Consider the following 60948-nt stretch of genomic DNA (forward strand, 5'->3'; position numbering starts at 1 on the left):
GCAGCATGACTAAGGGACTTAACATTTGTTTGTCTGCTCAAAGCAATCCATCGTGCTTCGGTGGATACATGGTGCATTTTATTGTGAATAAATCGGATGCTACAATTCATAGAAGTGGCCACTGAATGTTTTATAAGATGTATAGTTATGTTAACTGCATTAAGTTTAGTTTTTTGCATCAGTTGTACAAAACAGTTACATACATGGCCTCTAGGATTTCATCTGCATAGCCTTTATTTCCACCATTAATATTAAAATATACTATTTTGTTAATTTGCTAGTTCATATTCTGGAACATGTCTTGAAAGACCCTTTTGAATCACAGCCGCGTTCACTTTTAACTTGCGATACTGACATCTATGCATCTAATTGTGCTTTACAGTGTCATCTTCTGTGAGGCTGTTGCAATTTATGGTGTTATCGTGGCAATCATCCTCCAAACTAAGCTTGAAAGTGTACCAACTGCTCTAGTGCATCATCCAGAGTCTCTCCGGGCTGGCTATGCAATCTTTGCGTCTGGTCTTATTGTTGGCTTTGCTAATCTTGTTTGCGGGTAAGCACCAATCCTTGTGCCTTATTTCTTGTGTATCATGGTTCACATTCTCAGATGGTTAAATTTGTGATCGGCAGGGTTTGTGTGGGAATAATTGGAAGCAGCTGTGCATTGTCTGATGCTCAGAATTCATCACTTTTTGTAAAGATCTTGGTGATTGAGATCTTCGGCAGCGCCTTGGGTCTGTTTGGAGTGATTGTGGGCATAATCATGTCATCTCAAGCAACATGGCCTGCAAAAGCCTAGTTCTATTCATATGGCAATCTGTAAATTATTTCGGGGAGACCTATCAGAAGAATATCTGGTCCAGTTGTTTTTATTTCTTTTTTTTTGTTTGTGCATTTTTGGCAAATCACGTATATTGATGCTTGATGCATCTGACGGTAGAGATACTGTTCCTACTGTAAAGACTACATAACTGCTGCGTATCTTGTAGGTGCTATTGCTTTTGCAGAGTGTGGTCTGCGTATTGAATAAAACCATTGAACTCAGGAATAAAATACTTCAAACAACATTTTGCTCAGTGCCAAGTGCTGTTGCATTATTGAACGAGAAAGATGAACAGGCTAGCCTCTTATAGGTGATGGTATTGTTGAACTCAGAATGCGAGATGCGTGCGTTGTGCTCAATTATGTTGCAAATATTCACGAAAAGTTATTAAGAGATGTCTGCAGATTGTCGTTACATTCCAGACCCCGCAGTTCTAAATCTGAATTGACCAATGGATATGACTTACGGAACCAAATGATCGCCAACATGTGAAGGGATACAAAATCTTTATATTAAAATGTTGCGTAATGATATACTCTCTTCGATCATAAAAACTCAATATATAGGACAAGATAATTTACGATCATTAATTGAATACTATAATAAGTTAATGTCATATTATAGTATTACTTTTGGGGGCAAATATATGTATACAACTTATTTTTAAGTAAGCATTAAGAACTTATTGTTGGTTAAAATTTTATTTTACTAGAAAAAAAACCCGTGCGTTGCAACGGTTGAATGTTATTTTGATAGTTATACGGTTTAGTTAGAATGAAATTCACTGTGGAAATTCGCTTAAATATTTTTTTAAGAAAAATCATAAGCTGCAATTAGGAGTCCGACTTTCATCTCAATTTAGCATGTGAGTTATTTTAAAGAGATTTTTTATACGACTCCTTTTGTATTTTGAAAAGCAAACAAACTTAATATCCGACTCAAACACTGATATGTGTTTCCAAAAGCGAACGAACTTAAAAACCGACTCAAATACGGATGACATACCCAAATACCGGCAAAAACATCTTTAATTTTTATAGAGAAAATCGTATCCCGTCACAACAGGATAAGGTCTCATCTACCCTATCTCCTTCGATCCCTTCCCCTCCACAATCTCTCTCTCTCTCTCTCTCTCTCGGGAGTCAGGAGAAGTCCAAAGGCATGGAGATGAAGCCAGCTAGAAGAAAGGGGTCATCGTCTTCAGTGGCCGAGGTGGACAACGACGGCACGGCGTCAGCGAGGTCGGGGCGGCGTCGAGGGTGATCTCGTCGTGCCTCCTCGACGCCATCCTCCGCCCGCTGCGGCGCCGCTTCTTCTACTAGCGCTCCCCGTCGCTGCCGGCACCGAGGCCTCTCCCCTCCTCCCTCGCACTCCTCGCCAAGGTCTCCGTCGCCCTCGTGATCCACCAGTGCCATCGTCCTTGCATGCTGCTCCCGCCACCTCCTTGCCGGTGAGTGCAGGTGGCTCCTCCTCCACCACCGCAGAAGAAGAAGAAGCCGACGGTCTCCGTGCCTCTGTCACCGCAACGCCGGCGACAACCTGCTCTAGAACCTCTACCTCCTCTCTTTCGCCATCAACTTCAAGATGAAGTTGCTGAAGCGCAGTTCCTGGAGATGGTCGCCGCCGACTTCTGGCCGGACCTCACCATCTTCTACGTCCGTGCCACGGCCTTCTCTATCAGGTATTAATCGCGATACCTCAGTATCAAGCCTGGTACCCACAAGTATTAGGCTTGGTACCCAGGTACCAAAGTCCGTGATACCTAGGTACCAGCCGATACCAATGTACCAAGTACCCAGGTACCAAAGTCTGTGATACCTAGGTACCTGTACCAGGTACCAGCTGGTACCCAAGGTACCAGGTGCCCGGGAAACGCACGTGGAAGCTAACGGAAAGAAAGGGGAGGAGTCACTTAAAATATCCCGTTTTAACGGGATCCCGTTCTGTAGTCTCTCTCATTTTTATAATAGTAGAGATTTACTTGATCCTATCCTAAGTGTAAACATCAAATATTTATGACCAGAGAACAATGTTATAGCCATATGCTAAAGCGTCTTTAAGAAAAAGGTCTTCCTATCCCATCCTAACAAATAGCAAGACAAAAAGAGGTTTCCAATAGAGTTTCTGAATAAATGGCAATCCCATATGGCATGCCAAATCATGGAATCGATGGGGCCTAGCTCTCCGTACCAATTTTCCTAATTTCTATTGTGATTTATACGGAGTGTCTATTGGAGTGTATGGGAATATGTTGGAGTATGTTTATAGAGATGGAACTAAACGACGGGATATGGAAAGTCTGTTAGAGCACGCCTAATGTCGTGCCTCAGCCCACGGTCTCAACCTCCAGCTAGGCTCAGATGCCACGGTGGAGGTGCGAGAGGGCTTCATGGGTGTCAGAGTAGCCCAATGAATTTACGAGTGGCTTAGGGGGAAAAGGTGAAAATGGTCTGATCTGGTTGGTGACCATCCAAAGCGATAGAGGAGGGACGAAGAGTGCACCTTTCTCTCACCGCCGAGAGGACCCCGGCCACCACAATCACTACCATCGAGCAAACCAACAACTAGGGAAGAAGAGGTCGGCAACCTTGTGCCCAAATCTAGCGGCTAACAGCGATCGGAGATGGGGAAGGGAAGGAGGCGGTGTCTGAGCCTACCCTCTCTACACTGCACGGAGCTCGCAACCAAGCTGCCTCACCAGCACCTGCCACCGTCCCCACCCACCACATGCCTAGTACATTGAGCAAGGTGAAGTCCAGAACGATGGGGAAAGAGGGAGGTGAAAGCGTTCACCAAAGTGTGGCGGAGTAGGATAGAACGGGACCCCTAGAGGTATGGCTGACACGGTGGCTTGGCGGTAAAGGGCTAGGATGGTCAGTGATGTTGGGTATGGATGGAGTTGGGGAGAAGACGAAAAGGAAATGAACATGGTAATTACTCTTGGAGTTGTTTATAATTTATTTCTTCCCATTGAAGTACTATTCGTATAATTTGGGATACATGTGTAAATAATTTATGTTTTTCTAAATTATAGGAGTGAAGCACAATTAAAAGAAGCCAAAATTAAAAAAAAAGTTACATAGGCTTGCCTAGGCTACGCCTACGTACATTGTAAATACACGGTTGCTTTAATAGTGGTTTCAATTGCTTTTGCTTACGTAGAGGTTGAAACCACTAGTCGAGAGTTGATACTTTTGTGTATTGCCCATGCTATTGGAGTGCACAAGGATATGAAGAGATAATCTTTTGAAAAGAAAATATTCTCCATGTCGAGAACTAAATTTAACAACGCTCTTGGTTTTTGAGATGCTATGAAAACTAAAAGTGTGTAGACCTAAATATGGGGCCACCAAGCTTGTCCCGGCCGAGCCATCTACATCGAGCCTGAATCCAAACCCCATATGGCAACTCTTCATCGTCTCTCTCCCATTGAGAAAATTGAGATCATGCCATTTTGTCAAAAGTGTGTTTTGCCCAAATGCCATTTTACTAAAGGGATTCGATAAAATACTACTCTCAAGATGTGGCTATATACTATAATATAATCTAGGACCAAAATGCCTTTGAGCTCATTCTTCCCCATCTTCTCTTCTTATTCTGGCTACCCCTCGCTGAACACCAATGGAGGAGGCTTCCTGAGCTGCTCGCTTATGAAGGCTTGGTGCGGTTGGTGCTAGGCGACGTGCTAAACATGGTGGGGTTAGGCGTCACTGATGGGACGTGCTACTGCTGGTGTGCAGAGAGCCGTGGAGCTCATCCGCAACGATCTGGAGATGTAGGGTGATGATGCTTGTCCTCTTCGATGGAGGAGACAATATCACGCTGTTGATTGTGTCGACATGAAGGATGGCCGGGATGAGGAAGCTGCCACTGATGCGGTTGGTGCTGGTGGAGTTGATGTGGGCAGTGAGGTATCAAAATTGATAGATCAAGACTGCATGGCAATACTCGACGTGCTGGCGAGGAGGTACAATTTTCGGTGGCGGATGAAATGGATACTCAAGCTTGATGCAGTTGTCAAAAATGATTTATCCACCTCACTAGAAATTTCTCTCTTAAAAACCATTTCTATTTGTCATGTCATGTATGCCAAACTTTTCCTATTCCACTTGCAGAATCCCCCCCCCCCCCCCCCCCCCCACCAACCCCAAAATCTCTCCTCCTCCTCGTCCTCCCCCTCCTCCCTCTCCCACCGCGGCCTCCTCCTGCTACCTGGGAGCCACGCGCCCCCGGCCTCCACCTCGCCGCCCTCCTCGCCGGCGGCCTCCACGCGTGAGTCCTCTCCCCTCTTCCTCCCCGCCGTCCCCCGTCACTGTTCCGCGCTGGATTTCGCTGCGCGGCCGCGCGTGGTTCCGCCCCCAACCCCCCACCGGGGACCGCGGGGCTCCGGTCGCTGGAGAGCGCTCCGCGTCGCCCCGTCGGGCTCCGGGGCCGCTGGTCGTGGTCCCCCGCGCGCGCGGCCTCCGGTTGCGCGGCGCGGGCGAGGAATGCCGGCGCGCGTGCGGGCGGGAGGGCCGAACGACTCCGGTCGAACGGCTAGGGCGCTAAATTTTAGTGCTCGAATGGAGGTGTCCTTGCGAGGTTTTGGGGGATTTCGTGTGGGGGCGTCGCACGTTCGGTTTGCGTTTCCCCCGTCTAGGGTTTGGGGTTTGGTGGATTCGTCGTCGGTGTTATCGCATTTAGTGGCTCTAGCTGCTGTTGGTGGTAATTTTAGTTCTCATATTATGGATTGGTCATGTCAAAACCCTAGATGAGTTCCCTGGGGGGGGATTTTAGCTCACCTCATGGGTTTGTTCTTCGTCGTGCTGGACACCCTCCTTTGCTCTTGTTCTAGAAACTAAGGCATGCATGACGATCCTTGTTGCGGTGGTACTGTTTTATATATGCTTATGGTTAATGGTGAGCCTATTAGTAAGGTGAAACAGCAGATACGAACATGTCAGTTGAAGAAGCATTCATGTTTTTATTTCCTACCCTATTTAAGAACACACGTTTGATCAAAGGCGCTAACTGTTGCCTTTTAGGTTGAAAACAGGGTACTCCAAGCCATTGTTGAGCCTCAAGTTTTATGCATGTACTATGTAGTTACTCCTCTAATGGCCTTCTTATTCACCGTGAGCATTCATGAAACTTATTACATTTTCTTTACTCCTGTTTAGTGAGCATGTAGAATTCATGCCAACCGGAAAATGTAGCAGATTGATTTGTCCAAAAGATAAAAAATCGAACGACTTCCTGTGGGATTTTATTCCAGCATAACCTAAAATGTAACTAATCAGCATGACAGATTTATTTATCAAGCAGATGGATCTGTACTTCCATTATGTTTACTTATTTACCGCGAATATTTTGGAACTTTAGAATAACCACAGCCTATCCAGAAAAATAAGAATTAATTAGGTTGGTTTAAAATGCATCACCATGCAGCAATCGGTTGCAATTTCATATCTTTATATTTTTTTATGTGTTATCTTTGATGTTCCCGCATGCATTCAGCTGTAGATAAAACATTGCTACATTCAGCTGCAAAATAGGGTTCAGCTGTGAAATAGGGATTTTCAAGAAGTCTGAGAGAAGCTGTCCCTTTCTTTGTTGAGAAAATAACATCTGCTGCAGTTAATATTTCATATTTCTCAATTCATTAAACTAACTAATGTATATACAGCGTATTAGCTAGGTTAACTAATCTTGCAAATGACATAGATTTGCTAGGTTAACTAAAATGTTAACAACTCAAATTCAACATGTGTGAAGAAACTAGATTTACGATTTTCGTTATGAAGCGAATGTCTAAATTCACACTTGATACGGTAATAGTACTATTAGTTTGTAAGCATGGTTTGTATGTTTGTTGACCACCTAGCATAAACAGCACAATTAACAGACACCACCCTTTTGAGCTTCAGAAACTACGTATGTTCTGTGCTAACATTATCAATAGTCAAGTCTGATGTGTTGATATTGCCTAATTTGATCTAAAGTTTGACCTGCTGATTTTATCACTCTAGGCTTATGGTGAGTGCACAGTGAGCTACAAGTTACCATTATCAGAATGGATGGTAGTAATGAGAATATCCAATTCTCATGGGGGAAGAAGAGAGCAAAAGGTGGTATTAAGATGGATACACAGTTTTATGACTCCTTCACATTTGACAATGTGAAGTACTCACTGTATGACAATGTATATCTTTTTAAGAGTGGTGAGTCTGAACCTTACATTGGAAAGATAATAAAGATATGGCAGCAAAATCAGGCTAAGAAAGTAAAGATTCTTTGGTTTTTTCTCCCGTATGAGATTCGAAAACATTTAAGTGGCCCTGTAATGGAAAAGGAGATATTTCTTGCTTGTGGTGAAGGCGTTGGCCTTGCTGATATCAACCCACTGGTAAGTTCATATATTTTCCCCTTCGTTTTTGAATTGGTTTTCTTGAATATCATTTTACCTTATGCTTTCTTGCAATATATTTAAATATTTTCATTTTGATCACTCAATGGACAGATAATCACTATTATGTGAACACTATATCAAATTTGTTTCTAATTGTGAAAAGTCATTGGATGGGCAATAGTGTCGACATTTTGTTAATTCCAAATATCTGTTGTTGAGAAGCCATATCGGTAGCTAGAATCCTAGAGCTACAAGTTACCTTATCAAGTTGTATCTAGTACTAGTTGATGTGAGGAGTAGATCATTTCCCACTTTTTTTTGTTGGGAATCATCCACCTTGTATTTGTGGTATATTTAGTTATTCACGCATGACATGAATAATTCGAAGTTAGAGTTTTAATTCTCATGTATAAAAAGTGCATCACAATTTTCAAAGAGCAATATTTAAATTCACATTTTTGGAAGTGAAAATGCAGTCCAACTGAGTTAGACAGAGTAGGCATTAGCGTGTTACCCATTTGCATGACCTGAGAAGAGCCAGCTTGGTTGCGACAATCAACTTGAGAATTGAGATCATTTCTAGCTGGTACAGTTAAACATCCTTTTGAGCTAATTGGCATACCATTTTAGTAGAGCATGGTTAGGTATTAACAGTCATGATACAAGATTGAAACTTTCCTGCTATTGTGTATTACCTGTGAATGTTAAGTCATTTGCCTTTTCCATCCTTTTACTTTTTCTGAGAACTAAAATATTATAATACCCTTTTGTTTATTGGTCACCCAGGAAGCTATTGGTGGGAAATGCACTGTGCTTTGCATTTCAAAGGATGAGAGGAATCGTCAACCTTCCCCCAGGGAACTAGCAATGGCTGATTATATCTTCTACAGGTTTTTTGATGTTAACAGTTGCACACTTTCTGAACAATTACCTGAGAAAATTGCAGGGGTGGAAGGTCAGCAATATATCAGATTTCATCAGTGCATTAAATTGCATTTTTAATATGGCAAAAAATTTCTCCACCCTCAGTATCCAAATTGGTATTTAATTATTTTTCTTCTGGCACAGGAAATCTTTTGCTTAATTCAAAAGTTGAGCAAGTGACATCCTGTTCAGACCAGGAAGTGCATGGTGTTGATCAGAAGATGCTTAATGTCCCAGTTCCCCTTCCCCAGTCAACGGTTATGGAGGATGAAAGTCCAGTTGCTGCAGTTTCCCTTCCCCCGTCAGTATTCAAGGAGGAAAATGTGGCTTCAGCCATTCCCTTTCCCCAGCCAGTGGTCAAGGAGGAAAGTGCGGCTGCTGCCATTCCCCCTCCCCATGTAGCACTGAAAGAGGAGAGTGTGTCCAAATCTACAGAGAACATTACCAAACCTGCACAGAAAGTTCTCCCTGGGGAGAGGCCACCAAAGAGGGTCAAATTTTCTGAAAATGTTACAGTGCAAAATGTGCCATTAGATGTTCCTGAAAGACCAAGTCGCACTGGACCTTTGGAACTAGCAGGTAGACAAGCTGTAAGTATCTGAACCAACACTGAGGATACATTTCCACCTTATCAATGAATAGCTTTATGCCATTGATGTTATGATATCATATTAACCTTTAAACATTCCCCCAGGTAACTCAGTTAATATTATCTCCACAACTCATCTGCATCTAATCTGTTGTTTGTATATAAGTAAAATAAAACAGTTAACCTGGACTGGCCCTGCAATCTTCCCATAAAAAAGGCCAGACCGAGCTCCTGGGCTGATCCCCTGGACCTATCCAGCACAAGGGACTATATGAGCAGTTGACCTGGGAAAATCTCAGTGCAACTGCTAGTTTTTTTTCCCCACCTGGGCAAGTCATTCTATCCTCTATCGACCAACGGTGCCCCTATGTGGCATTTGGAGTTAGCAAAAATTACATGAAAGGCTGGCCTGGGAACCCAGGAGGCCAGGATGTGGTACTTAAAGCTCTCATGTGCAAACCTACTTGTATGCATTCTTAACTAAGGTATAAAGTACTATATGTGCCTCATGCATTCTGATTGTCAATTGAGCAGTTTTGCTGACTGCCCAGTTACCCAATGCATTGAATGGGTTGATTTACGATCTTGGTCTAAGAGCAATGAGTAAAAGGGCCACATGTTCCTTCAATTATTTCTGTTCAAGAATTTTATTCGGCTGAACATCATCTGCTTTTACTATTAAGGTTCAACCAATTTCTAAGAAACAAGCCATAATCAAAATGTTCTGGTTCTACAATTTTCCTACTGATAGCCGTGTTTACTTTTGTGTGCTTACACCCTTTTCTGCTATTTAACAGGACAGAAGCAAATGGTTCAAGATTGTGAGTAATCATTTTTCCTACATTGTCTCTTCTCTCTTGCGTATATACTATGATTGTACAGAAGATTTACATCTATGCTTCATGAGTCAATGCTTCAAAACTATTAGAAAAACAAAAATATTTCAGTTGACCTTATTTGTGGGTGGGTTTACCTTTTAAATGGAAATTTCAGCCATGGGATACCAGACTACGAAATGCTGATGAGCAGGGGACACTTGTGTACATTCAAAATCTTGACATACAGTTTGCAGCTGCTGACATAGAGGTATTGTCTTGTCTATCTGGTTGACATAAAGCCCAAACTGCTTTTTTTATTATATTCTTGGCTTATAATTTATCACTTCTTTACTAGCTTTGCTATGTTCTCTGTTGCACAAACTTTGCGATTTGTTTTCAATGTCTTACACCTCTTAATTTCCACAAGGCCTTGTATATGAGAATTTGTACAGGGAAGGATTTCATATGGCTCGGAAAGAACTCCCGTCCGAGTTTCCCCAGTGCTGTAGATTTCCCTCTTCATGCGATAAACATGACGCTAACTGATAATACTAATATATATATAAATTGGGCACCACTTCTGAACGGGTGGGCGAATGGATGAGCAAAAGATGCAACAAAGTGGGGATTATCCCGAGTCTAAAGTGTCATTTTTATGTAACCTATTTGTTTTTTTGTTTTCTCTGCTCTATAAAGTAAAAAAAAAAGATCCACTTTTACTATTTTTCTCTCGATGAGACAATGGTACATGTTTCTCTATTGAGTGCGCCTTTACGTACGCTTTTCCGCTACCCACTAATTTTGAAAGATGTATAAATTGGAAAGAATGTAGGGAGCAGTAAAAAAGAGAAATGTTTTGTTTACAGGAACATATTTGATTTTAGAATCTGTTTTAATCTTTTTTGTGCTTTCTGTTTCCTAATTTTTGCCAATTTTCTTGGGCTGGTGTAGTTAACACTTTTGCTATAAAGAGATTAAAAATATTGGTTCTACAACATCACTTTCTACCCCTAATTTCAGTACCTAAGAGAGGTTGAGTAGGTGTACCATACTATTTGATGCTTCCTTGTTCTGCCATACTTGGACAATAACTTCTAAAATGGATACGTGCATGTCCCACTCTCTTAGGTGTCCATGTTTGCTACTTTCTGTGCCTTATCTGCTCTTTTTTCCAGTATCATCAACATACTTAATGAATATTTATCTTGATTACCATGTTTACAGGAGCTTATACGTGATGCTTTACAACTAAATTGTATCGCTAAGCCTATTAACCACCCAACTTATGATGATCCAAACAATGGTGAGTGAGTTTTGTTTGTAATACCTTGCAAGTTTGCCACATTCAGGCAATGTTCTCGAATGCGATTTAAAACAATCTGCTTCCTTGTTTGTAGGAAAAGCATATGCTATATTCAAAACAAAAAGTGCCGCAGACTCTGCTATTTCAAAAATTAATTCAGGCTTGGTGGTCGGTGGAAGGTATCTCACTCTGTTGCTTGCAGATTTGCTGGACGAAATTTACTACTATATATGTGTTCATGTTGCATTTAATGTGCTCTGTTTTAAGTGGGGTCACTGTCTGTTATAGTTCACATGATGGCATATTGTCATCTCATTACAACCCCAACTGCAGAATTAAGAGATCTTTTCTTTAGGAAAGTTAAGGGAAACTTCTATTAGCAATTGGTTGGTTCTATCTTGATACCACCTCAGGGACACATTACCACACTGCAATTGCTTATTAGGCAATTTGTCAACAAAATTGCATGTGATGCCATTTGCAATTGTTACTTACTGTTATTATTTTTCAAATTTCTACCGTGGATTAAATAACAATATGTTGTTCAATATTTTTGGTTGACCCTTTATAATTCTCTTATTGAATTATTTGCAGACCCCTTTATTGCAGCAAAGGATTGCTTAAGGTTCCAAAACCTTCAGAAACTCTTCTCGGGCACTTAACAATCAACAATATTAGAATGGGTATAAGACAACGAGAAGAACAGGTTCTGATGTTGTCCTATGATTAAGTTTGCTCTATTTCTTTTCTCTGTCTTAATATTTTTGCACAACCATTATTCTTTCTGCAGAAGAAGGCAGTTTCAACCTCGCATTGTTCTCAACCCAATACAATGGAGTATGATTTGGCCTTGGATTGGATGCTTGTCCGAGCAAAGCAAGAAACGAAATTTAGGACACTTCACAAGGTATGTGCACTTCCACTGGAGATCTTTGTGTATACCAGCTTTCAGTTTTATCGATACAGACCTTAAATTTTGAATGCTCAATTTATATCTATAGAAGCATAAAGATGAGAGGAAGACCTTTGCGAGTAAGATGGGAAAGTAAGTGGCTTCCATGGATTTGGTTAAGCGATGGGAACTGTCCTGTTCCGTGCTTATCTTGGAGTCCTCTACTGAGTACTGACTATCATTCCTCGGAGCTTTATGCACTTTTTGCCTGAAGCAACACTTATCTGCGAGTTTTTCTGCTGCGCAAGAATGAAATGCAACGACCATTTTGAGGGGGACAACTAACTGCACCACACTGACTCTGCTCATGTTCCGTAGAGCATTATTTTTAGAAAGGAAAGAATTGTGCCATAGCTTAAGAAACCAAAGTAGCATTGGTAGAAGTAGCCCTTGCAGCAAGTTAGGAAAGCCAGAGGCTGTTTTAGGTTACCCCGCACATCAATTTGATCTCACATGGACACATCAGTTAGATCTGTTGCTCCATGTTAGATAGCAAATCAACGCGTGCCGTCATGAAATGTGTATGTATATATTTTTAAATTCATGACCTGGCTATTAGTTCATTCATGTGACTGCTTATGTGTCTTGAGTTACAAGTTACAACTTGACTCCGTTCCATTTGTGATGATGAACAACAGCTCCTGAATGCAGCCACCGGCCTCGGTAGGTTAAAAATTGACACCGCAAATTCTGGTGATCGCCTGGTAGGTATTGTGCCTCGGTCTTCGTTTTGGATGCTCTTGGTGAACCATATGCTGGTTCTTGAGATCTAGCTTCATGAGACATGCATACTCATTCTTGAAGTAAATCTATGTACACTTTTGAGTTGTCTTGGACCAACATGTGTTACCTGCTAAAGTCTAACAGGAGATGCCCTGCTTTCCTTTTCTCCCAAAGTGAAAGGAATAAGTTCATCAAAGGTCCCTTAACTTATCAACGAATCCGATTTTCGTCCTTCAACCAGAAAACCAGATTCAATAGGTCCCTCAACTATCAAAACCAGTGCACATGAGGTCCCTCGACGGTTTTGACAACCAGTGCACATGAGGTCCCTCGGCGGTTTTAACGGTGGTTTTGGCTGACATGGCAGCTACGTGGCAAATTTGACTTGGTCTTCATCTGATGTGGCATTGACGTGGCGCATACGTAGCAAGATCCGGAAAAATAATAAACTTCATGGGACCTTGTTAGTATCACACATAAATTAATAAAAAAAATGGTGGGGCCCACATGGGCCCCACATGTCATTCTCAGCATCTCCCTCTCTTCAACTAGAGCCCTTCTTCGTCCTCTCTCTCCCTTCTCCCATCCCCGAGGCGTCGGGTGGTGGCCGAGCGAGGGAGGGTAGCTTGCGGCGGCCGGGAGAGGAGGGAGGCGGCATGTGGCGGCTCGGCGAGGAGGGAGGCGGCGCGCAGCGGCCGGGCGAGGAGAGGCGACGCCGTTCGGCTGGGCATCGCGAGCGGAGCAGCCGACAGAGTGTAGCTATCGTACTCGCCGGCGACCTCCTCCTCTGCCTCCTTCTCCTCCGGCAACCTCTGCCACCCCCGGCCTGCCGCCGCTCCCTGCAAGGACGAGGAAAGCCGAGAGGAAGAGAAAGGAGAGCCGAGAGGGACATGTGGGCCCACGTGGGCCCCCACCATCTTTATTTTCTTTAGCTGACATGTGGGCCCCACCATTCTTTTATTGATTTATGTGTGAGACTGACATGTGGGTCCCACGAAGTTTAGCTGACATGTTTTAACAATGCTAAAACCTGTAGTTTTATGATATATTGTGCAAAGTATATGTAATTTTGTGATAAACGAAGACACTGAATCTGTAGTTTTGTGAAAAAAGTTCTTAAATCTGTAATTTTGTGATATATCATACAAAGTATGTATATGTAGTTTTATGAAATTTACTCACTTTATTATTTACATGGTAGTAAAGAGATGCCCTTATTAAGCACGATTTTAGGTGCCCTTAATAAAGAAAGCAGAGCACCCGCTTGATCAAACTGCAATGGCACGCAACGCAACCATTCAACCAACCCTTCCGATTCACTGCACGACGGGCCCCACAAGTCAGTGACGCTCGCGGTAGAGGCGAAGCGGCAAACGAGCGGAAAAAGGGTTTTTGGTTGCGAGAGCGAGACGCACCCGCCGCCGCCGCCGCCGCACATCTCCCTCGCATCGCAAGCTCACCGGAGAAGCGCAAGAAGAGAGAGAGAGAGAGGGAGGGTAAGAGGAGGAGGAGGAGGGGTAGGCGAGGGAGATGGGCGCCGGGGAAGGGGATGCCGCCGCGGGCAACAAGGAGAAGGGCGGCGGCGGCGGCGTGGACCGGACGTCGCTGGACGGCGTGAGGGACAAGAACGTGATGCAGCTCAAGAAGCTCAACACGGCGCTCTTCCCCGTCCGCTACAACGAGAAGTACTACCACGACACCATCGCCTCCAAGGAGTTCTCCAAGCTCGGTGCGCGCGTCCTCCCTCCCTTCCCAACCTTTTTCTTGTTCCTCCATCCACCCTCCCTCTAGCGCGCCGCATCCGACACACGCCGGGACGAGCTCGTTGCCTCTTGCCGGTTGTTTCTTGTATTGGGATGTATTTTATGCGTTTTCAGCCCTCGGATCTGCGGACAGGGTCGAGGAAAGCGAGTTCTTGAGGCGGCATCGATAAGCATTAGGATTTGTTTGGTTAATAAAGGAGATGCTTCATGTAAATGTGATACTAATTAGCCATGATGATAAACTAGGGGTAGGATTGAATGGTGTTCGTTAGTGTGCCCTTGGGTTGAATAAAGATGCATTTTACTGCTGTCTTGGATAGATTGTATTTCTGCTGCTGCCGTTGATTACTGATTGTTTCTCTTTTTTTTTCTTCGTCTGTATATGTAGCTTATTACAGCGATATATGCGTCGGGGCGATTGCGTGTCGCCTGGAGAAGAAGGAAGGAGGAGCAGTCTGTGTTTATATCATGACGCTGGGGGTACTGGCACCGTATCGTAGTCTTGGGATCGGTGAGAATTTCCCCTTTCTGACTTTGTTTTGAGTTATATGAATAGACTATTCTGTTTGCTGTTAGATTTCTGATCAGCATTATTATGTATAAACTCGTTACTATATAAACACTGCTTCTTTTTTTTTTCTATATATTAGTGATTAAACAACGATTTACATGTAACAGCACACATGAAAACAAGTTTAAAAAATAAATTGCTTACAGTAAGACCCCAATTCTGACAAACTTATGGTTAGCTCCAATGGTCAGTCGATGCCTTAGATATTGCAAAATTATCTTTCGTTATTAGGTAGAATACCTTGTGACATTACCTGAACATGCTCAATGTATAATGCCTACTTGGGTAATAAGGTGGGATCCGGTATTAGTTATGGTGTTTGCTACAATGTATATGGTAAGAGAAGGCATTAGCTTGGGGAGAAGAGAAAGTATTGTTATTTTATTCTTATGGGTAGGCATTATGCATATGGATAGCTCATCCAAAAGACTACTATATGGACTACTTTCACAATGTATAAGGACCACTTTAGGGGCTTAAGACCCCCTCCTATTGCTACATTGTAAGAGTAAGTCTAAAGAATCATTGTGTGATAGAACTCTTACCATCCAATCATTATGTAGCATTATAAGTTTATAACTAACTATGTGAAATATTTTCTGGTAATTGATATTTTGTAAGTAGACAGCTTTAGGCGCTGAATTTGAACATACAAGATTAGCCTTGGTTAGCTAGTTTCAGCACTAAAATAATTATCTGTTTTGTTCATGAGTTTCAGAGCCTATGTCAATTATATAATGCAGTCGCTTGGCTGTCAAATTCCTTTTATGACAGAAGACAGTTTCAGAATCAAACAAAGTGTAGCATTGCGCCAACTATGGACCTCATGCTACAAAATCTTCTGTCAACACTTGAGTTCATCTTAAGAAAAAAAATGGATTAGCATTATCTATCTGATAATAAAGTCTGTCACTTTTAAAAGGTTCCTATTTGCCTGGGTTTTAATCGTTGTCAAGTGGATATGAATGATGGGAGGTTGAGCAGAGACTGATAAATCAGTATTTGAGCAGAGACTGATAAATCAGTATTGATGCTAGCATACTAGATAAGGGTGCACCTGCAGCGTGGCACTGATATAGAAGGGGCTTTTTGGTTATTTCTTGATGTCAAATTGTGCAGGGATACCTTGTATGTAACAGGTAGGCCACACAACGATATCTTGACATTGATTCTTTCCACCTTGAGCCACACATGAAGACCCGGCCTGTTGGTGGTGTTGAATGCCGACGATAACAGAATTATTTTGAGAGACCATTTTAGGAATGAAAACACTCTATGGGCCACTTGTACTTGCCACTTGGAAATCGTCAAAATGCTGAAGTCAATAACTCAATATTTTGTTTTAAACTCAATTTTAAAAAGGACAAAACTAGAACATTTCAGCTTTGAACAGCTTGAAAATTTAGAATGGGGATGCCAGAATTTAAGCGAACAAATCAGCAAAATTAGTTGCACAGCAACTATGTTCTATGTTTTGTTTGCTACTAGCTTACTAGTACCACACAACAATTTGAAACCTCACTTTTTGTGAACTACCCATATTGAAATAACAATTCAAAAACTTTCATAGTTTTGAAGTTTTCACTCTATGCATAGTAATGGATAGTTTGCATTTGGAAATATCATTAGCTTTTTTAGGGCCATAGCATAGAAGATATGTGTCTTATAATTGCTTCGTTTAATTTTCACAGGATCGAAGCTGCTGAACCATGTGATAGATCTGTGTGAGAAGCAGAACATCCCTGAGATATACTTGCATGTTCAGACGAACAACGATGATGCCATTGCTTTCTACAAGAAGTTTGGGTTTGAAATTACGAAGACGATAGAAAAATACTATAAAAACATCACGCCGCCAGATTGCTATGTTCTTACCAAATTTATTGGTCAGGCTGCTACAAAGAAATGAGCAACCGCCAACACTCTCCTTTTGTGACAATACCACCACCACCACCAAGTCGTGGGGAGATAGTTGTGATCTTGTCGCGGTTTCTGCTGTGTTTTCACTTCATGGGTGCTAACATTATTACAAAACACTCGAGAATTATAGTAGCCTTTGCTACAAGCACTGAGGTATCATTCACATTGACTGTTTACTTTACCCCCCATGAGCATGAGTGTTTATCTATTCGTTTGCAGATTTTACCCCTTGTTCTTGTGAAATCATCTGTTTGTTGTGACTTGTGAGTGTATGTCACCACAGGTAATTTCTGTGAACTTATGTCCATGCTCACGCACGCATATTCGACTCGAATAATCCAGTATATGTACTCTCTTTGCTTCATGGAATAGCTGGGCAGATTATCTCTTGCTACTGTTTTAAACAGTAAGTTAACTCTCTGCATCAGCATTGTTTAGGCTCAAGCTCTTAAGCTAACTTTTTGGTTTATAGGCTCTATAAGCCGATAAATTTGAAACCTTAAGTTTAATGGTAGAGTTTTATCTACTTCGTATAAAAAAAGTTACTCCAACCTAACTTTTGATTTAACAGTGTAAAAACAGCTTATGGCTTTAAAAAAGCCAAACAAAAAATCTACTTGTTTGTTTAGTAAACTTTTTGGCTCATAAGTTGGTTTAGGAACTCAAGTTTTTTATCTTCTACTTTCTCGTTTCATGTGAGCACGCTTTCTGAATAGCTAATGGTGTGCCTTTTTTTTTTAAAAAAATATTGGATAAGTTCTTAAAAACAGTAATCCATCTGCGAAGAAAAAAGTTACTAGCCACCACTATAGAATACAGCTTTATAATTCTAAACAAGGAGAGCTTGGATACTCTATACTCTATAGAGTGTGGCAGGGAAGCCAAACCATTCGTGTATAAGACCATGGTGTGGTGGAGGCATGGATAAAATGAAATGTGGTATGGACTTGGTAGTACAACTACGGGGGACACAGCTGATGGGATTACCATCGATGACTCGCACTTTGTTCCTAGGACCTTGTTTTGGCAAGTCCTTCGCTGAAGATGCAGTAGATCAACATTCACATGACTGTCTGTTCCTCTTCGATTTTTCCTGAATGTTTAGACCTTTTCATAAATAATATTTATTAATTTATTAACAAATATGTTAAAAAGATATATCCCTACTTCTAAAACCGAACCATTTGGCTCTTCCTTTTAAGTAATGTTGTCAATACATACTCCTTCGTGAACAAATATAAGTATTTTTAGGATTCAAATTCTATTACTCCTATATAGGGCAGTTCTAGCTCTAGCTCCACCTCTCCTAGAGTTAGAGCTCCGCCAGACAATTTTAGCTCCACTTAAAATGGGAGCGGAGTTAGGTGGAGTTTTCTCACAAAATGAACTAGGGAGTTGGAGCTAGGTTTAGGCAGCTCCACAATTCCACTCCAGATCCAACTCATGTAGCTAAATTTAGGAGTCTAAAATATAAACATTTTTGGGACGCTGATTCTAATGTATAGGAATCCAAGCATTTTCAGCCCATCAGATGTTTACAGGAGAGGAACCAAAGCAATTCAAACTTTGACCATGAGATAAGTGAAGAGAATCTTTCAGTTTATCTTTAATCTTTACTTAAATAACTTAAAAATATTATATTAGTAAGAAATGCATGCTTTACCGCTGCATGCTGCCGTATCTTATCCTTTTATTCATTTATTTTTCAACGAGTTTTTTTAGGGATATGTTTTCAACGAGTTGATAGCATATATACGTGAAAAATGCTAATGGGTCAATTTAGTGGAAGAACAAGGTACTCCTGGTTAGTGAGAGGAACTCATGATAAGAGGTATTTCATCCATTTCATATTATAAATCATTTTTTTTTAAAAAAATATAAGTTTGATTAAATTTATAGAAAAATATAGTAACATCTCAACACAAAAACAAACTTATAAAAAAATATATTTAATGTTACATATAATAAAACTAATTTGGTGTTGTTAATTTTTTATAAACTTGAGCAAATAAAAAAAAATGTTCCACTAAATAAATCAAAGCGAGTACAAACTCAAAGCAACTTATAATTATAATATACTCCGTAAAACATAAAACAGAGTACTCCCAAGTTATTTTTATAATATACTCCGTAAAACATAAAACAGAGTACTCCCAAGTTATTTTTCGATGAGGAAGTAACCATCAGTTCATCTAATTTAACAGTTAATTAAACATCCAAAGGCATCTAAATACTCGTCAACCAATCATCAATTGATTAAGTGGTTAATCGTTCTTGCCAGCTAGTATTTTTCACCGTATTAGATTATTGAAACAAGAGCCTTGTATATGGCATTAAACCATCATTGCCTAGCCACCAAAAAAAAAGAAGAGGAAATGCACGAAAACGAAAATGATAGCAGAGTACATCTCAGTTGCAAGACGAACGACGAGCTGCAGTCGGTACTGGGTACGAATCGGGGAAAAAACATGTTAGTAATTCATCAAGGAAGCCAGCGCAGCGACATCTCCATTTGTAATTAATTATTAATCTCAAGTATGGAACACAAAATGGACTACAAAAGGGGGTTCTTTAAACCTTAATCTCGTAATAATCCATGGACAAGTCTTGCCATTGTAATACGTCTCGTACGCTAACGAAGCGGCCTTTCCTTGTCACAATGTCACATGTAAGATGGATGTATACTTGGAAAATTACATCAACGAATCCGGGAGTAATTCGGCCTGAAAAACCGTATATCCAATCCTGACTAATACAAGCAAGTATGGCAGTTCCCTATACAGTTATCGTGAAGAAATAGAGTTTCAGCAAAACAGCCAATCCCAACTGCAACAAGAATATCCCTGCAACGATCAAGAACCATCGCTCTCCAGAATTTACAATGTGAGCGCGCAGATTCATAGCAACGAAGGTAGCAGACATAAACCCCGCGACACCAGCAATCACCCACCTGAATATTTCTATTGGCACAATAGACAGGAGCTGTCACATGGAAAGAGTGTTAAATTCATGCAGAAGTTACTCAACTTTCTCAACAACCAATAGATAATCACTAAACAAGAGACTATGGGTTTGCATGTTAATAGGGCATGGAGACAACAACACATAACAGACAACTTCCTTGATAGAGATTCGGTAAATAACGGATATTTTTACAACACAAACTATGGTCCTTGGTAATGAATTAGTTTTTTGAATCTAAAGTAGTGCAACTTCTTAGAAACGGCAAACTGGAACTGATTGCTTTGTAACGTTATATATCCAGCACACTTACATCAAACCCAAATGGAAGCCTTCTAAACAAGATAATTAACCATAATAAAATCGACAACACTATAAGAAGAATTAATTTCTATTGTCTAAGTTTTAGGATTTTCCTTACCGATGCTGGAATGAAGATGAATAAAGAGTATCCATAGAGGCACCATAGTTGCACTAGTCCAGCAGGTGCTGAGAAGTACTTAAGGATGACATATAGACCAAGGGGAACAAATGTCACGTAGCCATAGAATAAGCCAGCAGACCATGTGACCAGGTTAATATCATAGTTCCACTCCTTCTTATGCCATTTGTGGGATAGGTAGGTGACAAATGTGGCAATGGATGCAGCAACGAAAATCAGGGTGGTGCATGTCCAGAATGGCCCATATCTACAAAATTTAATTGAAATGAAAATTAGCAGGCATATAACCAGTGCTTCAATTCCTTGAAAGTGCAATAACTTGATAAAACACTTAAATTGCAGAGCTATTTATTTACAAGGAATTTATCATTATCTGAAAAAAGAAATAATACTTCCAAAAGCAGAGTTTCCACTGAATTAATAGGTTAGCTGATATCGAAACACAAAGTTCTATTTGTAAATGATCAAACAGCACCCATTGCTTCAGATTTCAGACATTGAGAAATTCAGGAAAATGCTGTTTAGGTAATATAATTTATTGCTATCATCTCAATATATTCAGTCCTGCATATTTGCCAAGTTTTTCACAATGGTATCCCACTGCCACTTACAAATGCCTCTTCACCTAATAATAGTAACCCATGGTATAGACTTGTACTGCTAATCTGCTATTTTCATGACACATGAATTGGTACAAACATTCAAGTTTACTTAGTGTTGACACCATACGGTGATGTTGAACAAGGCACAAGGTACATTCAAAAGGCAATCTTAGAACTGTTACCATAAACACTCTCAAGATAAGTTCAACAGAAAGATAATGGTGCACACAGCAAGACAAAGTAGATGAAACAAAGCTTTGAAATGAAAAATAACAATGGAATGATCCAAGCATGGGTAGGACATGTCATTGTAAAAATAAAAATAAGTTTAGGCAGTGAAGGCTAAAGGAAAATCCTAGACTCCCTTTTAGTATGTTGTTACAACAAGTCCTCGGAATTATTCATTCTTTGTCATAGAACTCTCAGCAAGAAGAACGGGAAAACAACATACAAAAAGAGATATAGAAGTATTCTACCGACCTAAGACATGCTAACAACTAATTACATGTCGCTATGAGCTGAAATTATTGCGCTACTCACTCAACCAAATGCAAGACATGTCATCGAGAAGACTAGGCTATTTTGCTGGAGCAATCAAATTCCTCCTATCAGTTCATTATCTTAAAATCCCCATTTCTTACACCTATGTGACCAACTCCTCTGAAATACCCAGACAAAATTATCACATTGCGCACGCAAATAAGTATCATGGACTTTCCAGCAAAACAACAGAAGACGTTCATAGTCTGTCAATGCTATTAACCATATCCGCTACCTGAGCATATGATCTCTAGGAACATTCGAATGCAAACTATAGTACTACTACTAAGGTAAGGAGGAGTTAGGCGATGGAGAGGCATACAGGTCGGGGTTCTCGGAGGTCTTCTCGGTGAAGGTGCCGCGGAAGGGGAAGACGGACTCCCAGATCCTCTCCACCACGTCGGAGGTGTCCACGTCGAAGTAGGGCTTGTACGCCGCGACGGAGAACATCCGGAACCACCCGCCCTGCCCGGCGTCGTCCGACCCAGCGCCGCCGCCGCCGCCGCCGCCTCGGCCGCCGCCCCCGGACTTGGAGGAAGAGAACGTGTCTGCGCAGGCAGCAAAAGCACCAACCACAAGCAAGGTCAGATCCAGACGAAGAAATCAATGGGAGGAGGAGGAGGTGGGGGATCTGATCTGACCATCCGCGTCGGTGGGCGGGCGGTAGGCGCCGGAGATCTTGCCCTTGGCCTCGGACGGCGGGAAGATCTGGAGGTTGGAGTCGGCGAACTTGATGGTCGGCGGATCTGGCCCCGTCGCCGCCTGCGAAACCCCGACGAGGAGCGCGGAGGTGAGGAGGGTGAGGAGAAAACCCATCGGCGTGGGAGGGGACGGGGACGGGGAAGCTTACCGGGACGGATCCGGAGGCCTTGGGGTCGTCGAGGGCGGAGTAGCCACCGCCAGACATCATCTTCGCCGGCGACGGCGACGGCGGCGGCGGCGGCGGACGAAGCGTGGAGGAGGAGCAAAGCGGTGGTGGGTTAGGCAGGAGGGGCGCGTGAATGCGGCTGCTTCATTCGGATCTCTCGTTGCTTTGCGTCAGTTATAACCTGGCGCGAACTGTGTCGGTGTTAGTCACTGCTAATGTTTGTTCTTGTAACACTGTACTCCGATATTTGTTAGTGTCAATTTTGGTCATGCCAAAATATATTTGTTACTTCCTCCGTTTTATAATGTAAGTCATTCTACCATATTCCACATTCATATTGATGTATATATGTCTAGATTCATTAATATTAATATAAATGTGAAAAATATTAGAATGACTTATATTGTTAAACGAAGGGAGTAGTACTGAAGTTTTAATACTATCAAATTTAATAGAGTAAAGTTGGTACTAGTGTGGATAAACATAGTATCAAATCATATGTTTGTTACTTCTAAAGTTACTAAAAGAATTGGCAGAATAATTGTTTTTCTTTGATATATACTACCTCCGTTTTTTAACATGTGACATTGTTGACATTTTACAAACATTTATCTATTCGTCTTATTTAAACTTTTATGCAAATATAAAAATACTTTAATTCATGCTTAAAGAATATTTGAAGATAAATTAAGTCACAATAAAATAAATAATAATTACATAAATTTTCAATAAAACAAATGATTAAATGTATCTTTAAAAAGTCAATTGTGTCATATATTAAAAACATGAGGTAGTATATGTAATGGTTAATTTTAGGCTTTTAGAATGTTAGATATGGAGAATCAATGATTGTTTTTCTTTGAGTATATATGAGTAGCCAATCCAGCCTCGTTTGTAAAGACTGATTTAACTTGAAGGCTGCTTTCCGATTGAATTTATAAGTATTTATGTGTTAATATCTCTTGTTATTGTGTTCTAAGGGAACGTTCAGAAGAGAAAATCGAATTAGCAAGGACTTGTTCGAGGAGCCAATCCAGCCTCTTTTGTAAGGCCCGATTTAATCTCTCGACTGCTTTTTAATTGAATTTCCAAGTATTTACAGGCTTCCGCTACGATGGCGTACCGGGCATTTTGGTGAGAGATAACATTTTCATATTTGTAGAAGTATAATTATCATTTTGGTGAGAGAATACCTTTTTATATTTAGCCCTGCCCCAAAGCCCCACCATACCATACCATTTGCTCCATGCTTATTCTCCGATCTTCACACAACGGATAAAATTACTTACCCCCGCAAACATCCACACTCGGAAATACCTAAATACTATGAAAATTCTCTGTTGACAGCAATCTATGCTTCAGTCCTAGATAAGAAAGTAGGGTCTGACAAGGTTCCAACTTCTCTATGTAACTTCGAGACCAGCGAGATTGATCGGTGAAGGTTTTTGCGCAAATAAGATGATGTTCGAAACCAGCAGCCTTGTTATGCAATCAGGTTCAAGTAGGTAAAGATTCACCAAACCTCCATTATTCAAGTTTCATGATTTCCTGTAGGATAGGACATGACACTCGACGACCAAGAGGCAAGAGCACAGCAATAGAGTATTTGCCATCTGATGTTTGCTTGGGTGTCCAAAAGCCCCCAACGCAGGCTTACGCTTAGCTTAAGGTAAGTTAGGGTCTCCGATTGGAGCATTTAATCAAATAGAATTAAAAACATATTCAGTTGTCGCCTCATGTACAAATTGGAAAGCATGCCGATAAAATAAAGATATGATGCGCTCTTCTATTGGATTAGAAGAAACAATGTACTGCTCTATATTGTTAATGTAGAAATGGTCGTTGATATAGGCCCCAAGATTCTTTTTTCCTGGGGTTTGTGCTAGGGTAGTTGCTGTTTATGTACGCAGGCACCTATCGCTGGCTCCGAAGGCAAAACCCCTCTTTGCCTGTATGACGAGCATTATTTTGTGAATGCTAATTCACAAACCAAAGCGATATGATCACTTCCCCATTTCTGTCAAGCAACAAAAACAGCATGGATTAGAGTTCTGTCATGAAGATATAACAATTATTCGATGAAATTTGTGAAGGGTTCAATGATAAAATATACGATGCACTTGGTGATACCTTGGTAGGGAACCCAATTGTTTGTTTCAGAATTTCTTTTGGGAAGGTATCTAGCACTTGAACAGTCTGCAGATCTTCGGAAGCCCTTCATTACACAAAGTACAAGATTGTATAGAGGTAATTAGATAGTTGAATGTCAGTGGCAATAGCAAAGGAATTCCAATAATGCTTATTTACCATATGTAGTCCACTGTTCCCATAAATTTTCTGTTGTAACTTGTTACTAGAGGCTCCTTGTTGGCATCTTTTGTCCCTTCAAAATCCTGGTTGAACAATAGTTACCACAATCACAATTGTTTCACATGATTGCCTGGAATTTATTGGTTCTAGAAAATTATTCTTTATAAAAAGAGTAAATTTGCACTTTTGCACTAGCTATTTGTCCTTTATTTCACTCTGCACTGGTGTTTCAAACAATATTTTCACTTTGCGCTACCCAAAGTCACCAACAGTATTGCAGTTTGCACCAGCCAAATCTCATGTTGGTCTTATCCAATTGTCTGTTGTCGTTATGAATCAAGCACCTTTGGTGATTTCCAACACCAGGCTAGACTGCTACAGCCCAGTATTGTGTTGTGTTAGTGGTTATACAGTTAACTGGAAATGAACTCAGCTACTGAAAAACTACAACCTTCGTTAGCTTAGGGTGGTGCAAAGTGAAAACATTGCTTAAATGAAACTACTGCAAGGTGGAACAAAGAAAAAAATGGTGTGAAGTGCAATTTATTTTGTTTATAGAGTTAAGAACTACACATATTGCAACCCGCCAAAAATTAGGCATCTCAGAACGAGCTAACAGTTGATATCTGATATATCTAAATAAAGATGAGTGGTGAAACATGTTGATTTCTCACATCAAAGATTGATGGAGAAATTGTAGCTAGCCACGTGAAGTTAGCGGTTACCTCCACATCTGTGTAGACACTTCGGACTTTCAAATTATGTTCCACGAAGATGCAATCTTCATTCCCAGTAGCAGCTTTAATTTCATCTGGTGTCCACCTGTATGGATCATAATCGTAATATCTTTTATCAGAAGTAATCACTTGCTGGGCAGATGGTGAACCATCTGAGGTTGTTTGCAGCTGGTCTTCATCTTCAAGTAAAGATTCATTAACACCAGAAAACTCTTTAAAGATGGAAGGATCTGCATTCACATCTGAGCACAAAACTTCATTGGATGCCCCATCGTCCTCAAAAGCACAAGAACAATTTCCAAGCTTATTTGAACATGAATGCGATTTTGAAAGCCTGTTTATCACTTCAGGTGTACATTGAACATCACAAGTGTCGGAAAAGGCACAATCTGTGTGTTGCAAAGGCTCTAGTGGTGATGTTAACTGAGTTGGCTCAGTATTGTTTTCTTCTTCTAGCCTCAGATTACTCATTTGATGAAGTGTATCAGCAAACTTCAGGGGATCACTGAAACAATTTGATTTTGATTCACTACGCATGCAATTATTTTGAGTAGACAAAGGTTCACTGTCTTGTTCCTTTTCATCGGGTCTGACCTTTGATATATCAAACAGTGTATCTGACTGGACATTGTTTCGCTCAAAATCACAAGTAGCTTTTCCAGAAATCACATGACCAGGAAAGTTTGCCAGGGTATTTGAACTGTTATTGCTACCACCAGCTAATTCTTCCCAAGAATCTTTAGATTCAGATGATTCATAAGATGGAAGAAGCTGACTTCTATCAACTATTTCACTCGAATCTGACTGAAGGGTCTCATCATTTACTGTCGTTGAAGCAGACGAAAAGTTTGTAACGTTAGTTCCTTCTACAGAGCTCTTTTTTATTACTCCATATCCCTCACTGGAGTTGTTAACCACTGAAGTTTCTTCACCATTAGTGGTGTTGGTATGTGCTTCAGCATCAGATGTATAGGCTTCCTTTGTAGGACCTTTCACACAGCCCATTAATTCTTGCTCGTGAGGATTTGTAGAGCTCTCTGGGTTTAAGAAAGAGTCTGAAGCAGTATCAGTCAAAGTTGGTTCTCTGCCAGAAAGACGAGAATTTTCCGTTACATTTCTTGCTTCAGGTTGAGGCTTATGATCATTTGGATAACTTATGCTACCCTCCTTACTATTCGTCGTGTGAAAAGGCGGATAGAATCTGTTAAATACCAAAAAGCATCAAACAAAGGTCAGTTAGGTTAAAATATGCAGAAAAAATTGTCAAAAGAGGGTGTCTCTGATAAAGCAGAAGGATCACCGAGCTGTGTTAGGACCAGTATATAGTCCCTGTGCAGTACTAGTTTGCTGCCCTGATATATTACTCTTCACAAGACCGGACAGATTCAACTGCATGATTATTATGTTGTGTGAGTTTCAGTTTCTCAAAAACAGCCATTTTCAAGTTAATACAGAACACTCTTTACCTTTTGCTCCAGCATAAAATTGTACAGAGGGCTCTGAATGAGGAAGAAATGGGTCAGACATTTTGACCTTGTTACATGTAAGCATGTAATAAAATGTCCAAGAAATACAGTGAACCAGATATGAATCTTTAATATAAAATGGTAAGGTACTGAATATTGCCTTGGGTGTAGAGTTGAAATCTCCACAAATTATTACTGGAGCATCATTCCATGTCTTTGATAGAGCATACACTCGATCAAGAAGCGTCCTTACCTGTAAGTATGACAAGAAAATCAGTATTCAAATAATACGTATGAAGGTGCATAATGTACTGACTATTGATGGTCAAGAAAGATGATAGAAATACTAGGTAATGCAGCTATACTTTGTTTCAGTGATGAAAGTATAAAACAAGATAATAGCAAAAGACCACAACCCACCTAGTCATCTACAACGAGAGGGTGGAAAACAATGCACGATCTCAAATGATGCCATGAAAGCATCAGAAAGCAACACGATGGAAGATAAGGTGTACATTGTTGCTCAGTACTTAAGGTCTAACAAGGTGTTATTTCTTTACCATGTTATACTAAAAACAAAAGTGCTTAGGCCAAGAGGCTAATTCTGGTGAAAAAAAAGTCATACTATAAAAGTCTGAACTAATGTAGGAAATTAAGACTCACGAGTGACCACAACATAATACCTGACCAAGTTTGATGTCCCCTCTCTTTGGATTGTAAAGAACATGAGTATTGCATACAACAATTTGCTTAGCTTGTTGAGGATGGTTAGGGCTGTGAAACGAAAGAATGGTTATAAAAACATGGATAGATAATACCAATGTGGACATGTGGATTATGAAATTTTCTCTTCAATAATAAAGGAACGTGGAATAGGAACTACACAAGCCAGAAACAACTAATAAAAAGGAGACAGCATAACACCATTGTCACAACTCACAACTGTGATGCATAGTTTAGAAATCTTGAAGTTTCAATTACCTAGACTCAGTTTGCACATTTCCTGGAATCACCGACTGAAAAATATAATGAGGAAACGATTAGCAGATATAGGCCATGCAAGATTGGCAGCATAAAGAAAGCTTCAATTCAAAGTGATCAGTAGTTTGCCCAACGATTTCAAGCCCACCTCTAAAACACAAATCTGTGCAACATTATCACGGAGATCAATCTTATTGAACTCGATATCCTCTTGATAGCGCAACTGAAACCTACAAGATGAAAAATTTTGGATGACTATGAGAAGTCGAAGTAGAAATTTTTTAATGTAGGTATAACATCAGGAGAAATAATTTTGTATCATACAAAAGGTTTCTTTCTTTAAAAAAAAAGAAGAAGAAGGGAAAGACAGGATTGACACACCTAGCTGTTCGCCAAAAGATCGCACATCCATCAGTGGCATTTCCAGTCCGCATCTGTACCAAAGGTCCAGCATAATGCGTAAATCATACGGTCAAGCAGATTCAAGAAAATTGTGTTTCCTCAATGGCAATCACTAATGAAAGTTTCAGTTCTGCGCATGCTATGTAATCAAGTAACTGTAAATGAGTAGTTAGAAGCACTGGCCATTTTTGCACAACTATATTTTGTCCACTTCATCAACAGAGTAATTCCTGTGATATATACCCACTCTGTCAATTTTTATAGGGAATATTTTCATTTAAAAAAACAAATTGTAGATTTTGACCAAGAATTAGTCAAATGACCAGTAAATTTAGTGTGTATAAATTATAACAATAGATATAAATTCATACTTCAAAATGCTTTCGAACATCGGTTTAAAACTATTGGATATTACCTTCCATATGCCATTATATCCTCGAGTTGCCATTTCTTGCTCAAGGTCTGTAAATTTGTCAACCTCCTACAGGCATAACCAAGGAATATAAGTCTAACGTGTGTCAATATAGATCCCATTTAATCATTAATATCAAAGAAATGTGTTTATAGCATACAGGTTATATTCATCAAGAAGTGTCAAAAAACTAACAAACTTTATCCTTTGTATGATTTCTAGTTGACAATGTTATATGCAGCTATTGAACTAGCAGGGAGTGACCATGTAGACTAGTAGCCTTGCAATTCCTTGCAATTTTCCAAATTTCAACTTTTCGAGATAACATAACTAGCTCCACGAAGGTATTACCACTTTTTTAACTATTGACTTAGCAGCACAACCCTTCTGAATTACTGCAGTACAGCAGTTATAAATTACCTGAAGACATAAAATATCTGGAGACCACAAACCAAACTCGAACACTAACTTTTCCTTCCGCCAGTTCCAATCCATGATGAAAGATGGTATGCGCTCATAAAGAAACTGGTGCTCCTGGGCCAGATAATCAGCTAGTATATTGTATGATAGAACCTTAAACCTCTCTGCATGATAAAAAAAGATCTACTCAATATACCAAAGGAAAACACGTGGTAATTTTAAAACAAGAACATCAATTCCACACACATAATGATTACTCGACTTTAATACTCTTGGTCTAAAACACACCATGTCCATGGGTAATTATCTGACTGAATTATTCATATACGGAAAGTGCCTACTTTTACATCTTCAACACTTCTGAAAGTTTAGTTTTCACCCCTCAACTGTAAAACTGAATAGATTACAATCATAAGCTTGAAATAAGGTGTTTGCTCATGGATAAGATGCCCATGGACCCTTTTCTGTTTCCCTCTCCCATTCTCTTTGCCCATTACCCTCTCACAGAACAAGATAGTTAGCTGTGATATTGATTTAGCTGAGGAGAGAGGGGAAAGGTAATAGGAGGGAAAGAGAAACTGTATCACTTTTCCAATGCCTTGCTGTGGCATCAGTGCTAGCATGGCAGTGGATGTGGCGCTGAAGTCTGTTTCAGGCTTGATCGGTTAGGGGTGTAATTTATCTGGTATAGACGGTTCAGTGGTGGTTTTCATCCACCTTGAGAATTGAGGTGTGAACACGTAAACTTTTGGAGGAGTTGAGGGGCATAAACTAAATCATTTTCCTTCATATATCATATATCACATACCACATGGCACATCTGTTGTCTAAAATCAAGTGAAACTATAATCCATTACTAGTTTAGTACACAAACCAAATTGAAAAGCTTTCACCATTTTGACTTCAGAGAAGTGCTAAGCCATCAAATATTAAGAAACTCCGATCATTAATAACCTAAAAGTTTTTCCACACAAAAAGTAAAAAGCAATTACACTATTTTTTACTTCAGAGAAGTGCTCCCTGGATGGTTTGCTATGCGATTCTACTACTACTGCAGTGCTAAGCATTGAGACAGAATATATCACAGACTCTGGAAGATGTTACCGGCTTGGCGTGGTGGCCGATGCTGCGTGAATCGCCACCGTCGGCGGTACTCCGCTAGCCTTGGTGATTGCTGCGGCGCACCAGGCCTGAAGCCGGCGTACGGCGGCCGGAACCCTGCATTTGTTGGCCCACGCCAGTACGGCTGCGGATGCCCCTGGACATACGGATTCGGGGTCGCGTATCCGTACTGAGGATCCTGTGGCTGCGGCGGCGGGGGCCCGTAGTTGTACGGCACGGCCCCGTATAGCGCCGGCGGCGGCTGAGGCGGCGCGTATCCGTACGGCGACGGAGGAGGCCCGCGGCCGCCGCCGCGGCGGAGCGAATCGTTGGCGGCACGCACCGCGCTGTGGTGGGAGTCGCCGCTGACGAGCTCGGCGCCGGCGTCGTGGTGGTGGTGGGGAGGCGGCGTGGGTCGCCCGGAGTAGTAGCCTCGTCGCGGGCGAGCGGATCCTCGGGCCTGCAAGAGAGAGAGATTGAGGAGATGGGGAGGGTTTAGACTCTAGAAGCGAGGAAGGATGGGGGATTCGGGGGAGCAATCCACGAGGGGAGATGGGCGGGCGGGCGTACGTTGTAGTAAGCGGACATGGCGGCGGCGCGGCGTAGAGAGGCGCGGGAGGCAAGGCGCATCGCTTTGGCGGCGCTCACGACGGCGACGGCGGGCGGCGGCGGCGCGGCCGCGTTCGACGGTCGAGTCGCTGTGGGGGTTTGAGGCCCGCGTGCTGATGACGTAAATAGTCCTTCAGTACGGGAGGGTCACTTTACGCCTTCGGAAAGCGATAGCGCACATTTGCTCTCCGTGTTCAGATATCGAAGGTGAACCATCGTATCGGGAATTAAGGGTTGGTTTGGTTTGAGGCCTAAATTAGGCTTATCAATATTTAGCAATTTTAATAGTGTTTAGTGTCTATTTGGTTTGAAGCTAAAATTTGGCATGCCTAAGAAAATAGGCCATTTCAATAGTGAACTTAGGTTATTTTGGCTTCAATCCAAACACAACTTTGCCTTACCAAAATTAGTCATGTCAAAACTTACCAAAATTTGGCATTGACAAAATTTGGTAAGGTCTATGTAGGCTACAAAACAAACCAACCCTAAACTTTTTTGGGGTTAAATTCTTGTGTTTCAAGGGAGCCTTGCAAATCTCTGGGCCTCCCTTTCTGGCACACATTGAACATGGTTTGAATTCTGATGGATCCTTTCAATTTTCCAACATGGGATTTCATATAATATATAGAAATTCATATAAACTTTTCAGGATTGTTTTACACGAATCAGCTCAATTTTCCGTTATAGTCGAAGAAATTAAGGTAGGTAAGAAGGAATTAAGGAAGAAACTAGGGGAGGTTAGCCGAATAGACGATAGGGGAGGAGTTTGTATAAATCCTCCGTTCTACACGAGGCCTTTCACTAGGAGAGGAGTTTGTAGTAGGCTATCGTAGAGCCGGTGAATTTAATTTGAATTGAATGCAGAGGGATTAGGGAACAACTGCACAATCCATGTCTATAGTGAATTAGAATGCCACCATTCTGTTGGCAAAATCACTTAATACTTTAACACATCAACACAAGCAAAAATATCACTCAGCATACATGTACGATGCAACTAATAAGTACAGTCCAGCTGTAGATTGCTGCAACCGCACAAGTACACGCATAAACTTTTGCCAAGCATGGCTTGCTCGCATCTATAAACAGATCCCATGGTAACGTATGGTTTGCTTGCATCTGTACTTATCGTTTTTCGTGGCTCGTCAACTTCATTGTATGCCTATTGATACTGCAGCGAGGGTCGCCTCCTTCGAGGATTGATGTGCCTAAACATATCTTCGACCATGCAGCAATTGTATATACTAATCTGGGGTTCTCGAGTCTCGACTATGATTACTGGAAAATGTTTGTATCAACAGATCCTATGTAGCATGGCAATCCTCGGCACGCATCAAGAGGTTTGTTGCATCCTATTCGCAGAAAGTGGAAGCTACATGAGCTGCAAAGTCCTCAGACGCTGCTCTTGCTCTGGATCCATCTTTGGTGGTGTATAACACCCGCGAAGGTCCTCCACCACATATTCCTGCACATCATCAAACAGTGGAAGTACAGAGTATTAAACGAGCTGATTAACAAATACTACTATTTCACTGGTTCAGAGGAAATGACAAGTGATGACTTCAAGCAGTGTTTACCTTTGTGAGCTCCCTTTTGGTAAGTATGTGATAGTGTCGCTGCAAGATCCTCTGGACGGCTACGGTTGCAGCGAAGAAGCCATATGCAACTCCAAGTATAGCAAAAACAATGACAAATATCACAGCCAGAGCAAGGCAAGCTTCTATTGAAGCGGGAAAATCCAGTATGCCCCACCCATAGCAACAATTGCGGCATCCAGCCAAGCATGGATCATTGGTGTTGAAAGACGAACACTGTACTATCAGTCCAATGAATCCTACCATTACAAAGAACACCACTACTCCTGAAAAAAAAATGATTTGACACAGATATCAGTAACTAGCTTTCTAGAAGAGGGTGCTAACGCCTTTTACTTGAGGAAGCTTGTCAGATAGGAGTAATAACTTCAAAAATTGTTTATCAAATAAAAATAAGTTCCAACGACCTAAAATTTTGTGATAATTGAAATGTTGCCAGAGGTAGAGAGTGTTACTCTGGGTGACATGTTTGACCTACTATATAGAATTTCTATTTTCAGTGCACAAGAAAAACATGAGATTATGGTTACAGCAGGGAAGCAAGATTGATTTTCATTAATTGTATGCTTGTATGACACAATAGACAAGTTGAGTCATTAGTCATGACTACATTATAAATGGTAGTAATGAGCATTTAACTGCAGCAGATCATGTCAAATTATCAATCATTATACGAACTGCAATCAGAACTGAAGGAAAAGAATTGCATACCGACACAGTAGTAAAAGGGCACAGGATGATTTGATAGGATGTGTTCCCAACCATCAGAAAAACTGTTTCTAAATTGTCCATCTTTATCCAACAGATAAGCCATACCACCGATAGCAGCAATGACCTGAAAAGCAAGGCAGATAAAAAGTATGTCAGAGCACCATACCAAAAACAGAACGGTGCAAAATTGTAGTAACTCAGGTTCACAGAGGTTTCAACAAAAGAAATAATATATGCAGTCTTTTCTGTGTTTAATAGAGCCAGCATACATGTGAATGAGAAACAACAACGAGCAATTAGAAAGAAAGGTGTTCTTACAGTCTGTACAGCCAGGAATACAAGGAAAACATCCCTAGCAACAAACAATCGAAACATCATCTTGCGACACAGGTTGTCCTCCAGACATTCGACACGGAGATGGAATTGTGCCTTACATGTTGTGCAGTGAGAAAAGGCAGTTCCTTCCTGCAGAAACAAGCGCAATAAAGCAGTATTGTAAAACAAGGTCTACAAGGCCACATAACTTGTAAGATTAAGCCACATAAAGGGAAAAACTATGCCATATAAGCTTTATATGGTGGGGTGAAAGCACAATACCTTGCCATAAAGTAAGTTAAGTGTAATAAATCTAAACAATACACTAGTACATTTTAAGAAGCCAACTCTATCACCATCAAAAGCATCTCACTAACAAGCATTTAAAACAGACGAAGCTTTGTACACTGGACATATAATAAGAATAATTCATCAAAGACTATGCCTTCCACCAAGGTTACATATCATCGGTTCATCGCGTTACAACAGCAGAGGCGACACTAGGACAGACTAGCTGAGCTTTTTCCGGAAATTCGTAAATCCAATGTTGGGAATGTAGGTACTAGCAACTGGCACTTTACCTTAACAGACCTCCAATGATCAAGGCAGTAGCGATGCACGAACTGCTGCGTCCCTTTGCACATACAAGGAGAAATCAGCTCATCACCTGAAGCAGCACACGAGCAACACCGATCAGTTAAACAGGCCCCGCACCGCACCGTATCAAACCCTAGGAGATTTCTCCTCGTATGCATTCTCAGGATCAAAAACTCCTCCGCGTGCCGGCAGTAAATATAATCTCAAACACCTATGCGTCCTGGAGAGGTGGGGTGGTGCGGCGTACAAGCCGCGAGGCGAGGGGGTTTACCGGGCTCGGTCTCGGACTCGAGGCAGATGCGGCAGCAGGCGGCGGAGGCGGCCTCGATCTCCTCGTCCTCTATCTCCGCCGGCGAGCGCGGCGGCGGCGGGTGCGCGAGGAGGGGGTCGGTCTCGGGGGCGGCAGCGGGATCGCCGCCGGCGTCGCGGTGAATCCGCTGCGGCTCCTGCATCGCCGGAGCGGAGAAGAGAGGGGAAGGATTGGGGATTGGAAGGAAGGAATTGCCGGATGCCGGAGCGCGCGGTCTGAGGAGGAAAGCGGAGTAGCGGACGCAATTATGTTCTCTTTCCTCGGTCGTTTGTGTTTTTTTTTTTTTTTTTTTTGCCCTTTTCTTTTTCCCGGCCGGATACTTTGGCCGAGCTCGGGGTTCGGGGCAATTTAACTATTTGCAACTTTTACGTTTATCAATTATCCAAATATCTCTCTTAGATTTGTGCTTAATAATTTACCACTGGAGAGAGATTATTTCTTAACTATTTGCTACTTTTGCCTATGTGGAGAGCCGTGCCCGCATAGAAAGCGACGTGATCCCACCCGTTAGCCCCTCCCCTCTCCTTCTTCCCCACCTCCGGCCGCCGTATCTCCTCCACCCCGGCTCGCCTCGCCGTGTATAGCTGCTCGTGCGCCGACCTCCTCCTGCGGCGGCAGCTGGCGACCCGCGACGGCGGTGTGGGCGGAGGCGGCCACGGCGGCGGGGTGCGCGGAGGCGGCCGCGAGTTCTTGCCACCATCAGAGCTGACGATGGCGCAGGACGCCGGGGCAGCGGCAGCGCTCACAGCTGAGCTGGGCTAGCTCAGGGGAAAGATGTAGGGGTTGCGATGGCCGGAGGTGGAGAAGAAGTAGAGGGGAGGGGTTGACGGGTGGGGACCACGTCGCTTTCCATGCGGGCACGCCACGATGGCTCGCCACGTAGGCAAAGGTGGCAAATAGTTAAGAAATCACCTTTCTCTAGTGGCAAATTATTAAGCACAAACCTAAGAAGGGTATTTGGATAATTGATAAACCTAAAAATGGCAAATAGTTAAATTTCCCGAGTTTGGGAGACAGGTTCTCAACTTGCCTCTTGACACGAAAACTAAGCAAACGATTAGAACGAGATTAGTTTAGTATTAGCCTAAAAAACTTGAAAATAAATTAATATAATTTTTTAAAATAACTTTTCTATAAAAAAAATACTTTTAGAAAAATACACACCGTTTAACCGTTTGAAAAGGCACACGGAAAACGAGAGAGGTGACTTGGAGAAAAAAAAAGGGAAAAACACAACATTTACTCTGTATCCGATTGTCTCACTTATATTTATACTCCCTCTATCTCAAAATGAACAATTAGGATTCAGAATCATAATACTAGGATATATCCATCCACCCAAAAAAAATATATTATGTTTTAGGACGGAGAGAGTATGTTTTTAAGTCAAATTTAATTTAAAAAATATTTTACTGTGTTTTGTTGTAGTTTATTTTATAGTATTTGTTTTCACCGTTAAAGATACAAATATAAATTTTTCACTCATATTGGAAGCATTAGCTTTGGCTTTGACTTATTATGGCAACCAATGAGGCTCTTAAGCCACTAATTTGCTAATCAATATATCTGAACGGTCTGATCCAACTATTCTTAGCTTTGGCTTTGGTTTCTTAGGGCAACCGATGAGACTCTTAAGCCACTAATTGCCAATCAGTATGTCTAAACGGTCTGATTTGTGTCTAGAAATTTGTTCCAATAATGGATAGACAGTCCCAACCGTGAAATATTAAAAACGTCAGGTGGCGTCTAGTCATCAGGGTTTATAAAACTGTGCGATTATCGTGGTTATTACGTGCGATAACCTTATCAGTTTTTAAAACCACGATATATCTTGAGATAACTGTGCGGTTACCACGATAATCGCCAAACCGTAGGGTGACGGTAACCCCACCCAAAACAATTTGACGAACCCTTCTAGTCGTACGACTTGAAAACAGTGGGACTAGATAATATGTTCCGATCCGAGTCGTAGCTGTGTTACAAGCAAATTGTCAATTTGATGGTTGTAACCCCGTTCGTTTCTCCAACTAAGAGTTGGATGTCAAACTGCTAAAAGTGCTAAAAGTGTGTTTCATGTGAAAACTTTCTAAATGAAAGTTGTTCTAAAATATAAGATTAATCCATTTTTCAAGTTTGTAATAATTAAAACTCAATTAATCACATGTTATTACCACCTCATTTTGCGTGAAACAATTAATCTTTTATCTTCATCTGAAGATCATCTTCAGGAGATTTAGAGAGATGTGAGGCGGTCAACGCAAACGACGAACTAAGACACGCATGAATTGACCAGATGAGATAAAAAACAACCATTTCCAGCAAGTCAGCAACTAATACAGGCCTAAAAATAATGAACAAACTTGCTCCTCGGATTTGGAATGTTAACTTTAGCATTCATTTCTTGCAAGTAAATGGTCCTCTCAAGAATACGCTTCCATCATGACATACACAAAACCACTTCGTCCAGAGGTTCTCCTGTAATTAACAGACAAATTTGTTCTTACATCAGAGGTTGATATGCTTATATAACCATTGATTTTCAACAAATAGAGAATGACTGAATAACCAGCATAAATGGACGTTGTTGATCTTGAAGTAACTGGTTTACCATTTAATTATGATTGGAAACTAACAAAAAAAATAAAATTGTTGGAAGCTCCTGTTTCAAATTTATGAATCGTGTACTGACTATATATGGAGTGCATGCAAATCATCACTAACCCCTAGGGTGTGTTCGGAGCTTCTAGTTCCCTAAGAACTCTTGAAGGCATAAACACTGAGCAAAATCCACAAACAGGGAGGAATGCAGAAACAATGTAATCCAAAGACCATAGTAACATTTAGGCATACCTCAAGTAGTAAGTGTAGCTTGTAAATACAATGCCCCCAATAGCACCAAGCCCTAGAAGAAGAATAAGTGCTACCAACCAACCAGACATTCCATTCTTCCTAGAATTTGTTTGCTCTGCCATGTCGACACCACAGCTCTGCTCATTGCAAGCTTCCTGTCTTGCAGGCTGCCAAACAAGAAATTTAACAAGTGAGAGGGAAAAAAATTACCAGCACAATAGAAGAATATATGGCATATCGAGAATAAAGGTACTCTATACTTAAATATGATATGACCCTGTTTTCAGGAGCTTAGCTTTGAAACAGTTATTTTTTTAAAAAAAAGAAAAAAAATAGTACATCAAACAGCCAATTAACCGACAAGGTACAGCGCAGGACAATGATTTTTTTTTCTTGCAGGTTCATTGCTTATGCTTCCCAGTTGCCTACCAAACAGGCAGTGCCTGTATTACAGTAGAACTGTAGAAAGGTTTGGTCAATCTTCATTAGATCCAATGATAAAACATTAATTTCAAAGCCACATGTATTAATCAACATCAGATTCATCTATTCTAAAACATCAAATATCTGATCCCATAATTGTGGAGTTACAATGATTTGGTTCAACTTTTGTGATTGATAACAAGCTTCAACAGTTCAACAGTAATTATCTTGACGAAATGCAAGGTTAAGAGTAAATCAGAAAAGAGATGATAAATCATGCATGAAGCCAAACATTAAGAGCTATTCCAGAGAAAGTACAAAAGGCGATCGGAAACATTAAGTTAAGAAATAAATGTACCATATGTGAAAAAGAATGAAAGCAAAAAGGCAATATGCACTACTATAGAAACATTATGAATTTGAACAGCCCTCACTGAAGTACCATTTCATCTGCTGAACAGCTAGCATCATCTACAGGATAATGTTTGATTGTGGCATCAGATAAATTTCCATAACAAGCAACATCACGATACCGCACACCACCATCGCATGGCGAGGAGCACTTCATCCATGGTCCAGCAACCCAATGATAGATTTCTGCATATATTAGTATACTACCAATCACTTATTCTCCAAGTAATGTATCAACAATTGACAACTGAATCGCCTGTGAATAATTTCAGCACAAATTATGAACGGTAAAGAAAAACTGCAAAATGGTCTCCTTGGGTAGTACTAAATTTGAGTGCGACTCTAGTGCAAAGAATAAAAAGGTAGAGGAAACATTTTAATGGTAAATTGAGCAAGAACAATTGAAGGACCTAAGAACATGAAAAGAACTAGGAACAGCCAAATATCTGAAAGATAAATCACAGAATATTTTGTAAACATCAAATTATTCCATGCAAACTGCAGGATTCACATGTTCATGAACAGTTAAATATACCGTGTGGTTTTAACTGCATTGATAGCTCAGCACCACTCTTACAGTAACCCATTTTGCTATGCTTGATCAGAATGGTTGGGTCAGAGCAATCAGAGCAGCATACAAATTCTTTGCCAAAATCCAGCTTGTTCTTGCAATGCCCACATTTGTTTGTTAGCTTTGGGGTGCCTGTCCTTCAGAATATAAACAATGTATTAGAACACCAGAGTAATTCATTACAATGTTTCTGTAATGTTTGAAAAGGATGGTCTAGATTCTGCGCCTACTTATGCTAAGGATGGATGCAGAAGACTAATGTAGAATATAGTAGATGATTGAGCAACTTTCCAACAATACATATACCCATGCACACACCTGTTATGCAGCAATGGAAATGTTTGTGGAATGGAAGACATGGCGGGCTTTTTGACTCCGTGCAAAGACCATCACAATCATCTGATTGAGAATCTAAGAAGTGGCCAGCAGAACACACTCTAGACCATTTGCTTTGGCACCCAGTCCAGTAGCACCCTGCATGTTGAATGTTACACTTCTATCATAATGTGGTATTGCTGACTTTACCATGAGTCCATGAACATGCATGACACATATATTTAGCATAACTTAAAATTTTCCATGCCATGACCAAGCAACTTAAAAATTCCCAAGAAATGCCCTGAAAGGATATTTTAATAGCATAACTGTCACTAAATAAAGTGACCGTTTTTTGTTCAATTTACCAATCAAGTGAGTCATACAGGGTTTATAAGTATTCCAATCATTTCGATTTCGTTAGCTGGACATAATCTCCATGAGTTTTAGGACTACGCATCCTGGTTTGCGAACTGTGCAGTTATTATTAGCTCATCAGTGTCACGTAACAAAGTAGATCGAAGAACACCGCTAGTCCACTACTCTTCAAGCAACTGGACACTCTAAGCAATTTGGCAAATTTAAGCAGTCGACTCGAAACCTGGGCCAATTCGTCCAGGAACCAAATTATTCATTTCCTGAAAAATAATACTGCTAACGTACAAGTCGAATCTCGAAAAGCCCCAAATCCAAATCCAAGTGCCCAACTAGAGTCCTCCAGTCCCCCTAGTCCTCCTAACACCACATTTCGACTTCTCGAGCTCTCCGGAGCAAGCCAGTTCCTGGCTGGGCTTCCGAGGCAGATGCATTCGGTTACCGTGGGACGGGACGTCGAGGCAGGCGGCGACGGCGAGGAACGGGAGCGCCAGCGCGCACAGCCGCGGCAGCGCCGCCGCCATCTCCGGCGGCCGCCCCGCCGTCGAGGAGGATGGCCAAGCCACGGCCTCGTTTCGTTCCGGGGTGGCGCGAGAGGTGGCCGGTGGGGGTTGGTGACTCGGTGCGGTGGCGCGTGCCGGCCCGCGCCGCGGTGGGGAGGGGAAGGGTTAGCGAGTCGCTCGCTCGCTCGCTCGCCGTGCGCCCCCCGTGTCGGTGTCGGTGTCGGCGCCGGGCAGGCAGCTGTTTTCGGGGGGGCTACGGGTGGGTTGGGCGGTCGCCGCGTCGCGCGGTGATCCTCCTGCTTCGGGCCTTCAACGCGAAGCCGGCGAGCTTGGGCGAGTACTTCTTTTGCCTGGGCCAGAACAGCACTGCGACGGAAATTCGGCCCATGCTTGATGGGCTGGGACTGGACTGCGACATACGTGCGGCCCATGTATATTCGGGCCGGAACGGTATTACCGCGTACGTGAGGCCGAACAGGTTTCGGAAAGGCTAATTGTTGGCGGCGCGCACGCCGGCCCACTAAGGCCCATGCACGCACGAGCTGAGCTTCTCTCTTTTTTTTTCTTTTTTTTTAAGCCGCCGTTTCTTTTTTTTTTCGCTGTTCTTTTGTTCCTGCCGTACGGATAGGAGAAAAAAATCGTAATTAGTTTAGATTAGTTTTATATTTTAGTTTACTAGTAATTTTAAATATTAACTTTCAAATTTTCAAATTTAGACATGAAAATTTTCAAATATCAAGTTGAAAGTTTTCAAATCTCAAGTTGAAAGTTTCAAAATTTACAAATCTAGACTTGAAAGTTTTTTAATCGAGTTGAAAGTTTTCAAATCTTGAGTTGAAAAGTTTCAAATCTAAAGTTGAAAGTTTTCACAATTTTCAAATATAGACTTGAAAGTTTTCGAATTTTGAGTTGAAAGTTTTCGAATCTGAGTTGAAAGTTTTCAAATCTCAAGTTGAAAGTTTTCAAAACTTTCAAATCTGGACTTGAAAGTTTTCGAATCTGAGTTGAATGTCTTCAAAATTTAAATCTTTAATCAAAAGTTTCTAAATCTAACTTAAAAAATCGAAAAGAACACGTAAATGAATTAAAACATGCCGAGGAGAAGGGACGTGAAAATAGGAGAAAAATCAAGGAAAAAAAGAGAAAGAAACGTATAAGGGGGAAGGGCGTGGGCCGTGCGCGCACGCGCGAGTCAAGAAGCCCCAACAGGTTTGGTCCGGAACGGGAGGCCGACACGCGTGCGGCCATGTACTATGGCCTGTGGGCGTGTAGCTGGCTGCAGCCGGTTGCGACAACTAGCTGTTAACGAACAAATTTGGTAATCGTCATCGGAGATAAAGATTAGACTGAAGTGGAATCCAAAACAGAGATCGTCCTGGAAACAGAGCGGGAATCGGCTAGGTCCGAATCGGCTGCGGCTTTAATTGGCAGAGTTCGAGTCGGACAAGGTTAGCGATTGAGCCGAATCCGACAATGTGACACGGTATACGTTGTCGGGTTGAGTTAATGTGCTTCATGAAGATTGCCGTGCACGGATTGAGTCCTGAGAAGGCAATTGTATCTATTAATTAGGATATTTTATGTAATTTCCTTAGAGATATGTTTGGGCAAAAGTCTGCCGCAAAGACTTGTGGTATCTTAGAGTTGGTTAGAGATAAGAGTCGTGTCCGACATGGACGTATTTTGTAATCTCGGGTATAAATAGACCCCGAGCCCCATGTAATCAATCGAACACACGTTCAATACAATCTCGACGCATCGCCACCCTTTATTTTCGTTTTATTTCGACGAGTTCTTGCTTTCGGGTTGAGCTGCATCGGTTTCGATCTTCAACTAGAGGTAAAACTTATTATGGCGGCTTGCGTTCTCGGGATTAGTGCTTCCATCTTTATGACACTATAATCTTGTTTATATAATTCGTCGAGTTATCATATATCCTATATAATCTCTGGCAATATTGCTATCTAACCTCCAATCGGCTAACGTCTGTTACTAGAAGGTAGTCGATCAGGTTAAATACTGACGTTGACTTAGATTATATAGGATAGCTACCACTCTATGAAACATCCAACGGCTTGATTGTCTAGATATTGTCCTTCTTTCCATACTTATAGCTGCATCAGTTGAGTTTGACCTTATAAGTCGTGATTAGAATCTCAATCTCTAGCCTGCTTTTGGTTGCCGATTAGGGTAGCATCTCGGTTTTAGCCGATCTTATCTGATTTAACTACTTTTATCTTATATACTTGATTAATATGTTAAATCTACCCTTTATGTTAAGATCTCGTTACATTTAAATATATTTCTTTTGTTTGGTATATTCCACTTGCTTTGATATCTTAATATGGAGTGGTATCGGAGTATTAGCCGATACATGCTAGATCTATCTGATCGGCTATGCTATGAACATATATAATCTTGTTGTTCATATATATTTCGATCTAAGTGATTTATACTGTCTCGGCATGGCGACCGATCTAACCCAATCACTTGATTTAAGTATATATCGACATAAGAATTATATATTGTTAATATCTACAACCGATCGAGTAGATTTAGTTCTTTCTTACTTATTCATGACTGCCGATCGATCTACATATGACATCGGCTCAAAGATAAATGATACGTCATTGGCAACTAGCCGATCGGCTATCGTTTATGAATTTAACCACGGTTTCTTTGTCTTTGTTTATTGTTGATTGCAGGATCAAATCAACTAGCACGCTCACACACCTAAAGGCAAGCTTTTGGACCTGCACTGGAGTTAAGCAGATCTCCTAGGCCTCATGTTTTTACATCAACACTAGCGCATAGCCAATTAGCTTCGAGCATGTGCAATGGGTATCCTTGATCCATGCCCCTACTCACACCGTCGGGGTTTTACTCCAGAGCTGTCTCCCAGCAGAGGGGCACAACCCAGCTGCGAAGCGCCACGCGCCTCCCTTCTCTCTTGGCCCCTTTTCGTCGAGCCACAGAACCGGGCTCCGTGTTGGGCGCACCGTGGCTAGAGGAGTAGCTCGTGGGCACTGCTCCCACCCTGGATTTTCCTCTTCCACCCCTCGCCCTAGTAGATCTGGCGGTGAAGAGGAGCATCATCGGCGACGGTGAAGAGAGAGAAAGAGGCAGCGACGGGTGGAGGGAGAGAGGCAACTTTGTTTGTTTAGAGGGTGTTTAGATTCAGGGGTGTAAAGTTTTGGCGTGTCACATCGGGTATTATATAGGGTGTCGCAAGGGGTGTTCGGACACTAATAAAAAAATAATTACAGTATCCGTCAGTAAACCGCGAGACAAATTTATTAAGCCTAATTAATCCATCATTAGCACAGGTTTACTGTAGCACCCGTATTGTCAAATCATGGAGCAATTATGCTTAAAAGATTCGTCTCGCAAAGTAGTCGCAATCTGTACAATTAGTTAATTTTTAGCCTATATTTAATACTTCATGTATGTGTTCAAACGTTCGATATGACATGGTGTAAAATTTTAAGGTAGGGTCTAAACAGGCCCTTAGACTGTTTGAGGTAACTTATCTTTGAACGGTGTACTTTTTTGACAGAAAACTTTCAATATCATTTGGATCGAACTAAACCTAACGTCGTGTTTGGCAGATCAGGTTGTGGACTTCTCTTCCACGCATGTAAAACGGAGTGATTCATTAGCGTATGATTAATTAAATATTAGCTTAAAAATTTTTAAAATAGATTAATATATTTTTAAAGCAACTTTGTAGAAACTTTTCTAAAAACACGTTATTTAAATAATTCAAGAACCGTGTGCGTGCGGAAAACGAGACATTAGAAGTTAGGAACTTACACTTCAAACACAACTTTTTAAACTGCTAAACGGTGTGTTTTTTTACAAAAAGTTTATATACGAAAGTTGCTTAAAAAACCATATTGATCCATTTTTAAAAGTAAATTAGCAAATAATTAATTAATCACGCACTAATAGACTGCTTCGTTTTTCGTACCGGAGGGATGTATTCCCAACCCAAACAAACGAATCGAGCCTTAGCCATGATCAAGACAGCAGATAGGCTGGTACTGGTTTTCTCCCCATTCTTCCCAACTGCAAACTTTCAGCCGAAGACCATATAATTTGGGAATTGCAAAGTCGGTTTTAGGAGCCAGTCCTCTTCCACACAAGTCTATAATTTGCATACTCGAGACACATTACTTTGCATCTGGGCCGCGATACGCGCCCCCTTCAACAATCAACATGGCGAAGCTGATCATATCTCAGCGTCATTGTTTGACTGGCTCTTCGAGACTCTCTGTCCACGCCATGCGAGTATGCGACGAGGGGCGACCCGGTGAGATCGAAGCTTGAGTCTGTTACCCTGTAATGCCTGAGGCGCCAAGTGCCCGATTGAGACGAATGGTGATATATGGGTTCTTGTTCTCACATCTGGTCGCCGTAACACGACGCCAACCATGCATCCACTCTGCCATCGGTCGAGCCGAGCATGAGTTCTCCCTAATAGTACATTATTGCTTTGTGACCGGCTCCTTAATTCCCAAATCATGGCTTTGTTCCCGGGTAAAAAGCACCATTCCAGTAGGTAAAAAATATTCTAAACTCTTAAGGGACATTCACTCATTGTTTGTATGTCATCTAAATGGTTATAACAAAACTTTAAAAAAATCAACAAAAAATATTAATATGTGATAAATCACTCTAGAAACATACAATGTCAGATTTAACTTATACAAGTAAAAAACCAATTTTGATTGTGAATATATGTTAACTAGCCATAGTTTAATATTTTTTTCACAACGTGTAGAATTTGAATTTTATCTTGCATGTTTGTGGAGTGATCTATCACATATTAATTTATCTTGTTGAATAATTTTTTATAACTATTTAAATTATATATAAATAACGAGTAAATGTTTACTTGAGGTATTAGAATTCCCTCCTCGTTCAAGTATCGATATTCGTTTTTACCGTTATTGTACATCCGTGTTAGCTTCTTGTATCTCAGGCCTTATTTAGTTCGTGAAAAGAAAATTTAGAAAATTTTTGAGTGTCAAGTCGGATGTTTGACCGGATGTCGGAATGGGTTTTCGGACACGAATGAAAAAACTAATTTTATAACTCGCGCAGGAAACCGTGAGACAAATTTATTAAGCCTAATTAATCCATCATTAGCACATATGGGTTACTGTAGCACTTATGGCTAATCATGGAATAATTAGACTAAAAAGATTCGTCTCACGATTTTCATACAAATTGTGCAATTAGTTTTTTTATTTTACTTATATTTAATGTTTCATGCATATGTTCAAAGATTCGATGTAACGTTTTTGAAAAAAAAATTTGAAAACTAAACAAGGCGTCAGTAGGTCCCCCAATTGGCTCTATTCGTCAGATGAGAAAAAGGCTAATCTTAGCTGGCACGGCCATCCATATCGGAATCGCCCTGACCTTTCAAGGGCAATCAGTAGTACTACCTCAATCAGTAGTACTACCTCCAATTTGATCGTCCGTCTTATTTAAAATTTTTTTATAATTAGCATTTTTGTTGTTATAATATGATAAAACATAAATAATACTTTACTCGTGATTTATGTTTTTAATTTTTTTCAAAAAATTTTCAAATAAAACGAATTGTCAAAGTTAAGCACGGAAAATCATAGATACACTTATTTTGATACGGAGGGAGTACTTCTAGTAGACTACTACTCGTAGCACAATTACATGTAACATGGTGGATCGATCTCGGAGAGGGGTCCCTACTTTGGGGTGATGATGACGGACTCTTTCCATGCATCTTCCCTTCTAGATCTGACAGTGACACCGGTACACTACAGGTGCGGGGAGAGTGAGACAAAGACAGCGACCGGTGACACCGATCAATATCTAACACACGCCCGTCCATCCTCCAGTGCCAATGCCAACATTTGCACACAAGAAAAATGCAAGTGTCCACGCACCGCGTCACCGCGCGATGGGGCGCGCAGAGCGGGCATCAGCGCACTGGCGCGATGATAGCCCGACCATTTCGATCCCCGCGAGTCACGCCGCCCCTCGCCACCGCCGGGGCTCGCTCGCTGCTTGGCTCCCGTCGGTGGTGCATTGGCGCGTGCGTGCGTGTTCGTGCTTCAAAAAACGCAAGGCGAAGAGAGGTAGGCACCCCGCGACGGCTTTGCACTGCCTTGTGTCATTGTGTGTCGGTTGCTGCACGTCTCGCTCACGCTGCATGCGCCACGCCGGATCAGATCGCGCGCGGGGCGGGACACGGACCGGGGGGGACGGGGGGGGGGGGGGGGGGGGGGTCAGGCACACATGCCCGGTGTCGATCAGGCGCCTAGCTAGGCCCCCACCTGGCAGAGGAACCGACATTGAGCTGGCCGGCCTAGCTTCTCCTCTCTCTCTCTCTCTCTCTCTCGCCGGGGGCCCTCGGCCACCGCATCACGCACGCGGCCACACATCGATCCGCAGCCGGCCGGCAGGGCCCGCCAGGAACGTTCCTGCACTGCAGGCGATCGATCATGGCCCTGTACAATTCCTCCCTCCCATCACCATTTTTTTGAATTATGAGATGCAGCAACAACTTGTCCATCTGCACTGCAGCAGCAACTTGTAAAAACAATTCGATTGCACGCACGTACAGCCAAATTAAGACAGCGAGTGCGAGGTGTGCAGCGTTTCTGTTCTTCCATGCCGTAAATCCGAAGCGAGACGTGCCGATCGACAAAGATACGACGCGCTATACACGTACCAGCGCTATCTCTTGTCTTATGACCGGCATACAGGCACTTCGATGGACGGACGCATCCATCCAAAACTGACGAAGGATTCAATCAAGTGAGCAAGTCCAAAGCACACACAGAAGACGGACAGAACAGACCACAGCATGAAAGCCGGACGACGCGCGCGGCCTTGGATTTTTTTTTTGTTTTGCACACGCGTCGATCGACGCATCGAGGAACGGAAAGCTTTAATCCCCAGACAGTTCTGCATGTGCTTCGGTTTGGTCGATGAAACAAGCAGGGCTACTGCGGAATTTTGTCTGTCGGTAAGTTAGAGCAAGTTTAATAATATAGCCAATTACTAGCTTAAATTTATTTATAGCCAATCTAACTACTATCACACTTTGTCTTAGAGTCCGTGCTATAGCTAGCTATAAATTTATAGTCCGCTGTCCTTCTCTCTTCTCATTTATCTACTTAAAATATGTTTACAGCTGGTTTATAGCCTGCTATTGTACCTGCTCTTATGCGGCCCCCGCTCGCCAATACTCCTACATGCGTGATCGCGTGGTTTTTCCTGGCGCGCGCGCCCTTCCCGGTGCCGTTTTTACTCGCGGCGCCGCGGGTGATCGATCCGCCAGCTCCGGGCGGTCACTTTCACATCAAGAAACGGAGGGGGAAATAGCCAGATATGAGTGCACGGACGGCAGCTAGCTTAGCTTCTCGATCGATCGTCTTCTCGAGCAATGCCTTATCTCGGGTGCCATACCATGTCGACACACTCGCATCGCATTATCTTTGCCACTGACCGTCACTGACATGTGGGCCAACGCATTAAGTTAGACCGCCGACAGCACATGCAGGCGACGACGACCGTTTTCCTGACGGTTGATTGAAACGGATCGTCCGTTTCCGTTCGTTAATTGGTACTACTACCTACGCGTAGCGTGTTGCTCCCTAAACAACTCCCAGATCAGGCAAAGGAAGCATCGTCTCGTCTGCACGTACTCTACCAAGAAAATGATCAGCGCCATGGAGGCCAGAACATGCACACATGCGGTGCGACCCCTCACATGGGGCAACAGGGCATGCTGCAAACTGAAGAGTCGAAGACCACGGTTCCCTCCCCATGGATAAAAGATCTGGTCTTTTCAGTTATCAGTGTCCGGCATCTGTAGGGGGATCAAGTGGTGGGGGCAAAAAAAAAAAAAAAAAAAAAAAAAAAAAAAAAAAAAAAACCAGTGGCATGATCGGGCACAGCTCGCGTCGGAACAAGGCATCGTGTCACATGGAAGAAACCCATCGCTTGTTTTATGGACCGCGCGGCGCGCGCGCGCATGCGGACCGCGCGGTGACTCCTGTCCCTGTGCAGGTTGACGGCGAGCACATGCCTAGCTACGTCGTGGTAGCCCCCTGCAACGTCCCACGTACGCGCATGCAAATTGCAGCATCACGATTGGTCTGGAATTTTACATTTGTACTCTCTGCACCAGGGAAAAATTTTGTCCAGATTGCAGGGGAGAGATACGGTTGGTGCTGTGCGCCGTGCTGCGAATACTGCGTCCAGTCAGGCAGACTCGAGTTCGGTCGGTCACACGAACAGGCGTGCATGCATGAGGCACGCAGGCCGGTCAATCGCCTTGCACGCACGCACACATCCTCGGGTCGATCTGGCCATCTGGGTCGCGTGCTGGTTTGGGTGGAATCGAGTTTCTAGTTTTGTCTTGCGTTACGATTTCCCCTGTTCGGGGTGTGTTGTAATCTTGTTGCGGACTCGCGGAGTCGCGGTATATACTCGGTACATGTATATTGCAATTTGCGAGGGGGGTTTGGGTTTCCTCGCGCAATCAAGTGCGTATATACTTAAGACGCGCGCACACATGGGCGCCATGTGTCGGTTGAGTATCCTTGTCAGGGTTTGATCCAGATACATGATGCTGTCCGGCCTTCCAGCCTACAACATGATCCTGGAAATGATGTGATGACATGATGAACGATCTGAACCTACGATTTCCATGATTAAACTGAGCTTCACAACCTCGGGCCACAAGAATTTTCACGTGAAGCCGTTCGAATTGCATGCGAGTATGCAACTTACTCCTACATCACGAAAAATGGTCCATACCGCAAAGGGAAAAAAGAAAGTTCCAAGTGCCATGGTAACCAGCTCACTCAGTGACAAAAGTGGTGAAAGATTCCTAAACACCGGCACGCCACAGCGTCCAGCCGGTGCCCGGTTGTGCGACTACGATGCTTGTCCCCTCGCAAAATCCCATGATGAACGCTAACCATTAACCAACTTGATTACATACGGCGGCATCTGTGTTATCACGGGAACCGCAGAGGCATACGTAACCGACGAAAAAAAACGCGGACGAGATGGCGAAACTGCCCCTCGTCGTGCACCGCCTCACCGGGCCGAAAGCCAGTCGCGTGCGCGTGCAGAGAGACGGCGCGCCGCACGTACTGTCCACGAGCCGGTGCGCGCGGTAGGAAACGGAAGCGGATCAGGGGGCCATGTGACCGCACGCAGGGCGTGTCTCCTACGAGGCCACGAGGGCAGAGGGAGCCCATCATCCGCTCAGCCGAATCGCCGATCGGGGACACGCGTACGGCGGGAGATCCCGTGGCATTTCGTGGTAGTAATCGACCAACCCTAGGCCCGTTTCGCCGGCAGCTTGGTCTATAAGTTGCTGCTCTGCCCTGCTCGGCCTCATCATCCCAAGCGGCACAGCAGCCTCGAGCTGAACTGAAGCAGGGGAGGGGAGGAGAGGAGAGGAGAGAGCAACGCGTTCACCGTTGAGAGAAGAGAAGGAAGTAAGACGAGCGCAATGCGTCGCGTCACGGTGCTCGTTCTGCTCCTCGCCTGCGCGGCGGCGCGCGCCGCCGCCGCCGTCGTCACCGACGGTGAGTGCCTAGCTTGCTCGCTAACTCTGCTCGATAATCACTGCGCAGGCTCAGCTCTAATTTCACTTCAAGCATCCATTTATGTAGCATACTGTTAGGAAGTTACTGCGGTTTCTGTATAAGCTGTTTTGCTGTTCTGATCGATCCTATCTATCAGCGGCAATGCGGCATGTGACATTAATGTCTAAAAGCTCGTAATCAAGCTAAGCTGCCTGCCCCGTGATGATTTACGATCTTGGAGTCATGGAGTGAATAGTAGGATAGATCACCCGGGTCCCTCCATTATCCATATACTGACGAAATGTTTCCCCCGGTCGCTGTCATAGCATGAAGCCACGAACTCGATCATGCGTTGATCATTGGAGTACCGTATACAGGGTATACTGTAGTTTGGTTAACCCCACACGGCCAAATCGCATGGGGGCATGCAAGCATAATCACAATCTACATGTTGCATGGCTGGCAAAGTAAACTGAAGTACACGTATAGTTAATCTCCTATTAAGGTGTCGTGGTGTGCAGCACCAGATGCCGACCGAGCAAAAGTAGTAGTAGTACAACTATACAAGCATTAAAGCATATGCAGCTGCAGCCCATTTGCAAGAAACTCTTCTTGCTTTTTAGTACTAGTTGTGAACGTGTTAGATACTTAGATGCATAATCAGATATGTTCTCTGGTCCAGTGTTCTGGACTAGTAGTATGCAATAATCAGATCTGGAGTATCATCGTCTGCCAGCATTAGGCAACGTTTGATGCGAGAGTGCTTTTGTGCGCTCTCTTGATTTGGTTTCTCGTTTGTTTTGCCGGCCGCGGCCCTGGTTGCGTTGCATGTGGTAGATGGGATGGTAGTGAATGCACCTGGGCCCTGGCCGAGCCAGAGGAACTGACACGGTCATACAGCCCTACTAGCTGCCGGAGCCCAGAACATGCATGTTACACTAACATGGACCCTGTCAGCTTAGCAGTATACCGGTCGCAGTTCCATTAATTAACAGAACACGAGATCAGACAGACAGCCTGCGTGCCTGATCTGATGCTCTGAATCGATCTCTGCTAACCGCAGCATCACCTCCAACAACTTTCTTCAGTTGCAGGCTCGCAGTGCAGCGGCCGATTTGAATATCTGTTTAGTGGATTAATCTGATTAAATTAATGGTGACTAAAAAAACTAACGACGTGTGTTGTGCAGGGCTGTTGCCGAACGGCAACTTCGAGGAGGGCCCACCCAAGTCGGACCTGGTGAACGGCACGGTGGTGCGCGGCGCGAACGCCATCCCGCGGTGGGAGACGTCCGGGTTCGTGGAGTACATCGAGTCCGGGCACAAGCAGGGGGACATGCTGCTGGTGGTGCCGCAGGGCGCGCACGCCGTGCGCCTCGGCAACGAGGCGTCCATCCGGCAGCGGCTCGCCGTGACCAGGGGCGCCTACTACGCCGTCACGTTCAGCGCGGCGCGCACCTGCGCCCAGGCGGAGCAGCTCAACGTGTCGGTGAGCCCCGAGTGGGGGGTGCTCCCCATGCAGACCATCTACGGCAGCAACGGGTGGGACTCGTACGCGTGGGCGTTCAAGGCGAAGATGGACGAGGTGGCGCTCGTCATCCACAACCCGGGCGTGGAGGAGGACCCGGCGTGTGGCCCGCTCATCGACGGCGTCGCCATCAGGGCGCTGTACCCGCCGACGCTGGCCAAGGGGAACATGCTCAAGAACGGCGGGTTCGAGGAGGGCCCCTACTTCCTCCCCAACGCGTCGTGGGGGGTGCTCGTCCCGCCCAACATCGAGGACGACCACTCGCCGCTCCCGGCGTGGATGATCATGTCGTCCAAGGCCGTCAAGTACGTCGACGCCGCGCACTTCGCCGTGCCGCAGGGCGCCCGCGCCGTGGAGCTGGTGGGGGGCAAGGAGTCGGCGCTGGTGCAGGAGGTGCGCACCGTGCCCGGGTGGACGTACCGCCTGTCGTTCGCCGTGGGCGACGCGCGCGACGGGTGCGCGGGCTCCATGGTCGCCGAGGCGTACGCGGCGAGGGCCTCCATCAAGGTGCCGTACGAGTCCAAGGGCACCGGCGGGTACAAGCGCGCCGTCCTCGAGTTCGCCGCCATCGCCAACCGCACCCGCGTCGTGTTCCAGAGCACGTTCTACCACACCATGACCGACGGCTCGCTCTGCGGGCCGGTCATCGACGACGCCTCCCTCGTCGGCCTCCGCAAGAAGACGGCCGGCCGGCGGCTGCTCCTGTAAGACGAACGGCCGCGTGGCATCGAACGCCGTCGCATTCCCTCCATTCTATGAATATATGAATACAAGGCGCGGTTAAACTTGGGGGCAGTTGGCACGACCAAAGTTGGGTGCTAAAATGGGTAGTATTGCTAGGCTCGTTTTTTTGGTTTTGGTGTGTACTCTGGTATATGTACGCGTGTGCGCGCGTTGCATGGTTATACTTTGGAGCTGCGCTCGTTTGGTGTTTTGTTGTGAAGAGGAGAGGTGATACGTGGTGCAAGGTCTGTCACAAGGGGTTTGGTTGATCAACTTAACCGGAGGTGCCAACCTAAACGCACCATCAGACATTATGAATGGGAAGCATTACTAGTGCTCACCTTTTTATAAGTCAATTGTGTATTTTTAATTCTGTTCTAAAAAGCCAGATCCTTTTTGAAAGTTGAGTCATACATTTGAGCTATGCTCGAAAATCAATCGGAAACGAACTTAAACATGTGTAAATGATGTATGAAAGTAAGAGTAAGTTTTATATTTAGCTACATTTTCTTATTAGAAAAGTTTTAATTTGGATCGCTTGTTTAGCTATGCTTTTACTTCGACTAGATAACATTTTCTTTGTTTGCATCTTGGACCACCTTCACTATACATCTATTTTATCCCCACCCAAACCCGGGTAACTGGAAACAAGAGGGGACACACACGCCACTGGCGCCGAGTGGCTTGAGTTCAGACTTTGCACAAGCTCCGTCCATGTTGCACTGTGGTCAAGCTTGGCTTGCTCGGTTTGGTTCGGCTCTGCTTGGCTCCATCATAAGTGGTGTCGATTTTCCTATTTTTTCTTATATGTACCGGTTTATCGTAAAAGCAGGTACAAATATTTACTACACCGTTTTGTCATAGATTTTTTTTTTTAATAAACCGGCACCCTATAAAGAGCTACATGTATTGGTTTTTAATTTTAAACCCATGTGTGGTGTTAGGAGGACGGGGAAGGCTTATAGGTGTTGGGTCTAGAGTTCCCAACACCTATAGGGCCGTCCCCTATTTGTTGTTTGTAGTAATAGATACATGAATAACAGAAGTAGGCTAAGAAACTTTGGATTGTATTATGGAGTACCAGTTTGCTAAATTTATCACAATTGATTTGGTCCTAAGATTTTTTTTTACTTTTGAGACAATTGGTTTCCTTTTCCGTAAAAAAGAGAAAGAACTATGATTTTCTTTATCCTACTATCCCTGTTTACCTTTTCTCATAGACTTTTATTCGCGCATACTTAGGTCATTCATAGTGCAACAACATGACGAGATCCTCACACCCCATCCATGTTGTCGCTCCACATAGGCTAGGCCCATGCCCCTTGGAGGATCCTCGCATCTTGCAGAGGACACACGTGCCTCATCAGGGGATTAATGAGCAGCATGATATTCACCCACATCAAACCATCATCCATGGAAATTTCCTTAGTTACCTTATTATTAGTGGATGTAAATTAGTTTGTTTATCTTTTTTAAGAACTTATGTACTTTATTTGATAGCAAGAAGTTTAAAATAACATATTACATAAGTGATGGTAACTTCTCCCATAGGAAGATTAGAAAGGTCGCCTAAAGTCAGGCGACTAGGGAAATAACAAGCATGCATATTAGTTTAGCCCGATATAATCTCTTAGGTATTTTATATCACCAAAAAAACTATACTCCCTTTGTCTCATTTTAAGTGCAGCCATGATTTTCCGTGCACAACTTTGATCGTCCGTCTTATTTAAAAAAATTAAAAAATATTTAAAACATAAATGACATATTAAGTATTATTCATGTTTTATCATCTCATACACCTTCCTATCTTCTTTTCATTGTATCGCATAGTATCCCCCATGCCAGCCTCGTCTCTCTCTCTCTCTCTCCTCTTCCTTCCACGACTTTAAAATGTCTAGTTCGCGGTGTATAGGTCGCTATATTAGTTACTTTTGAAGTAAATTGCACATTGGATCACATTACTATCTAAGTTTTATTTTGGATGTCATGTTTTCGTTTTTGACTAGATAATATTTCTCTCATTGGACCTTGGAGGCAATGTGATCCAATGTGCAATTTACTTCAAAAGTAACTATGCACACGACCCAAAACTTAGATACTCTCTCCGTCCTATAATATAAGAGAATTTGGAGGGATGTGATATATTATAGTTACTATGAATCTGGACAGAAAGCCTGTTCAGATTCGTAGTACTATGATATGTTATATCCCTCTAAAATCCTTTATATTATGGGATATAGGGAGTATATGTTTTGTGTTTCATGATCACATCTATCAGTGTATTTACTGAAAAATTGAGAGAGAAAAGACAAAATAAGATAAACTAGTCCAAATAAATAATCCAAACCTACCTCATCGTGACTCGTGAGCACACCTGACCACGTACACAAGCCCAACCAGCACTAAGTACCATCACGACTAGTAAAGACATGCATGCAAGTATGTTTGCGCTAGGTGACAAGTAACTGTATGCTCTAATGTGATAGGCGAGAGCAATCTGAGTTGAGCATCATTGTGTTAGGTGGAGAAATTTGAGTCACGGGGAGGAGTACAAGCCCGTGAACTTAAAAGATGTCCCATAAGAACAGAATCCCGTACTATAGCAGCCCTTTAAGTCTTCACGTAATATTTATCTTTTCCTCAAAACGCCAAAGCCTTTTGAATTAAGCAAAGTTATAATCTAGAAACTGTCAACAACGACGGAATAGGAAAAAAGTAATGTACTCAGATTATTAAAAGGCAACAAAAGGAAAAACGGAATAAAAAAAAAGGAGAAAAAGGCCTCCAAAGAAAAAAAGGGGAAAAAACAAGAAAAAAAAAAGCCCTTTGACGTTGGAACAGTCCAAACGTCGAGAAGCTACTAGCCCCGCTAGGGTTCGCCGCCGCCTTCCCCTCCCCCATAAATCCCACCAACCCCCCCCCCCCCCCCCCCCCCCACCTCGTCTGTCGCCTTCGCCACCTTCGAATCGAAACTAATCCCCCACACCTCCGCGTGCCTCCCCCCAATCTCGAGCGCACGGAAGCCGCCGCCAATGGTGATCGCCCCGCTCCCCGCCATGGCCTCTCTCGCCCTATCAATCCTTCGATCTCCCCCCCAATCTCACGCTCACCGTCGTTGCGTTTGTTTTTTTTTTTTTTACTTTTTTTTAGGCGCTCCCGAATCAGCAGACGGTGGACTACCCCAGCTTCAAGCTCGTCATCGTCGGCGACGGCGGCACGGGTTAGCCTCGCGATCGCCCTCCCCTCTCTTACGATTTTTTTCGATCTGTTTGGTTCTAGGTTGCGGTATAGGTGTGGTGATGCTTGGTTGATGCGACCTTGATAATGGTTCGCTGAACCCTAGATAGATTGAACGGAGAGATACAGCCACGGTTGTTTTGATTTGTAAATTAAGATCGTTGTAGTGGTTGTTTTGATTTGTAAATAAATTAAGATCGTTATTATAGTTAGAGATAGAGAAATAAGGCTGTGTTATTATAGTTTTGATCTGGCACCGATTAATCTGGCAGACTCGCTCCTCTTCGAGTACATAGCGTCGGGACTCGGGAAGGGGGTGGTGGGGAAGGGAGGACTGTGTTAGATTTGATTTGTCACGGATGAATGTGAACTCTCTGGTTTTTATTTCCGAAAATTTATAGGATTGAAGATTTCTTGTTTCCTGTGCTCGAAATTGCCAGGCTCGAAAATTTCTGTCTGTTCTGAAACCAGGCAATCTTTTTGATTTGCAGGCAAAACCACCTTTGTGAAGAGGCATTTGACTGGCGAGTTCGAGAAGAAGTATGAGCGTGAGTATCTGCTCCTATTTTGCATTATCATGTATTCTTATGGTGGATCATTGTGTTTTTCGTGTTAATTTGACTGTGGTTGCTGCAGCTACTATCGGTGTGGAGGTCCACCCCTTGGATTTCTTCACTAACTGCGGCAAGATCCGCTTCTACTGCTGGGATACAGCTGGTCAGGAGAAATTTGGTGGACTCAGGGATGGTTACTAGTAAGTATTATTACATCGATTGAATTTGAAGTTTGTCTCATTAGTTATTTAGGATCTTCAGCCATTTTGTCATTCTTTGCTATGCCTAGCCTAGTACATTGTAATTTGTATGAGGAATATAAGCACTGTTAGAATTTTACTATTGTGTGAGACTATTTCTGTGATTTTAGTTGATCCTTTCCAATCCTGTATTTAACTATTGTATTCTCATGACACTTTATGTGAATCCTGGATTTTGTTGATAGTGCCTTAGTGGGTGAATTAGAAAGATATATATAGTTCTTTGTTTAGTTCTTGTGTTCTATAACAATTTGTGATGCACACGATGCTGATATATGCTTATGGAGAGAATTCAGTTTAGCTTTGACTCATAATATGCATGAATGCTGGATTTGAGCATCATATGCCATGCATTTTATACAACTTTAGTACTACTAAATTTGTGAGAAGACTTCTTATCTTGTGGCATTCTGCTGTTTGATTGCACTCATGAGTAAAGTTACTGTATGCTGTGTGTAACAAAGCTCTGAAATTCTATTTATTTTGTACTAACTGTAATCATGTATTCCGCATTGTAGTATCCATGGGCAGTGTGCTATCATAATGTTCGATGTTACTTCTCGGCTGACGTACAAGAATGTCCCAACTTGGCACCGTGATTTATGCAGGTATATCATTGGAACTGAGCAAATACATTTACCACAAACTGATGGTTGAAACTAATAGGTCTTGATTAATTACAGGGTCTGTGAAAACATCCCAATTGTGCTCTGTGGTAACAAGGTTGATGTGAAGAACAGGCAGGTTAAAGCAAAGCAGGTTACCTTCCATAGGAAGAAGAACTTGCAATACTATGAGGTGTCAGCTAAGAGCAACTACAACTTTGAGAAGCCATTCCTGTACCTTGCCAGGAAACTTGCTGGGTAACGACCTCAGTTATCATCAATCTTTAATTATTCAGCAACCCAATTACTGGATTAAACCAACTCTGTTCTCTGTCTTTGTCAGCGATGGTAACCTCCACTTTGTGGAAACACCTGCTCTTGCTCCTCCAGATGTCACAATTGATCTAGCAGCCCAGCAACAGTGAGTGTTCTTACGAAATTGCTCTACCAGGGGTGTTTAATTTATGCCTTCAAATTGTTGAACGATTTCCGATTGCTCTGTAATGTGCAGGCACGAGGCTGAACTGGCAGCGGCTGCAGCCCAACCACTGCCAGATGATGACGATGACCTGATCGAGTAGATTTGCAATGTGCTACTTTACATCGTCTTGCGAGGAGCCCTGTTTTTAAGCACAGTTATATCCTAAGAGATCTTTTTTGCCTCGGAGAAATTTTCGTAGTGTCCAAGGTTAAATATGGGAGTTTTGTCGGATATTTGACCAGTTCAGACAAGTTTTGGTTATCGTTGATTGATGCTATAAGGTTACTTCGGGTTAACATATTTGAGCTTATAGCTGTCGTATGATCAATGTGTATGATCCGCTCTCGATATTTGGAGGAAGGTCTGCGTGATGCGTTAGTTTTGAGCAAATATTTATCTTCCTTTGCCTTCGAAGCAAATATTTTATCCTGTAAATTCGGGCGTCGCTTATTTATGCTGTATGGATCGCGCTTAATCTCTGAAGTATAATCAAATTCTACGTGGATAGACGGCACGATTACTGCTAGTCTGCTACTACTAATTCTTTTCGAAGGAGTTAACCTGATGAGAAACTAATTTGGGATTTCTTTACAACCGCACGTGTTTGACGAGTTTGGGGGATTCCCTTGCAATATAGGCGGGAGATGATCGATATCGAGTGAGAGGCGTGTGGACTCTGGACGGGAGCCCAACTTGGCAAAACCTTTTGGGCTTTCAAAGCTGCTCGACGGGCCACTGCCATCCTCTACAAGTGATGAAGTGAACACGATAAGAGAGAAAAAAAACATGATAACCCCCCTTAATTAAGTCTCAAAACGTTTATGCAATGAAGTGCGATACGGGCTTCAGCGAGCTTCTCCTCCAAACCCAATAACCGTGATATCTTCGATAATGCTATCCCAATAGGTGGAGATGGGGGGAGTAAGAGGGTAAGATAGTGTTCGGGGATGAGGAGCCTAGAGGTGAGCACCTGAGCGAAGGTGTTGTGGGGATAGTAGACAGAGAAGGATGGTAGGGTGAGAGGCACCTTGTCTGACGAGTGGTTAGGTGGCAACAGGTGGTGGTGACGAATCCGGGTATGGGAATCGTTGGAGAATGGAAAGATGGTAGTGAATGGGCATGAGAAGTGATAGTGGCACGCGAAAAAGCTGCTGCTGGAAGGATAATACGGAATGGGCTGGCGGTAGAGATCGTTGAAGGAAGGATAATAGGAAAAGGGATGGCGGTGGATGTGCTCATCAGTGGGGCGGTGGCTAAGGTTGGCTCTTTACATAGCAAGGTGGAGATTAGGTGGAGATGAAATCTAGGTTTAGATGGTTGATCCAACGGTCAAGAATTTGCAAGATTGCATTTTCATGTAAATGTACTAAAGCATAAAACACTATCGTACCCCCTTTGTTTTTTAAATGTATGACGCTATTGATTTTTGGTGCGACGTTTAACCATTCGTCTTATTAAAAAATTATATAAATGTTATCTGTTTTGTTGCGGTTTGTTTTATCAATAAAAGAACTATAACTTTAACTTATATTTCTACATATTTAACTTATATTTCTATATATTTGTACTATATTTTTAATAAGACGAACAATCAAACGTTACGTGAAAAACCTTCGCGCCTTATATTAAAAATCGGATCTAGTATATATTATCATCACTATTCTCAAAACTTTTCAGAGTTAATCACAAATGAACCCAACACTATTTACATGATGTTCGGGGACATCCCCACTCCCTGTCAGCATGTAGAAAATAGATGGGAGAGAATTCATATAGACATCTATACACAGAATCTGCAATGCGAAACTGCTGATAATGGCAGCTTCAAGCAAGCAAGCAGCAGCGTTAATTCTCAGGCTTTGGAAGCCGCCTCCTGCCACCGTTGAGGGCCCGTATCAGCTGCAGGTGCTCGTCGCTGGACACGTGGAGCTGCAGCCGGAGCTGCGTCAGCAGCTCCTCCTTCTCCCACGACAGCGCGCCGGTGGCGTGCAACACCCTCATCAGCGCGCCGTACGCGTCCACCTCCAGGCGGTGGATTTGCTCGCCTACCGCCGCCGCCGCCGCCGCCAGCGGCGGCGGAGGTCGCTCGTTGGCCAGGCGCCGCTGCATTATTGGCGCAACGGCCGGTCGCGGCTTCATTGCGGTGGCGCCGCGCGACTTCGTCCTGACGTCGTCGTCGTCGGCGCGCTCTTCTTTGATGTGTGGTTGGCATTGCGGCTGCGATGGCGGCGGCGGCGGCTGGTTCGCCGCCACTTGGGCGTCCCCCGGTGGGCTCCTCGGCGCGGCGCGGTCGCCGTTGTCGCTCTCGCTGCTGCTGCCGTCGCTGCTGCTCTCGCTGTTGCTGCTGCTGCCGCTGCCGGCCGACGAGACGGACTTGGCGTCGTCGTCGGTCTCCTCGTCGCTCATCTCCTGCTGCTTGTTGACGAACACGGCGGTGGGTGGTGGTTCGTTCGCGCGCACCACCTCCACGTTGCCGTATCCTACGAGCAGCTCCCCCTCCTCTTCTTCCATGGCGCGGATCCGCTTCGAGTTGGCCTCGACCCTCCGGACCTCGCCGGCGGCGTCGTGGTCCGTCGCGTGGCGGCTCCTCTTGATCTTGGCCCATTGGTGGGAGGGGGCCGGCGGCGGGGCGAACTGATCGGCGGCGGGGCGGTGCTTCGCGGCGGCGGCGGGGGCGCGGCGGTTTGCGGCGGCGTTGGGGCGCGCCGTCGGCTCCCTGGCGCCCGGGATCTCCTCGCCCTGCAGGGAAGAAGGCGCGGCGAGGTGTCAGGCTACGGAAGCAAGATTCCAAGAAGAGAAGAAGAGGGTTGGGTGGCTGCGGCGGCCATGGATACCTTGTAGGTGGCGACCCAGATGTCGCCGTCCGTGAGCACCTGGCGGACGCGGACCATGCTCGGGGGCACCGTGATGGCGCTGGGCGAGCCGACGATCTTGACGGTGAACTCGCCCTCGCCGTCGCCGTCGCCGGCGCGCACGAGCTCGGCCAGCTTCCACATGCGGTCGTCGAGCGCCTCCACCAGGTCGCCGGCTTCGAGGTCGGCGGGGATCTCGAGGTGCGGCGGCGGCGGGCGCACCGAGACCCGCCGTATGCGGCCGGAGACGACGTCGCCGCCGTCCCAGCGGATGTTGTACTGGTGGCCGTTCCCCCACACCACCACGCCGAGGCGCCACCCGCCCATCGACGGGTCCCCGCACCACGCCTCCACCTTGTTCCCCAGGTTGATCCTCATGGCCGCCGCCTTCGCCTTCTCCGCCGCCGCCGCTCCACCACCGGCTTGGTTGGGATCAAGAAGAAGAAGAAGAAGCCCTTGTCCCTTACCAACGCAAGAACACGAGAAGAATCGATCTCACGACGAGTCGACGACGTCCGACTAGTATATAACGACGAATCGGCGAGGAGACGGGCGCGGCTCGATCCGTCGAGTTCATCGGCGAGTCGGATTCGCGCCCGCGTCGCGTGCGTAGATGGAAACAGATTCGTGTTCGAGTTCACGGACTAGAACTCGATCAGGGCACGACGACCGATCGGTCGAGGCGGATTCGGCGGCATCAGCACAGCCAAACCAGCTGCTCCCGTAGTTCATGCCTCCGACTCCGAGCCGAGGCCACCCCCCGTCTCTCACATGTTTTTTCTTTTTTTTTTCCTTCTTTTCTTTCTGGGCCCTAAGCCCAACTAGCAGCGTGTTGGGCCGGTCCAAAATTTGTTATGCACAAAAAAAAAAACTTAGGGATACGTATGTACAAATTTTATAGTGCAAACTAGCAAAATTCCCGTGCATTGTAATGGGTGAAGAAAATTGTTTCAATGAGCATGGTAGCTACGATAGCGCAAATTTCTTGGGAGTATACATTGTATATTTTGTAATATTCATAGTGTAGGTGGAATTAGAGCTAAAAATGGTTAAGAGCATGTCCATTCGATAATCCTCTCCAGTCTATAATAAAAATGTCATCCGTATGGTCAATATGATAAGCGTAACGTTGGGGAAAGCAGCCAACCAGCCACGCCACGCCTCGCTCTCGACTCTTGTGGCTCATGTAGTAACGGAGCTCAGATCAAGGGTAATGGTACCAGCGGCGAAGATCGGGTCGCGGGTCGATTTACATGTATGATTATAAGAAAACTATTAATACCACTTTAAAATAAAATTATGTATCATAGACTAAAGTTTGAAACCATATATAATATTTAATTTTATCATGTATTATTATGAGTCGGTTGCAATGCATGGTTATTTTTTTAATTGATATTAATAAACAGTTTTTTCATATCGTAAAGAGTAGCCATAGTAGAAGAAATGTTTTTCGCTAGCTATCACAGCAAGCTCACTGCACTCAAATAGCAGAATCGCTTTCAC

The 60948-nt window shown here is 43.3% G+C and overlaps 10 protein-coding genes across 12 annotated transcripts in view; 5 read left to right on the plus strand and 5 right to left on the minus strand.

Moving 5' to 3' along the window:
• The window catches only part of LOC127760624 (V-type proton ATPase subunit c''2), a 2996-nt gene extending 1920 nt beyond the window's left edge, over positions 1-1076 (plus strand). The window contains exons 3-4 of the mRNA XM_052284913.1: positions 383-553; positions 631-1076. Of these exons, the coding sequence (XP_052140873.1) occupies positions 383-553; positions 631-799 (340 nt within the window). The 3' untranslated portion in view covers positions 800-1076. The remainder of the gene's footprint in view (positions 1-382; positions 554-630) is intronic.
• A 3894-nt stretch (positions 1077-4970) lies between these two features.
• LOC127753114 (protein ANTI-SILENCING 1-like) lies at positions 4971-12369 on the plus strand. 3 transcript variants are annotated; one of them, XM_052278597.1, is made up of 12 exons: positions 4971-5095; positions 5848-5937; positions 6832-7208; positions 7998-8166; positions 8280-8725; positions 9522-9545; positions 9718-9810; positions 10767-10845; positions 10940-11024; positions 11440-11551; positions 11636-11752; positions 11847-12369. In XM_052278597.1, exons 3-12 carry the CDS (start codon positions 6876-6878, stop codon positions 11892-11894), a joined length of 1506 nt encoding a protein of 501 aa, XP_052134557.1. In that variant the 5' UTR covers positions 4971-5095; positions 5848-5937; positions 6832-6875; the 3' UTR covers positions 11895-12369. The 3 variants fall into 3 exon arrangements, with proteins under 3 accessions (XP_052134557.1, XP_052134546.1, XP_052134551.1); XM_052278586.1 differs by lacking the exon at positions 5848-5937; XM_052278591.1 differs by lacking the exon at positions 4971-5095 and having other exon boundaries at positions 5329-5937.
• A 1464-nt stretch (positions 12370-13833) lies between these two features.
• LOC127762117 (uncharacterized) lies at positions 13834-16999 on the plus strand. Its single transcript, XM_052286488.1, has 3 exons — positions 13834-14249; positions 14672-14794; positions 16546-16999. Exons 1-3 carry the CDS (start codon positions 14051-14053, stop codon positions 16761-16763), a joined length of 540 nt encoding a protein of 179 aa, XP_052142448.1. The 5' UTR covers positions 13834-14050; the 3' UTR covers positions 16764-16999.
• A 2280-nt stretch (positions 17000-19279) lies between these two features.
• Positions 19280-22351, minus strand: LOC127760664 (uncharacterized). Its single transcript, XM_052284953.1, has 5 exons — positions 22170-22351; positions 21961-22081; positions 21642-21867; positions 20157-20424; positions 19280-19756 (listed from the first exon to the last, which is right to left on the minus strand). The coding sequence occupies exons 1-5, from the start codon at positions 22227-22229 to the stop codon at positions 19550-19552; spliced, it is 882 nt and encodes a 293-aa protein (XP_052140913.1). The 5' UTR covers positions 22230-22351; the 3' UTR covers positions 19280-19549.
• Positions 22352-23861: 1510 nt separating this feature from the next.
• Positions 23862-30720, minus strand: LOC127753056 (carbon catabolite repressor protein 4 homolog 6). The gene is made up of 15 exons (XM_052278517.1): positions 30587-30720; positions 30020-30476; positions 28916-29079; positions 28499-28564; positions 28063-28115; positions 27830-27911; positions 27682-27716; positions 27384-27474; positions 26861-26953; positions 26701-26733; positions 26535-26623; positions 25223-26435; positions 24495-24580; positions 24318-24402; positions 23862-24204 (listed from the first exon to the last, which is right to left on the minus strand). The coding sequence occupies exons 1-15, from the start codon at positions 30644-30646 to the stop codon at positions 24151-24153; spliced, it is 2661 nt and encodes an 886-aa protein (XP_052134477.1). The 5' UTR covers positions 30647-30720; the 3' UTR covers positions 23862-24150.
• Positions 30721-31523: 803 nt separating this feature from the next.
• LOC127763527 (uncharacterized) lies at positions 31524-34419 on the minus strand. The gene is made up of 6 exons (XM_052288262.1): positions 34115-34419; positions 33828-33913; positions 33250-33396; positions 32932-33055; positions 32203-32486; positions 31524-32090 (listed from the first exon to the last, which is right to left on the minus strand). The coding sequence occupies exons 1-6, from the start codon at positions 34293-34295 to the stop codon at positions 31998-32000; spliced, it is 915 nt and encodes a 304-aa protein (XP_052144222.1). The 5' UTR covers positions 34296-34419; the 3' UTR covers positions 31524-31997.
• A 2004-nt stretch (positions 34420-36423) lies between these two features.
• LOC127766614 (uncharacterized) lies at positions 36424-39865 on the minus strand. The gene is made up of 6 exons (XM_052291714.1): positions 39541-39865; positions 38727-38882; positions 38373-38540; positions 37869-38023; positions 37004-37170; positions 36424-36628 (listed from the first exon to the last, which is right to left on the minus strand). Exons 1-6 carry the CDS (start codon positions 39620-39622, stop codon positions 36574-36576), a joined length of 783 nt encoding a protein of 260 aa, XP_052147674.1. The 5' UTR covers positions 39623-39865; the 3' UTR covers positions 36424-36573.
• A 9148-nt stretch (positions 39866-49013) lies between these two features.
• Positions 49014-51804, plus strand: LOC127771261 (protein DUF642 L-GALACTONO-1,4-LACTONE-RESPONSIVE GENE 2-like). Its single transcript, XM_052297132.1, has 2 exons — positions 49014-49203; positions 50393-51804. Exons 1-2 carry the CDS (start codon positions 49128-49130, stop codon positions 51436-51438), a joined length of 1122 nt encoding a protein of 373 aa, XP_052153092.1. The 5' UTR covers positions 49014-49127; the 3' UTR covers positions 51439-51804.
• A 2585-nt stretch (positions 51805-54389) lies between these two features.
• Positions 54390-57104, plus strand: LOC127771268 (GTP-binding nuclear protein Ran-1). The gene is made up of 8 exons (XM_052297145.1): positions 54390-54488; positions 54604-54673; positions 55182-55238; positions 55327-55444; positions 56023-56112; positions 56188-56367; positions 56453-56530; positions 56621-57104. Exons 1-8 carry the CDS (start codon positions 54486-54488, stop codon positions 56688-56690), a joined length of 666 nt encoding a protein of 221 aa, XP_052153105.1. The 5' UTR covers positions 54390-54485; the 3' UTR covers positions 56691-57104.
• A 1125-nt stretch (positions 57105-58229) lies between these two features.
• On the minus strand, positions 58230-60413 carry LOC127771252 (myosin-1-like). The gene is made up of 2 exons (XM_052297121.1): positions 59425-60413; positions 58230-59329 (listed from the first exon to the last, which is right to left on the minus strand). Exons 1-2 carry the CDS (start codon positions 59818-59820, stop codon positions 58436-58438), a joined length of 1290 nt encoding a protein of 429 aa, XP_052153081.1. The 5' UTR covers positions 59821-60413; the 3' UTR covers positions 58230-58435.
• Positions 60414-60948: the final 535 nt, after the last annotated feature.

The sequence above is a fragment of the Oryza glaberrima genome, chromosome 1 (genome assembly GCF_000147395.1).
Source record: "Oryza glaberrima chromosome 1, OglaRS2, whole genome shotgun sequence".
NCBI lineage: Eukaryota > Viridiplantae > Streptophyta > Magnoliopsida > Poales > Poaceae > Oryza > Oryza glaberrima.

Excerpts from the sequence above, each read along its gene's own strand:
- LOC127753114 (XM_052278597.1), top strand. The coding sequence starts at position 6,876 with ATGGATGGTAGTAATGAGAATATCCAATTCTCATGGGGGAAGAAGAGA. Across the intron at positions 8,167-8,279 it reads GAAAATTGCAGGGGTGGAAG|GAAATCTTTTGCTTAATTCA; the intron begins GTCAGCAATATA and ends CTTCTGGCACAG. Across the intron at positions 8,726-9,521 it reads AACTAGCAGGTAGACAAGCT|GACAGAAGCAAATGGTTCAA; the intron begins GTAAGTATCTGA and ends GCTATTTAACAG.
- LOC127762117 (XM_052286488.1), top strand. The coding sequence starts at position 14,051 with ATGGGCGCCGGGGAAGGGGATGCCGCCGCGGGCAACAAGGAGAAGGGC. Across the intron at positions 14,250-14,671 it reads CAAGGAGTTCTCCAAGCTCG|CTTATTACAGCGATATATGC; the intron begins GTGCGCGCGTCC and ends CTGTATATGTAG. Across the intron at positions 14,795-16,545 it reads GTATCGTAGTCTTGGGATCG|GATCGAAGCTGCTGAACCAT; the intron begins GTGAGAATTTCC and ends TAATTTTCACAG.
- LOC127760664 (XM_052284953.1), bottom strand. The coding sequence starts at position 22,229 with ATGATGTCTGGCGGTGGCTACTCCGCCCTCGACGACCCCAAGGCCTCC. Across the intron at positions 21,868-21,960 it reads CCCGCCCACCGACGCGGATG|ACACGTTCTCTTCCTCCAAG; the intron begins GTCAGATCAGAT and ends CTGCCTGCGCAG. Across the intron at positions 20,425-21,641 it reads ACCTCCGAGAACCCCGACCT|ATATGGGCCATTCTGGACAT; the intron begins GTATGCCTCTCC and ends TAAATTTTGTAG.
- LOC127753056 (XM_052278517.1), bottom strand. The coding sequence starts at position 30,646 with ATGCGCCTTGCCTCCCGCGCCTCTCTACGCCGCGCCGCCGCCATGTCC. Across the intron at positions 27,475-27,681 it reads AATGTGCAAACTGAGTCTAG|CCCTAACCATCCTCAACAAG; the intron begins GTAATTGAAACT and ends TTCGTTTCACAG. Across the intron at positions 26,436-26,534 it reads ACTGGTCCTAACACAGCTCG|ATTCTATCCGCCTTTTCACA; the intron begins GTGATCCTTCTG and ends GGTATTTAACAG.
- LOC127763527 (XM_052288262.1), bottom strand. The coding sequence starts at position 34,295 with ATGCAGGAGCCGCAGCGGATTCACCGCGACGCCGGCGGCGATCCCGCT. Across the intron at positions 33,056-33,249 it reads TATTCCTGGCTGTACAGACT|GTCATTGCTGCTATCGGTGG; the intron begins GTAAGAACACCT and ends CTTGCTTTTCAG. Across the intron at positions 32,091-32,202 it reads CCAAAAGGGAGCTCACAAAG|GAATATGTGGTGGAGGACCT; the intron begins GTAAACACTGCT and ends GATGATGTGCAG.
- LOC127766614 (XM_052291714.1), bottom strand. The coding sequence starts at position 39,622 with ATGGCGGCGGCGCTGCCGCGGCTGTGCGCGCTGGCGCTCCCGTTCCTC. Across the intron at positions 38,024-38,372 it reads AATGCAGTTAAAACCACACG|AAATCTATCATTGGGTTGCT; the intron begins GTATATTTAACT and ends TAATATATGCAG. Across the intron at positions 36,629-37,003 it reads AGCTACACTTACTACTTGAG|GAGAACCTCTGGACGAAGTG; the intron begins GTATGCCTAAAT and ends TGTTAATTACAG.
- LOC127771261 (XM_052297132.1), top strand. The coding sequence starts at position 49,128 with ATGCGTCGCGTCACGGTGCTCGTTCTGCTCCTCGCCTGCGCGGCGGCG. Across the intron at positions 49,204-50,392 it reads CGCCGCCGTCGTCACCGACG|GGCTGTTGCCGAACGGCAAC; the intron begins GTGAGTGCCTAG and ends TGTGTTGTGCAG.
- LOC127771268 (XM_052297145.1), top strand. Across the intron at positions 54,674-55,181 it reads CGTCGGCGACGGCGGCACGG|GCAAAACCACCTTTGTGAAG; the intron begins GTTAGCCTCGCG and ends TTTGATTTGCAG. Across the intron at positions 55,445-56,022 it reads GGACTCAGGGATGGTTACTA|TATCCATGGGCAGTGTGCTA; the intron begins GTAAGTATTATT and ends TCCGCATTGTAG.
- LOC127771252 (XM_052297121.1), bottom strand. The coding sequence starts at position 59,820 with ATGAGGATCAACCTGGGGAACAAGGTGGAGGCGTGGTGCGGGGACCCG. Across the intron at positions 59,330-59,424 it reads TCTGGGTCGCCACCTACAAG|GGCGAGGAGATCCCGGGCGC; the intron begins GTATCCATGGCC and ends TCTTCCCTGCAG.